We start from the raw sequence: 62,497 nt of genomic DNA on the forward strand, positions 1-62,497 counted from the left end.
GTCTTTCTGAACAGAAATACAGAGGCTACTACCCGCAGGCGCCTTTCTGAACAGAAATACAGAGGCTACTATCCGCAGGCGCCTTCGTGAATAGAAATACAGAGGCTACTATCCGCAGGCGCCTTTGTGAAAAGAAATACAGAGGCTACTATCCGCAGGCGCCTTCGTGAATAGAAATACAGAGGCTACTATCCGCAGGCGCCTTCGTGAATAGAAATACAGAGGCTACTATCCGCAGGCGCCTTCGTGAATAGAAATACAGAGGCTACTACCCGCAGGCGTCTTTCTGAACAGAAATACAGAGGCTACTATCCGCAGGCGCCTTCGTGAATAGAAATACAGAGGCTACTATCCGCAGGCACCTTTGTGAATAGAAATACAGAGGCTACTATCCGCAGGCGCCTTCGTGAATAGAAATACAGAGGCTACTACCCGCAGGCGTCTTTCTGAACAGAAATACAGAGGCTACTACCCGCAGGCGTCTTTCTGAACAGAAATACAGAGGCTACTATCCGCAGGCGCCTTCGTGAATAGAAATACAGAGGCTACTATCCGCAGGCACCTTTGTGAATAGAAATACAGAGGCTACTATCCGCAGACACCTTCGTGAATAGAAATACAGAGGCTACTACCCGCAGGCGCCTTCATGAGCAGAAATACAGAGGCTACTATCCACAGGCGCCTTCATGAGCAGAAATACAGAGGCTACTATCCACAGGCGCCTTCATGAGCAGAGGCTACACTGCGAGAAGCTTAGCCACAATAATGATTGGAAAAAGGTGTTATGGACAGACGAGAGCAAGATAAACCTGTATCAGAGTGACGGGAAGAGGAAAGTGGAGACAAAAAGGAACTGCTGAAGGGCCAAAGCATAGCAGCTTATCTGTTAAACATGGCGGCGCTATGGCCTGGGCATGTATGGCTGCCATAGATTCTGGCACACTTCTCTCCATGGATGATGGAACTGCGGATGGCACCTACACAAGGACCTCTGAGCTCCAGGGTTGGACTGGGCCTCTGGGACACCGGGAAAATACCCAGTAGGCCCCAGCGGCCCAGACCCGACCCTATTGCCACTTCCTCTGGCCTCCAATGTCCTCCCCTGACGCATTTTACATACGCACATTCAGGGGAGGACATCGGACAGGGGCCCCTGTGGGGGGGGGGGTTGGGATGCATGGCCAGAGGGGGCACCTTGGGGGTGCGGGGCCCCTGGGGTGGCAGCCCCGGTCCGACCCTGCTGAGCTTTACAATAACCGCCTATCCGCTCAAGTTCCATCAAATGTCTCCAAACTCATTGGTCGTCGCTTCGTCCTGCAACAATATAATTACCCCAAACGTACTGCTAAGGCAACGCGGGAGGTGCTCAAAGCAAAAAAATGGAAAATTCTGGATTTTATATCCAACTGAGCGTGCCTTCCATATGCTGAAGATGGATCTTGAAGGGACAAGCTGTAATATTCCTACCATTACTTTGTCCCAAACATTATGGTGCCCTGTACTCTGTATAAAAAAAGTGTTGTAATTTCAGTGGTTGGTATAGTAGGGGTTTCTGTGTTGTGTGGGGCTCTTTAAAGGAAAACTATACCCCCCAAACAATGTCGGTCTCTTTAAAAATATAGCATTGGGTAATCATAAATAGGAAACTGCCATTTTAAGAATTAAGGGCCGCCCCCGGGGATCATAGGAGTCACAGGGCACGCAAACAAGCCAAGGCACACATACATGCTAGGCCCCATCAGCCAATGAATGGGCAGAGTTCTGCCTTTTGCTCCCACACTACTTCCTGTTACAGTTAGAGCTGCATCACTTCCTGTCAGCTGATCTCTGAGGGAGCACACAGCCCATCACTAAATGGCGGCTCAAGGGAAAGGCTGTAAAAGGGCAAAAAGGACATAACATAATATAAACTCTGTCGGGCAAGTATTCATTCTGGGGGTGTTGTTTTCCTTGAACAGATTTTGGTTGGGAAGCCGAGTTCCCCTGTATTTTTGCGAAGGGATGTCCTTTGTTGTGTTGGAGGCTTTGTGTGACCTCCTAAATCAGGGGTGGGCAAACTTTTTGGCTCAGGGGCAACATTGACTTACAGACGGGCCAGGCCAGCGTTATGCTCAGGGCTACCATCAGAAATCACTGGGCCACTCAGCTCCCCCCACCCAGCATCCTCCAGCTCCCTCCCCTCAGCATCCTCCAGCTCTCCCCCTCAGCATCCTCCAGCTCCCCCCCTCAGCATCCTACAGCCCCCCCAGCATCCTCCCCAACATCCTCCAGCTCCCCCCCTCAGCATCCCACCCAGCATCCTGCAGCTCCCTTCAGCGTCCTTCCCAGCAACCCTCTCAACATCCTCTCACCAGCATCCTCACTCCAGCTCCCCCCCAGCATCCTCCAGCTCCACCCCCAGCGACCTACAGCTTCCTGTGGCTCCCCCCAGCATCATCCAGCTCCACCCCCAGCAACCTACAGCTTCCTGTGGCTCCCTCCAGCATCCTCCAGCTCCACCCCTAGCAACCTACAGCTTCCTGTGGCTCCCCCCAGCATCATCCAGCTCCACCCCCAGCAACCTACAGCTTCCTGTGGCTCCCTCCAGCTCCCCCCCAGCATCATCCAGCTCCACCCCCAGCAACCTACAGCTTCCTGTGGCTCCCTCCAGCTCCCCCCCAGCATCCTCCAGCTCCACCCCTAGCAACCTACAGCTTCCTGTGGCTCCCCCCAGCTCCCCCCCAGCATCCTCCAGCTCCACCCCTAGCGACCAACAGCTTCCTGTGGCTCCCCCCAGCATCCTCCAGCTCCACCCCTAGCGACCTACAGCTTCCGGTGGCTCCCCACAGCTCCCCCCCCAGCATCCTCCAGCTCCACCCCTAGCGACCTACAGCTTCCTGTGGCTCTCCCCAGCTCCATCCTCCAGCTCCACCCCCAGCGACCTACAGCTTCCTGTGGCTCTCCCCAGCTCCATCCTCCAGCTCCACCCCTAGCGACCTACAGCTTCCTGTGGCTCTCCCCAGCTCCATCCTCCAGCTCCACCCCCAGCGACCTACAGCTTCCTGTGGCTCTCCCCAGCTCCATCCTCCAGCTCCACCCCTAGCGACCTACAGCTTCCTGTGGCTCCCCCCAGCTCCATCCTCCAGCGACCTTCTGCTTTGGCCTGCTTCCTCTGTTACCCGGACCCGTAATCCTTTAAAGGGGGGCACGGAGTCGGTGGGCCGGATTAAAAAGGACAGCGGGCCGTAGTTTGCCCACCCCTGCCCTAAATGGTGCTTTTACTTCCCAGCTGCCCCTGCTTATACCCCACTGAGGTCTATGAGCACAAAAGAAAACACCAAAGTTTAAATAGCTGGGTGACTTTTATTGAGCGATGGTCATAAATACAGGATTCCAGCCAAGGCTATAGTTACATGTATATATATATATACGCCCAATATATCGTCTCAACCGGAAAACCAACCTATCATGGTAACAAGTATTCCATAGCAACAGGCAGCCTGCGGCCTCTACTCGTTCAAGTAAAGCGGAGTACCTACAATAAATAGGAGACGGGGGGGTTTGGAACTCCCCCTACAGGCTGCTTTTGCAACAACACAATAGCGAGGGGCAACACTGGTATCAATGGGGGAGTTAAACATAAAATAAATCACGTGAAGGTGCATTCAGTCTGATACAGAAACGAGAAACGGAAACAACAAATGGGCGGAGTTGCACAAGAACAGGCCCTATGATTGGACGATCGGAAATGTTTCTGAAAAGAACGAATGCGCCTTCACGATCCAGTAATAAAAGGGCGGGGCATCCATCAAGGTGACAAAACTCTATAAAATAATGTGACCAATGGGGAGAGAGAGGAACATTATCACCTGTGTTTCTCTTTAAATATATCTCTATATATCTCGTTTCCTAACTAATCACAATAAATTCATGCAGCATTTTGTTTTCCCAACAGTATTAAAATATTTCTTTCAGTTTTTTTTAAACTTAAACACAAAAAAATAGAACGCGGTATCGATAGCGGTCCTAGCTTGAAAACGGCGACTTTTTAATATTTTGCCTAAAAAATACACTTCTTCTTTCAAATGAATCCTTAAAGGTACAGTTTCTTTAGAGCGAGCCCCCTCACGGGGCAGAAGGTAATGTCAGGCGTCGGGGGGGGGGCAATTATCTGGTGTTTATGGGCAAATACATACAGTAATAACATACACAGATTAACTCTGGATACGATGGCCGACATAGGCCTTTCGGCTGAGGCAGGCAGTGTGGCAGCTCCCACCCATGTATATAAATACGATGCATGAAATAATCAATACCTTCCTACAGTACTGGCTCAGGGAAACTACTGACCAACTCCCACCCATCAATTCTAATACAAAGGACGCCATAGGCCTACAAAGGAATAAGCTCTGAGGACGCCATAGGCTGTACCTTCATGCCGTCAATAGAACATGGGTTCTATTTGGGTTCGCTCCTCTTTTGGGCCGGGATATCGGACCACAAGGCTCTACGGGTCACTAAAAACTTCCGACAACAGCAGAAGGATCGCCCTTTAGTAGAGCGATGGCCAACTGTAGCCATAGGGTGAGCCAATTATTCACTCAATTAAGGTCCCCATACATCTTAAGATCCGCTTGCTTGGTGATGTCGCCAAGTGTGCCCATACATGGCCCGATAAGCTGACGAATCAGTCCAAGGGACCCATATCAGCAGCTACTATCGGCCGGGGTATGGGGACCTTTACATGGCCCTGGCCAATTCTAATAACAGCAAAGTGCTCAACGGAGCGAAGGGCCTCGCTGTTCCACCATGGCAGTGGCCACCACCCTTTAATACAGTTCTTCATGTTGTGGTGACCCCCAACCATAGAGGAGCGGTGTCTCGGTTCCTAAGACCATTGGAAATATGTGTTTTCCGATGGTCTTGGGCAACCCCTGTGAAAGGGTCGTTCCTCCCCCACAGGTTGAGAACCGCTGCCCTACGGAGTGGAATTTCTTCCAAGTCCCATCTACAGAGATACTAATACTGTGTATGGAATCGCTTGGTCCCTCTGATCTGCCCACCAAGGCTCTTCCATCAGAATATGGAATCCTGGATTCCATTTTGACCACGTCTGAGCAATTGAAGGACTTGGCCATTCATTTCCCGACACATCCTTCTCTGATTTTGTATCTGCTACCAAAAGGAATATTCCTGGGATGGGTTAAGTGATTCCGTTTGCCCCCCAGCGTTACTCCATGGGCTTTTTCCATGTACCCAAACGTGTGTGTTGCTAAGGAAGGTTTTCTCACATGCATCGTTGCACATTTGCCCTTAGGAACAGAGAGGGAGGGAAGACACAGTCCTCTCTACCCTTTCATAGAAATGAAGAATGAGCCACCAGTGGCCATCCCCCTGAGCTTCAACTACAACTCCCAGCGCTGTAAGAAATGCTAAATATGAACAATCCATGTGAGTCCTAGTCCAGTGTGTGTGGCTCTCCCCATAACACTCCTCTTGTTCTATAATCCCATTGCAAGACATTGGCAAGGGAGGAGATATCTGCTGCTTGGAACCAAACATTTATGGTCTCCTACAGGTATATCTGCTTCAGGTTTCTCATTGCCCAGAGCAAGAGAAACCATGATACTATGCCAGCATAGCTACTAACCCTACTCTCTATGAGATGCAACAGGACAACAGTATGGTACAGGGGAGAAGATAATCCCTTATAAATAAGAATTTTGTAGCTACAACCCTTTCCTTTCGGATTACAGAACATTCCTTCTCACTTTAATTTTATTTACACATATAAGTCACAGCTTCCATATTTCCCTTAGACAGTATAAGGGTACGGCCTATACTGGGTGCCCAGAACATTCCTTCTCTGTATATTTGTATTTATACATATGGGTAGGAGGTGCCATAGTGTTTCCGTTAGACAGTACAGTATGGGGGTACAGCTTATTGTGTGCCCAGAACATTCCTTCTCTGTATATTTGTATTTATACATATGGGTAGGGGGTGCCATAGTGTTTCCCTTAGACAGTACAGTATGGGGGTACAGCTTATTGTGTGCCCAGAACATTCCTTCTCTGTATATTTGTATTTATACATATGGGTAGGGAGGTGCCAAAGTGTTTCCCTTAGACAGTACAGTATGGGGGTACAGCTTATTGTGTGCCCAGAACATTCCCTCTCTGTATATTTGTATTTATACATATGGGTAGGGGGTGCCATAGTGTTTCCCTTAGACAGTACAGTATGGGGGTACAGCTTATTGTGTGCCCAGAACATTCCTTCTCTATTTGTATTTATACATATGGGTAGGAGGTGCCATAGTGTTTCCCTTAGACAGTACAGTATGGGGGTACATCTTATTGTGTGCCCAGAACATTCCTTCTCTGTATATTTGTATTTATACATATGGGTAGGGGGTGCCATAGTGTTTCCCTTAGACAGTACAGTATGGGGGTACAGCTTATTGTGTGCCCAGAACATTCCTTCTCTGTATATTTGTATTTATACATATGGGTAGGGGGTGCCATAGTGTTTCCCTTAGACAGTACAGTATGGGGGTACAGCTTATTGTGTGCCCAGAACATTCCTTCTCTGTATATTTGTATTTATACATATGGGTAGGGGGTGCCATAGTGTTTCCCTTAGACAGTACAGTATGGGGGTACAGCTTATTGTGTGCCCAGAACATTCCTTCTCTGTATATTTGTATCTATACATATGGGTGGGAGCTGACATGGTGCTTGCCTCAGCTGAGACACAGAGAACCAAAGAATTATTTAGAAGGTGGAACCTAAGTTTAACATTATATTTAAAAAAAAAAAGTAAATAGGAGAAACACCAAAGTAGAAACATCCCCTTCACAAACCATCAGCCAATTTAGCCATTACTATATTACAGTTTATAGTGTTGATAAGGAAAACAATACCAGAATTCAAAATAAACACATTATCTCCTTCGAGTTGTGCAATCACTATATTATTACATGGCAGGACCCCCAGGAGCGACACATTTACACATTCATACCCCCCCCCATGCCTAAACCACACATCGTTACCATCTCACAACTCACCGTCACAGTATGAAATCACAATTCCCAAATTCAATAAACACACAAATGAAGAAAAAAACTAAAATAATCTGCTAATTTTACCTTGAAATTTCAGATTCTGAAGGGGGGGGGAAGGGCAATAAACAAGGGTTTATTGAATTTTTATCTTCTGAAATATAAGTTATTAGTGGGATTCATAGATGACATGACGTGTCTTAGCCTTTTGTAATTGGTGCTTTCACTGTACAGTCGCCCAATCACATGGTAGATACATCTTATGACCTTAAGGTGGCCATACACGTTGAGTTTTCTCTCCCTAATGACCAATTTCGGTGCAATCTGACAAATACGCCAAATTATCGTAAATTAGTGGGCACAGAACGATCACAGATCTAGGGATTTTTCATCCCTAGATCAAAATCAATCGGGCAGGTTTGAACATTTGCGTCATTAGCCCGTTGTCCAATGGTTTGGCACGACCAAGCAGGTAGTTTTCCAGCTTCAACTAGAACAGTGATCCCCAACCAGTGGCTCAGGGGCAACATGTTGCTCCCCAACCCCTTGGGTGTTGCTCTCAGTGCCCCCAAACCAGGGAGTTATTTCTGAATTCCTGACTTGGGGGCAAGTTTTGGTTGAATAAAAACAAGATTTCCTACCAAATAAAGCCCCCTGTAAGCTGATAGGGTGCATAGAGGCCCCTAATAGCCAATCACAGCCCTTATTTGGCTCCTCCATGAACTTTTATGGTGCTTGTGTTGCTCTCCAAGTCTTTTTACATTTGACTGTGGCTCCCGAGTAAGAAAGGTTGGGGATCCCTGAACTAGAAGATATCGTATGGAATGGTCGCTTTCGTTGATGGACAATAGATCGATTCAGGTCCTACGATGACGAATGGATCTTATAAAAATCTTAACGTGTATGGCCAGCTTTAGAGGCTATCATTAGAGGCTATCATTATCTTCTATATCCCACAGATTCTTGTGCAGTCATTAAAATTCTGGCCCAAATACAAAAACTGGACACAACAATGGGCACAACGTAGGCCGAAACTAACGGCCAAGAAAGCAAAACATTCGAACAGTTCTTTGAGCCAAACTTAATTAAGAGAAAGGGGATTTTATTAACTCAGCGCAGACAGGGAATCCGATTGAATCCGGTGCCACAAAGATGGGTCAGATCCGTATCAGAACCTGTGCTCCAAAAGTAAACACGGCAGCGCGTATCCATTTGAATTAAAAAAGGGGCAATTTGTCAGCTCTGCCTAAGGAAGGTCAACATCTACCACATCAATGAATGGTATTTAATGAAATGTCTATAAAGACGGAGCTTTCACCGCAATTTCATACACATTGGAGATCTGGTGGACATTACGTTCTACAACTAGATAAAATATATTGTTTTTAGATTTCAAGTCTCAAATAGTAATGATCAAGGCTGACAGACAGCAAACGATACAATGGGTTCAACGTGGCACCCACGGGAAGCACCCTAATCTTGCCTAGAGAATGCCGGAGATAATGGAAAGAACCAGGGAAAATATTGCACCTGACTGCCCTTATTGAGCAACAACATTGTTATGAATGGAGCCCATGTACGGAACCACGACAGACACTACCTCTATTGGCTAATCATTGGGGTACATTTGTTACAGACACACAAGGTGTTGAGATTGTCCTAACATGGTGCATCTCCTGCTACAGTTCAAGGGGTTCTTGGATCAGCCAAAGGTGACGTTCCGGTGGCCCAGCTGTGGGGATAGGAACATTTCACCGTTCCTGACAATGGGGTGGAGTTTAATTTGTAACCTTGCGCCTGTAAGAAAACCGGACCTTTAAGTGGACACTAAGGATAAAGATTCCTTCTGACTTTGTTCATAGGGCAGGTGTTCTTCATTTTCACAGAAAATTAGCTTGAAATCCCACGGAGAAAGGAGCCGTCTCTCTCTCCTCACAGGTTCTTCTCCGTAAAGTTCTCTGGGAAGACCCCTCGGTGCTGTTCAAATGGCTTATTCTGCAGCCAGTCCGTCTCTTTGATTCCCATGAGCCAGCCGTCATCCTGGGGAAGGGAACACACATATGAAATGGACTGGGTTTCCACCATTTTACCAATTCTTTCTTACAAAATAAATATAATATAAGGATATCAATGTAACGGTCATAGGGCAATTTTGCCGTCCTCCCAAAACAGAATATTCCAGACTTTTTTTCTGTAGGAAAGTACTATTTTGGAAGGGTAAATGAATGGCCTGTGTGCATTGGCCCCACTGGGGATCTTCCCTAGTTCTTTACCAAGAGCCTGACCATAGGTAAGGAAGCAGCTAGGCCGAGTTTTGGCATTGACCACTAAAGCCAACCATACATGGCCACATTGGGTAAGGTAGTTTAGTCTATTTTAGCCATATTGCTCAACCATCTAGTCATGTAAAATACCCTCCATGGGCAGGGGAGGCAGTGCCAGGTCTAAGCTTCAGCAAGGCAAGTGCCTGCCCCATCACGCCCCCCACTTGCCCATGGCTCGCACACCGGGACCTTAGATTCAGACAGGTCAAAACTAGGAGAAGGAAGGCAAAAGATGTCTTCTGCATACCCCTAGTTCCAGCCAAGATCCAAGAATCCTTTGGACCTGGGTTGAGGCTTATTGGATTCACTAGACCAGACAGTTTCCCAGTGGGAACAATGCAGACAGCCCAAGTTATCTTACCCTTTAAATAAAAAAAAAAAAGAGTAGTAGCAGGCAGGCACCATTTTGAGCAAGGTGACCCATTGGAAGCGCCCTGGAATTAATTCTTAACAAGGTTATAATGACAAACGTGTTTTGGTCTTGACAACGTCTGTGTAACCGGATGAGCTTAATAAAAAGGGAAAAACCAAATTGTAAAAGTTTTTGCCTCATATGTATGCATATAAGTCCAAAGGGATTCTGGGAAAAATCCCATTTCCATGGGTTTATCCTATAGGCTAAAGCTCACCCACTGGGGAATTAGTAGAAGCCGGGACAATAGCTGATCAGATTCCCAACTACAGAGCGGTTTCGCCCTTCTTGGGGCTCATCAGTGTAGTGTAGGGTTTCTGATCAGCTTAGGGAGAGCCAGGAGTGGGGATTCACGAACAATTCAAGATGAGATTTTTCTTAATTCTTAAGGAATTTGTTCCCAGAATCCCTTTTGGTCTATCTGCATACGTATGAGGCGGTCTGCTCAACCCTTTTGACTTGTTTGTGAATCCCCACTTCTGGCTCTCCCTAAGATGATCAGAAAACCCTGCATTACACTGATGAGCCCCAAGAAGGGCAAAACCGGTCTGTAGTTGGGAACCAGATCAGCCGTTATCCTGGCTTTTGCTTTAAAAACCCAGTGGGTGAGCTTTAGCCTATAGGATAAACCCAAGAAAATGGGATTTTTCTAAGAGCCTTAAGGAATTTGTTCCCAGAATCCCTTTTGACTTATTTGCATACGTAGGAGGCGGTCTCCCCAACCCTTTTGAGTTGTTTGTAAAAGTTTTTGCCGACTGCTCCCCATCTCAGGAATCATCACTACGGTATTTAGTATGGATCCCATAGCCAAAATTGCCCGTTATGACATCACCCCAACAATCGATCTCCCCAAATTATATCTACGGGCTGCTCGCTGTACGGCGCCACATCACGTGACTAAAGCTTACATTAGAGACAAACTCAACTTTGTTGGAAAACAGCAACTTTGTGTTAGGAGAGGAAGATGTTATAGAAAACTCAGGGGACACAGTTAAAGTCACAACGTTCGCAGACGTTATTAGTCGGGGCGGTTCATTTTAGAAAACGTATCATTTTCAGACACCGCGGATAAGTACGTTTTGTTTTCTCCTTTTTCATCTCAAGTCATTATTTCTGGTGTTGTGTTAGGAAAACGATACGTTTAGAACAGATGAACGACCCCTTTAGTGAAGAGGCCAGTACTGCAACTTGGATTGGCAGAAGTTCTGTTTATGAAAGAGAAGCCACAGACAGGTTGTCCCTCTGTCGGGTGATGCCTCGAGGCTCAGTCAGACTTAAGGTGCCCATACACGTGAAGATCTGCTTGCTTGGTGAGGTCGCCAAGCGGGCGGATCTTCTCCCGATATCGGGAGCATGTAGGGGAACATGTAGGCTAATTCGCTCAAATTCGATAGAATTATAATGGCGCAATGGGGCAGTCGGTTTGGGACCACATCAACGAACCGATGCGGCCCCCGATCCGACTAAATCTTTTAACCTGCCCGATCAATATCTGGCCAATTTCAGGCCAGATATCGGTCGGGCATGCCCCTTGTTCCTGCCCCTACACGGGCCAATAAGCTGCCGAATCGGCAGCTACAATCGGCCCGTGTATGGCCACCTTTACAGGCCTGTACTGACATTGAGCTCTAAGGGAAGGGGCATTTCAAGGTTTCTAACGGAACTTGGATCATTTTTCTTTTCTGGAATGGTCTTCTTACCTTAGAATAAAAGGTGTTTGGGCTTGGGTATAAAATTCAATTTGGAATTAAAAATGGAGTGAGGGCCCCTTAGTTCACAACAAGGTGTAAGAAATGCTTGAGTGATCGGAGCACTGAATATAAAATTTGGCTTTGAATTCGGCTGAAGGTTCGGATTTGTCCATGTCCTTATTGCTTGGCAAAACCAAATCCTCATGAATTCACATGACTTTAGAGCACAGGATAAAAAAAAGTCAAGAGTCAACCCTAAACCTGGTCTCTTCCAACCCATTCCCCGTCCAGGGAGCCATTGTTCTTTATATACTCAACCCAACCCCTCTCTACTATAACTAAAGTGGGAGGGGTGGCAGAAGAGGAATAAATGCACATTGACCTTGTGGTCTGGAAGGACCTTGAGCAAGTTTGGCCCATGACCTCCAAAAAAAAAAATGATTAGCCAATCCGAACCCTCCAGACCCGCTGGTTTTGGGTTGGTCTGTGCATCACCAGGCCTGGGTGATTGGCTCAATGTTGACAATTTGTTTCTGATGATGCAAGTCTGTTTGGATCTTTTGGAAGGATTCGTCTAAATCCAAATGCCTAGCCAAACCAAATCTGAACCCTGGACAACAGAAGTTGCCATATTTTTTTCATGATTTAGCTAATTTGCACCCCAGCCTCTGCCCCTTACACAGGGGCTACCAACACAGCCTGGAAGCAGTGCTTTAGATGTATGATTAGGAGCATACCATTCTACGAATACAGTCTACGAATGCCCAGAGAATCCACAGTGACAGATTAATAAGGTTGATGTCCTACTGGGCTTTTTTATAAATCTATTTCAGCCCAAATTTGCCCTTGGCACCTCCACCTTATGTAAATGGAAATGCCTGGTAAGCTGTCAAGTGAAGATGAGGTGGAACGGTTGGTTTCAGGGGCTTCTCCAGCAGCGGAAATGTGCTGCACAAGAGGACGCCCAGGAAGCCACGAAGCCTGAAGTTGCTGGATAACTACGTTCAACGATTATGGCAGTTGGGAAAATAGACAGACACCGTGTTATTAGGGATTTCACATGCCGAGACAATTTTACCTTCTTATTGCTAAAAACTCCTTCCAACTTTATATTCTAAAAAAATAAACATCATTCGTTAAGTACAACAAGCCCGAGGCAGATTTACACGCGCACCACCGCGAGATGGCTAACCGCTAACCTGGAATTACCCTAAAAACACAAGGGTGTTCCTATCTGCCATCATGAAGTGGCATAAATGTATCCACCAACATTAATAAAGGAGACAACGGTTATAACTGGGTGACGATGAAGAGACGGGTGAACAAACACTGTGATGGTTTAGTAGTGACGGAGCCCCAATGATGTTGCCTTTGTCATTCAACCATTACAAGTTCATGTGAAGAGAAATTTAGTTTCCCAACAAAGATGATCCTTTGGTTAAAAGGGATGAATAGATTAAGACTGACTTTCATGAAGACTAGACTGGTCGATATATGGATAGAATGATAGAGACAGATGGGTTAATGAGATATATATGTGGACCGACAGAAAGACAGATGAATGGTCAACATGGAGGTTATTGTCATCTCTGGAGAATCTAACAAGAAGCATAGTGACTACACAGTATGTATAGGTATATTGATGATTAGTTGCAGTACTGCTTCTCATCACTATTGGCCATTGGCCTGTGTCTCCATAGGGCTGCAACAAAGCCTTTTCTCCAGCGGCCCTTCCTTCTCTAGTGACCCCCTAAATAAAATAAAGAGAATAAAAACTGTCCTACATGTCCAAGGCAGGACAAAGAACTGAGGGAAGAAGGTGGAGCCGACCATTATATGCAGAGGGAGGGACCAAGAGTCAACTTTTTTGCCCTGCCTCCGGAGGTTTATGAAGACAAAACCCCTTACGTCTGCACTGACAGTTTGGCCCTACGAGAAAAGGAATTTTCGGTCAATCCAAAACCCCCTTGACTTGTTCCCAGCATTCAACACAAGCAAACGGCTCCCTTGGAATGCTGGGAGGTGCAATATACGTTTAGGAACCCTCGGAGACACAAGCTGAAGACCACACACCAAAAAGCTGAAGCCACATGGCCTCCACGATGCAGTTTAAAGATGAAGAGGAGACGCCGGACTCACCTGCTCATCTGGGTTTTCAAACTGAGTCACCAGAACCATGTCACCGGCTTTTAAGTTTAATTCGTCGCTGTCGGTGGAAGCGTAATCATGTTGGGCTCTGACCTGCCACAAACCAAACAGAAAGGTTTAGGAATGATACTTTGTAACCAAAAAAACCCCAAAACCCTAAGAGGGGGCGTCTATAGATCTTGAGGGACGTATACAGATGAAGCCCAGTAGAGCAGGCTCACAGTAGACTTGCCTAAATGGCTCCATTGCTGATGTATTGTGTATTCACATTGTGATTGGCTGCTTGAGAGCTCAATCACAAGCAAGGAAATCTCGTGCCCAACCTTGCAGAACCAGGGCCCTAGAATCTTGAGCTCAAATGAAACTAATACAAAGTTCTTTCCTATTCACTCATTAGTCTTCATTCATTCTCGAGATTAGCCACCCCCTTACTGGTGAAATTGACAGTACAGATAATTATCAGTTATATTTCAGTCTTACTCTTCTTACCTTATACAGGAAGCCAGGGGGCATCTCTGCTTTTGGGGGGCTGGACTCCACAGTTCCATTGACCGTAGCAGAAAAGGTTTCCACCACCACAGCAGGAAGGGAGCTCGGGGACTTCTGCGGGCAAAAATGATAAAAAAAGGCTTTATAAGGATAAGCTTTCAAGCACGCTGATGAAGTTGAAGTCACAACTCCGGTAGAAGGTCATGGTCTGGATACACCTGAATGTCCCATTATTTGGGGAAAACCACACGAGCGCCATATTCCCCCCACCAGTTTCACTTACATCAGGCACCTCTTCAGATGGAGGAGATTCAAGTTTTACTTCCGTTTCCTTCTTGGCCGGTTCGGTTACAGGCACCGGGGCTGGGGCCGGCTCCACTGGCTGCAATATAAAATATATGTTGGTTATTATTGGTTAAAAGTGAGGGGGAGGAGAGAGAGAGCCTCTCTGGCTACTAATAGCCACACACCACTACAGTACATCAGCTTTGGGAAATGCTCATTGTCACCCAAAAATTCCCTCCATACCCAAAAAATACACGGCATCGGCCACACAGTAATAACCAACTCATTCTTAATTAAGAACAAAAAACGAACAACGCCATGGAACATGAGAGCAACATAAAATAATATTCAATAAAAATAAACGTTGATAAATAAAAAGGGATGATTACTGGGTGCCCTGCACAGGGTATGGCCTGATAGAGTGGCAGCGCTAGCTTGGAAAAGTGGGGAATAACTCGTATAGAGATGGAGGCAAAAGGGCAAGATGGAGACAGTAGGGCAAGATGGAGGCAAAAGGGCAAGATGGAGGCAAAAGGGCAAGATGGAGGCAAAAGGGCAAGATGGAGACAGTAGGACAAGATGGAGGCAAAAGGGCAAGATGGAGGCAGAAGGGCAAGATGGAGGCAGAAGGGCAAGATGGAGGCAGAAGGGCAAGATGGAGGCAAAAGGGCAAGATGGAGGCAAAAGGGCAAGATGGAGGCAGTAGGGCAAGATGGAGGCAGTAGGGCAAGATGGAGGCAGTAGGGCAAGATGGAGGCAGTAGGGCAAGATGGAGGCAGTAGGGCAAGATGGAGGCAGTAGGGCAAGATGGAGGCAGTAGGGCAAGATGGAGGCAGAAGGGCAAGATGGAGGCAGAAGGGCAAGATGGAGGCAGAAGGGCAAGATGGAGACAGTAGGACAAGATGGAGGCAAAAGGGCAAGATGGAGGCAGCAATATACAGTGGAGGACAGTTGCGACAAAATGCAATTAGAACAGCAGGAAGACTAATGTGAGTTCTGAGCACCCACTCCAAATGGAAATATAAGTGAACCCTATTGGGCAGTTTCCACAGGAATCCAGGATCCACTTACTTGGGCAGAGACATCCTCGCCTGGCTGGCAGGACCAGTCAACAACAAAAGAACTATCACTAGGGTTTCCTCCTTGAGACTGGTCCGCATTGCCCGACGAGCTCTTTTCAGCCAAAGGGTGAGCGTGAAAGAGAGACGGAAGGGATCAGAGACAGAGAATTGATAAAGACAAGAAACCTTGGAGAAGGTAGCCGACCACATAGGAGACAGCCGAACTGAGAGAAGGCAAAGTTTCAAGGTGAGAAAACCAGAGACGGTTGGCGTTATGTTAATGTTGGGCAAGAAGAGATCAGCTAAGAAGTCCTTTCGCCCAGCTATGTGTTTGGGGTAACGTTGGGGAGAAACAAACATATATACAGGTATAGGACCCATTATCCAGAATACTCAGGACCAAGGTTATTCCGGATAAGGGGTCTTTCTGTAATTTGGATCTTCATACCTTAAGTCTACTAAAAAAAAATCAATAAAACATCAATTAAACCCAATAGGGCTGTTCTGCCCCCAATAAGGGGTAATTATATCTTAGTTGGGATCAAGTACAGGTACTGTTTTATTATTACAGAGAAAAGGGAATCATTTAACCATGAAATAAACCCAATAGGGCTGTTCTGCCCCAATAAGGGGTAATTATATCTTAGTTGGGATCAAGTACAGGTACTGTTTTATTATTACAGAGAAAAGGGAATCATTTAACCATTAAATAAACCCAATAGGGCTGTTCTGCCCCAATAAGGGGTAATTATATCTTAGTTGGGATCAAGTACAGGTACTGTTTTATTATTACAGAGAAAAGGGAATCATTTAACCATTAAATAAACCCAATAGGGCTGTTCTGCCCCAATAAGGGGTAATTATATCTTAGTTGGGATCAAGTACAGGTACCGTTTTATTATTACAGAGAAAAGGGAAATCAGTTTTAAAATTATATATTATTTGATTAAAATGGAGTCTATGGGAGACTCTGAAATTCAGAGCTTTCTGGATAATGGGTTTCCGGATAAGGGATCCCATACCTGTAATACATATTCTGCATAGTGGGGTACTCGTCTGTGAAACCAGCCTATTGCCCTTGTGTTGGTGGATCCCAGTGACGAGACACAAAGTATCACCCCATGAAAGTGTTGGACCCATCCATTGGTTCTCCGATTTCTGCCCGGCATTTATTCTCTGGGTTCGGCGGAAAGATAATTAAGCCGGGCGTGCCCACTATTCGAGGGGAAACTATCTTCCCAATCCTTATGTGATTAATATATAACTGGGGTCATCCTGCTGCCCCCCAAAAACAGTAGAACCCTTTCCATTTACACCAGGGGTAAATAACCCGCTACAGAGAGAATCCAGACATAAAGGCAAACTTATTTCCAAATGAACGGGAGCAGGTTTCTTACCTCCCACAAATCCCACGGCAGCGACTAATCAGGTGAAAACGCAGCGGTAACAAAAAAAGAGCAAGTTTAGAACGTGAACATTGTACTGACCGGAGCAAACACTCTAATAGGAAAGCTGGAGATAGTACAGTCATTTTATCCACTAGATGCCCCATTAATCTCCTCTCCTACCAGCAATTTCAGCAAAATCTAGTGTAGAACAAGTTCAAAAATAAAAGCAAAGCTCTTATTGGTTGCTAGGGTAACTGCATAGCTCCCATGTTTGTAAACTAGCCAATATTTCCCTCTTGCTGTTCTTGATTCTCAACACTTGCTGTTAGCCTATAAGAATTATTATCGGCCATGATACTGATGCATTTTCTAAGGCTATTCTGCTCTGTTCCATCACTCCTGTCTTAACGAGCAACAGAATGGAGCAGATAAACGTCAGAAGACACTTCCTGCATCAGTCACTTAGCATTCTGGTAGCCGTCTGGAGAGAACAGCAGGGGGCACTGTCGTTTCAAAATCATAATATTAGGAATGATATCTATTCACAGGAAGGACAGAAGACGACATTAATGTAAAGGTAGCCATACATGGGCCGATATTGGTCCCTTAGACCGATTCGGCAGCTTATCGGCCTGTGTAGGGGCAGCAATGACGGGCCTGCCCGACCAACATCTGGCCTGAAATCGAGCAAATATCGATCAGGCAGGTTAAACCATTTAGTTGGATTGAGGACCGCATCAACTGACTGCGGCCCCAGGGCCAAATGACTTAATTAGCCTAAATTCCCCCAATATTGCCCACCCATAGGTAGGGATATCGGGAGAAGATCCGCTCGCTTCGCGACCTCCCCAAGCAAGCAGATCAACCAGTGACCAAAGTTAATCCCCGCTTTCTTACTAAAAGATTCAATAGTTGCCAGCTATTCCACAGAAGATGAAGTCTGGTAGTGATCGAGGGGCTGCTATGGACTGCAGAAACCCTTACCCTCGGCCATGTAAAGAGTTAATAGACCACAAACCTGGGCACCCGCTGAAGCCCCCGTACTGGAATCAGGCTTAAGGGGGTCAAAATCCAGATCCAGCAAGCTGGGCTCCTCTGTTTGAGGCCAGGTAACCTCAAACTTGGCAGCAGAAGCAAACAAGAAAAACAAGAGTTGGGTGGAAAGATCAGATGCAATGGAAATAATAAAGATTGATGGTCTCCGGTCATATGGAAAGAGGGTTGGACATTGTCTGACTGCTGTACAGCATGAAGCAAACCATTGATACTTCCATCTGTATAAGCACTAGGAGCAAAGGTCTAATGTGACCTCCAATCTCTGGTCCACCATCATCTCAACCTTCTGGAGAACATTGAGCAGACCCTTAGGCACATACAGAAGGTTTTTCCTTCACAACAGAGACACCGGTCCTTCACACAAGTCAAGAAGTTCATGCAATTTTCATGTTTGTCCAATCTCAGACAAGTCTAAAGACGGTCATACACGGACCAACCCAGTAGGATATCCAACTGATATGGAGATGGTTGACAGTATGGTAAGGAATTCTTTAAATATACCAACTTTTCCGAAATTATTTGACCGTCACAAAACAAGTGGGGCGTGCAGGGTAGGAGATGTGCTGTGGGTGGGGTTTATCCATAATTGGGGAGTGGCCAGACCAGATTAGGGGTGTGGCTGTGCATGCATAGGTTTTCTCTTTTCTATTGGAGTCCCCGTTTGACTTGTTGGTAGGGCCCCCAACCTAAGGGGCAGGGGCGTTTCAGCCCCTCTCTGCACTAGAAGAACCATAATTTCAGCTTTTTCAAGGGCACTGCTGTTTCTCAACTCTCCTCATAGCAACAGCGCCCCTTCTAGAGGGTTTAGGTGACTAGTGGGACCTTTGCTAGGTTAGTAGTACAGGGCGTCATGATTTCTGATGGCGGCTCCGCCAATGAGGTCAACTGACTTGACTCTTAATAAGAATAGTAGCTCCTCTTCTTCCCAGAATCCCTCCCTAATCCCCTGGACTGTTTTATGTGCCTATTTCCAACACAAGCGCCACCTAGTGGCAGAACACAGACACCACCCATGAATATTGTCATACGTTATAGGATATAAATGAATACAAGTATCTATATAGGGTGGAAAGATCTGGAAAAGACCATAAATCAGAAAAGCCACTGAAGGAGATACACAGAGGGGTAAAAAGTAGGAATATCCCACCGGGGTGTCACTTTCCAGAGCCAATAGCATCAAGTTGTGTTGGATTTGAATTCGGAAGTAACTACATTAACATTCTGCCCCCTCAGCCATTTAGTTAATGAATATTTATGCATTGCCTGTGAGTAACGAGGATCAATAGCAATCACGTGAGGGAGAAAATCAATGTTGGGTCTCTCCAGTCCCCATAATAATGGCCCCATTCATCAGGGAACGTCAATGGATTTCTGGATCGGTGGCACATTTGGCCACGGTGCCGGGGCTGCTGGGAGATTCAGCTCCTTTCTCTGAGTGACACCCCCTGGGGGCTCATTTCATGCAAGGGTTAGTGAGTTGAAGGCCACTTGGGAAGAGTAGGCGGAGCTAACCTGTGAAGGCGTGGTCACACTTATCTCTGGCACAAAACTGTCATCAAACAGACTGAGTATATTCTCTTGCTTGAAGTCCTTGGACGGCGTGACTTTTGGCGGAGGCGGAACCGGGGGGCCTCTCCTCAGCTACATGCAAGCAAGTTAGCAGCACAGACAAATCCACACGAAGCCCCCGCCCAAAAACAAAAACATATACAGAAACAGGTTAGCAGAGCACAGACATGGGTTACAGGTCAGTTACACAAACAAGGCATCGTAGGGCGGGCAGCATTGGGGCACAGGGGCGGCATTGGGGCACAGGGGCAACATATCCAGGTTAAAAGCAGCAAATTATTAGTCGGTCAGACACTAGTGCACAAGGCTGGCAGCAATCTAATACAGTTCATATACAGGTATGGGATCCCTTATCCGGAATCCCGTTATCCAGAAAGTTCCGACTTACAGAAAGGCCATCTCCCATAGACTCCATTATAAGCAAATAATTCTAATTTAAAAAATGATTCCCTTTTCTCTGTAATAATAAAACAGTACCTGTACTTGATCCCAACTAAGATATAATTACCCCTTATTGGGGGTAGAACAGCCCTATTGGGTTTATTTAATGGTTAAATGATTCCCTTTTCTCTGTAATAATAAAACAGTACCTGTACTTGATCCCAACTAAGATATAATTACCCCTTATTGGGGGCAGAACAGCCCTATTGGGTTTATTTAATGGTTAAATGATTCCCTTTTCTCTGTAATAATAAAACAGTACCTGTACTTGATCCCAACTAAGATATAATTACCCCTTATTGGGGGCAGAACAGCCCTATTGGGTTTATTTAATGGTTAAATGATTCCCTTTTCTCTGTAATAATAAAACAGTACCTGTACTTGATCCCAACTAAGATATAATTACCCCTTATTGGGGCAGAACAGCCCTATTGGGTTTATTTAATGGTTAAATGATTCCCTTTTCTCTGTAATAATAAAACAGTACCTGTACTTGATCCCAACTAAGATATAATTACCCCTTATTGGGGGCAGAACAGCCCTATTGGGTTTATTCAATAGTTAATTGAATTTTAGCAGACTTAAGAAATTACAGAAAGATCCCTTATCCGGAAAACCCCAGGTCCCTGAGCATTCTGGATAACAAATCCCATACCTGTACTAGAAATATACAGCAGCTTTAATTTATATTGTGTCCGGCCCATTCTTTTCATTAAAAAAAAATCCATAGCATTGATTACTTACAGTAATTAAACATATGAACGACCCCTCCCTCATTGTGCAATTAGCAGAGTACATTAAATGACAGATAATCAACCCCCTTCCCGAGTACATACTGTCTCTTTAGTTAATTCTAGAACTATCTAGAACAGCCACAGCTTTTTGTCTGACCTTATGGGTAAACACAAAGGATACTGGGAGTCGTAGTCCTAAAAATTCATGCTCTAAGCCATATTGTATAACTTTATTCCCATAAAGGCCGACTGACTTGCAATACCATGGTAAATTCAGCAGGTGTCGCCATTGAGCTTCCACCCTCTTTTGCCTCTTGAGATCTTTCTTGTTTATCTCAGGGACAGAGCGCTGACCCAGCACTCCCAACAATGGAGATTGGGGGGGGGGGGGGGGGGTCACTGCCTTCATGCCAACTGCATCTGAATCCAAATGCCACCGTTGCAAAGGGCACATCTCCATCATGATGCACTCTACTGCATTAGCCCCCAGTGTGTTATTGCCTAGCAACCAGCTTTATGATAAATAACCCCCTATTCCCCTATCACTTGCACAGATCCCGCTCCGACAAATGATTTTCCATAAATCCACAGAACATAGAGGCTGACACGCAGTTGTATTCTGGGAGCTATGAAATACCCAGGCGGAGCTGCCCCGTAGATTCCCTTGGGCTGGGACGTGACTCAGCACGTTGGGTTCTTGTTCCATTACAGCAGAGCACAAGGCGGATTTCATGAGTCGCTTAAATGGCAGAAAGTCAGCAGAGCAGAGAAAGTGCCTGATAATTTCAACAGAACTTTCCAGGAGATCCGCTGCAAGGAAAGCTCCCTTGTAGGCACTTTGCAAGAAAATCACGACCTCCAAGATAATGAAAGGGTTAACAGAAGCCCTTAGCCCGCATGTTTCCGAGATCTTACAAGATCCCAGGGGGCTGCCGGGGATCACCAATGGCATCTTTCTCCTTGGTCCACTAGTCCCTCAATTACACAAGTCATTCTAGGTGCATCGTTGGCCAAAGAGACGCGTGAGGAGCTCATCTCCACCAACAGAGAGTCCTTCACTTCTTTTTTTGTTCTGGGTCCATTTTCAAGTTATTTGGATCAAGCAACTCAAATGAAACCAGAGGGAACTTTAGCTTGGGTTATGCTTTTGGGGTAACTTGGGCTACAACTTTTTTACCCAACACTGGCATGAAAAAAGTTCCTTGGGGCACCCAATAAGGTGCATAGTTGGCCAAAGAGACGCGTGAGGAGCAATTTGCTCATCTCCACCAACGGTTCCTCAAGCGAGAGTCCTTCACTTCTTTTTTTGTTCTGGGTCCATTTTCAAGTTATTTGGATCAAGCAACTCAAATGAAACCAGAGGGAACTTTAGCTTGGGTTATGCTTTTGGGGTAACTAGGGCTACAACTTTTCTAACCCAACACTGGCATGAAAAAAGTTCCTTGGGGTGTCCAATAAGGTGCATAGTTGGCCAAAGAGACGCGTGAGGAGCAATTTGCTCATCTCCATCAACGGTTCCTCAAGCAAGAGTCCTTCACTTCTTGTTTCTGGGTCCATTTTCAAGTTATTTGGGTCAAGCAACTCAAATGACACCAGAGGGAACTTTAGCTTGGGTTATGCTTTTGGGGTAACTAGGGCTACAACTTTTTTACCCAACACTGGCATGAAAAAAGTTCCTTGGGGTGCCCAATAAGCACTGTTTGGTAGTTCTTATGTTGACTGGCAGCCTATAGGAGGCTGTAATTGGCAGTACCCATGGTTTTTATCCAACCAAAACTTGCCTCCAAGCCAGGAATTCAAAAATAAGCAGCTGCTTTTGAGGAGCAACATCCAAGGGGTTGGTGGGCAACATGTAGCCTCCAAGCCATCAGTTAGGGAACATTGCCATAAGAAAATCAAGATATTGAGCCCTCTTGCTACTTTCTGCTCTTGATCATGTCAAGAACCTTTGAAAGAATCTATAAATGATGTGCATTAGTCATCGTGTACAAATGGAGGTCCTACCAACATGGGTTGATAGGACCTTCAGGGTTGGTAGGACCTCCATTTGTACAAGATGACTAATGCACATCATTGATAGATTCTTTCAAAGGTTCTTGACATGATCAAGAGTAGAAAGTAGTGGGCAAGTGGACAGGTCTGGCTGCTGGCCCTACAGGACCAACTGGAGTTATACCTGTGATGGTGACTTGGATATGACCACAGATGGCGTCTCCTCGGCAGGGGCAGAGCGCTCTTCGAAGTCATGGTTGACAGCCTTCGTTTCAGACACGGCCGGTGGCCCGTCTGTGGCAGGTGGGGACGGGCTCTTGTTCATCTTCGTGGGGGTCGTTTCACTGTAAATACAAGAACTTGTAGTCTTAAAAGATCCTTTATATCATTACTGACCCCCAACTGGTCCTTACTACCATTTCTTGGCTCCAGTCAGATAGGGGATAGGGTCCAAACACACTGCAACCAATCATCTCAGTCAACCGACCCACCCCTGTCCCACCAATACCAGTTAAGATGAAACGAAGACAAACATAGCAATTAGTCCCTCCCCCGAGGATCTCACGGTGTAAGTTCTAAGAACTAATTGTAGCTACAGCTGGGAGGCCTCGGGTTCTACTAGGAACATCTCATACTGCTCTATACTGGCCTGTAAATAGGACTTTGAGATGCTGAGCTAATCTATACAGGCTCTCTTTGTTCATTGGTTACATTCCGTATGGCCTCTTATTGGCCGACTTCTCCCAATAAGCCAATCGTAATCCTCGAGGAATGTGACCAGCGAGTCCCCAACAGAAAGGGAGCCTGAACAACTTTGTGGATAGACTTTACAGCACTAAAATACTTGGGGGGACACTTGGGGGGAACTGTAGGAAGGTAACAATACCCCTTTAATCTTTATAGTCAACAAACATGGCTGCCAGGGGGAACAAGCGTGTCAATAATAAAACGACAGTTAGTGGCTGTTAGTGTTCAACATGGGGCAATAAAGGGTTATTAATTAGAAAGATTGATTCGTTCAATTAGGAACTAATGGTCCAGTACAAGACAAAAGGCCCAAACACGTTCCTGGCACAAACCAAAAGGCCAACACACGGGGGGGGGGGAGTTGCACCCCCAGTTAATAATACACGATGCAGCCTGCGTCACTACCTGCCCTTCTTTATCCTCAGGCGGGAGAACAAGTTCATTTTCTTTCTGTTGGAGTTGGCAGGGGGCAAACGATGGTCACCGACAGCGGAACAGAGACATTGGCGGAATGTAATAAGCGCCCCCCCCGTAATAGCAAAGCCTCCCCCCTAATCTGTGCCAATGTCTGCCCTTCTATTGGCTGGAAAAGTTACAAATTAGGTGCATTTTCTTGATACAATTCTTTTAGTTTTAGGGGCTCAGAACAAAAATGTATTGGGGTAAATCTACCACTCTGATGGGGAGGGGCAGGGAGGCTGTGACTCAGGGGGTGGGACTAGAACTCTCTGATGGAAGTTACAGGGGGAGGGGCAGGGAGTCTGTGACTCAGTGGGTGGGACTAGAACTCTCTGATGGAAGCTTACAGGGGGAGGGGCAGGGAGTCTGTGACTCAGTGGGAGGGACTAGAACTCTCTGATGGAAGCTTACAGGGGAGGGGCAGGGAGTCTGTGACTCAAGCAGTGGGAGGGACTAGAACTCACTGATGGAAGCTTACAGGGGAGGGGCAGGGAGTCTGTGACTCAGGGGGTGGGACTAGAACTCTCTGATGGAAGTTACAGGGGGAGGGGCAGAGAGTCTGTGACTCAGTGGGTGGGACTAGAACTCTCTGATGGAAGCTTACAGGGAGGGGCAGGGAGTCTGTGACTCAGGGGGTGGGACTAGAACTCTCTGATGGAAGTTACAGGGGGAGGGGCAGGGAGGCTGTGACTCAGGGGGTGGGACTAGAACTCTCTGATGGAAGTTACAGGGGGAGGGGCAGGGAGTCTGTGACTCAGTGGGTGGGACTAGAACTCTCTGATGGAAGCTTACAGGGGGAGGGGCAGGGAGTCTGTGACTCAGTGGGAGGACTAGAACTCTCTGATGGAAGCTTACAGGGGGAGGGGCAGGGAGTCTGTGACTCAGTGGGTGGGACTAGAACTCTCTGATGGAAGCTTACAGGGGAGGGGCAGGGAGTCTGTGACTCAGGGGGTGGGACTAGAACTCTCTGATGGAAGTTACAGGGGGAGGGGCAGAGAGTCTGTGACTCAGTGGGTGGGACTAGAACTCACTGATGGAAGCTTACAGGGGGAGGGGCAGGGAGGCCGTGACTCAGTGGGTGGGACTAGAACTCTGATGGAAGTTACAGGGGGAGGGGCAGGGAGTCTGTGACTCAGGGGGTGGGACTAGAACTCTCTGATGGAAGTTACAGGGGGAGGGGCAGAGAGTCTGTGACTCAGTGGGTGGGACTAGAACTCACTGATGGAAGCTTACAGGGGAGGCAGTCTGTGACTCAAGCAGTGGGTGGGACTAGAACTCTCTGATAGAAGCTTACAGGGGGAGGGGCAGGGAATGCGTGACTCAGTGGGTGGGACTAGAACATTGATGGCAGCTTACAGGGGAGGGGCAGGGAGTCTGTGACTCAAGCAGTGGGTGGGACTAGAACACTGATGGAAGCTTACAGGGGAGGGGCAGGGAGCGTGTGACTAGTATTTAGATCATTTCAGACCAATGGCGACACCCGGGGTAAGAGGAGAGCTCTGCTTTCCTGCCCCACTTCCACTTGGCACCACCCACCTTGGCTGAACTTTAACACTGGAGGAGTTCGTCGAGAGGTTTCCCTGCTCCGATTCCAAAGTCACCATCACGTCATTGAGGCCCTGGTGCAGCTGTAAGAACAGTCCAAGTCTTATACCCGCAGGCATGTACAATTATTGTTCTAACTACAAAAATAATCTATGTTATGCAGGGTGCAATGGGGATCTGGTTATCCGTAAGCAAATCAGTTACAATGAAGTGTAAAGGGAGGGGTTTGTTTATAAAGGGGTCAGTCCCTCCCAGATGATTACAGGGAATGTAGCAATACTTTGTTACTGCAAGACAATATTAACCCCCCCAATGACCACATTAGCCAATAATTGGACTAGCCCACAAGAAATAGCAGTGGGGGTGGGAATGAACGTAAAGCCTATTCTCCGGCCCTTACCTTGCCCATCTCCTTATGGAAATTCTCCTCCAGCCCAGCGATACTCTGGAATGTGTTGACATAGAAACCAACACGGCTGTAAAATAAGAAAAATGTCTTTAGTGGTTTCCAGACCCTGCGAATCTTCAACTGAGATTTGTTTATTTATCCCACTGACCTCCTGCTTTCCATCAACTCCTGCTCACCTACCCCCCAGCTGTAACTAGAATCAATATGGCACCCCCTACCCATATGTATAAATACAAATATACAGAGAGGGAATGTTCTGGGCACACAATAAGCTGTACCCCCATACTGTACTGTCTAAGGGAAACACTATGGCACCCCCTACCCATATGTATAAATACAAATATACAGAGAAGGAATGTTCTGGGCACACAATAAGCTGAACCCCCATACTGTACTGTCTAAGGGAAACACTATGGCACCTCCTACCCATATGTATAAATACAAATATACAGAGAAGGAAATGTTCTGGGCACACAATAAGCTGTACCCCCCATACTGTACTGTCTAAGGGAAACACTATGGCACCCCCTACCCATATGTATAAATACAAATATACAGAGAAGGAATGTTCTGGGCACACAATAAGCTGTACCCCCATACTGTACTGTCTAAGGGAAACACTATGGCACCCCCTACCCATATGTATAAATACAAATATACAGAGAAGGAATGTTCTGGGCACACAATAAGCTGTACCCCCATACTGTACTGTCTAAGGGAAACACTATGGCACCCCCTACCCATATGTATAAATACAAATATACAGAGAAGGAATGTTCTGGGCACACAATAAGCTGTACCCCCATACTGTACTGTCTAAGGGAAACACTATGGCACCCCCTACCCATATGTATAAATACAAATATACAGAGAAGGAATGTTCTGGGCACACAATAAGCTGTACCCCCATACTGTACTGTCTAAGGGAAACACTATGGCACCCCCTACCCATATGTATAAATACAAATATACAGAGAGGGAATGTTCTGGGCACACAATAAGCTGTACCCCCATACTGTACTGTCTAAGGGAAACACTATGGCACCCCCTACCCATATGTATAAATACAAATATACAGAGAGGGAATGTTCTGGGCACACAATAAGCTGTACCCCCATCCTGTACTGTCTAAGGGAAACTCTATGGCACCCCCTACCCATATGTATAAATACAAATATACAGAGAAGGAATGTTCTGGGCACACAATAAGCTGTACCCCCATACTGTACTGTCTAAGGGAAACGCTATGGCACCTCCTACCCATATGTATAAATACAAATATACAGAGAAGGAATGTTCTGGGCACACAATAAGCTGTACCCCCATACTGTACTGTCTAAGGGAACACTATGGCACCTCCTACCCATATGTATAAATGGAGGAGAAGCCGTACCTATTCCACAGAGAAGGCAGCTCCTCCTGTAAATCAGCGTTCATCTCTTCAAACACTTTCTGGGTTTTTAGCAGCTCCTCCTCGGCCTGCACAGTGCAAGGGTGAATGGGAAAAACATTAGAACCAGAGGCAGCGGTAATGGGCCAGGGGGTCGGCGCACAGGAATGTCTTGGTACTGAAGTCACTCACTGGGCATTTTGTAGCCCTGTTACATGGGCCTAAGTGGGAGGAACTCACTATAATGTGGGTGGGCTTTGGATCTAATTATGGTCTAATTATGATTGAAGATAATTGGCTGGATGAGGGGTTGTACTATAAGAAGGAGCCAGCGCTACACATTAGAACTGCTTTCAGCTAACCTATTGTTTCTCCTACTCCCATGTAACTGGAGGAGTCCCAAGCCGGACTTGGATTTCTTACTATTGAGTGCTATTCTGATACCTACTGGGAGCTGCTATCTTGCCCCCTTCCCATTGTTCTGCTGATCGGCTGCTGGGGGTGAGGGGGGGGATATCACTCCAACTTGCAGCGCAGCAGTAAAGTGTGAGTGAAGTTTATCAGAGCACAGGTCACATGGCTGTGGACGCAGAGAGAAGAGCAGACATTTCTATACTAAAGGCACCGAGCAGGATTTCCATGCACCAACGCACAAGGCTCCAGTCACGGCCGAGGGGGAATAAATATTTGGTTTGAGGGGTGACTGCCCCAGGAGAAAGCTATTGCCCCAGGAGAAATGACTTCCCCGTCAGGAGAATCCTGTTATTCTATAAAACACGGGCAACATCCTTGTCACGGGGCAGCCACATTGTATCAGGAAGGTCCGGTTTCACGTCAGGGTTTATTTGGTAACTGGGTCTCATGGAACAAAATGACGGGAATGGAGTCTCCGTCCATCATTCCGGGAGTCGGAACCCGCAGTGACGACAAGAGCAAAGGAACATGTTTGGGCCCTTTGTGTGACCCACAGATACAGACATTCCCAAGGCAGCGGCCATTTACAGGAGCGCAGTGCTCAGTCGAGCAATTGCAGCAACTCGTCTCACCAATAGGGGGCGCGTTTATAAAGGGAAAGCGCTCTTCAGATTTATCCCACCCACGTCTATGCCTGGGGGGCCATTATTTATTATCTATCCTGCATAGGTGGGAGCTGCCCCCTAAAGCCCTCCGCTGGTAACTTAACTGCCCCCAGGCTTCAGTAACTTGCCCATAAATGACTCTGCACCCCGGCGCTCCCCTCAATAAATGCCCCCCCTTGGCCTGTAAGAAGCTGAAATTGTATCAGTTCTGGGCTCGGCGGTTTCGCTCGGGACTGAGATAAAGTAAAAACTTGTTTTCCCTTGAACTTGGAAACAAATGGGGGGAGAGGGGAAATATAGAAGGGGGGAGAAGAGGGAGGATGGGGGGGAGTAAGGCCAAACAGTTGGGGGGGGGAATAGAAAAGGAAAGGAGAGGGGATGAGAGACAGAAGGAGAGAGGGGAAGGGAAAGGGGGTTCGGGGAGTAGAAGACAAATGGGGGGAGAGGGGAAATATAGAAGGGGGGAGAAGAGGGAGGATGGGGGGGAGTAAGGCCAAACAGTTGGGGGGGGGGAATAGAAAAGGAAAGGAGAGGGGATGAGAGACAGAAGGAGAGAGGGGAAGGGAAAGGGGGTTCGGGGAGTAGAAAGACAAATGGGGGGAGAGGGGAAATATAGAAGGGGGGAGAAGAGGGAGGATGGGGGGGAGTAAGGCCAAACAGTTGGGGGGGGGAATAGAAAAGGAAAGGAGAGGGGATGAGAGACAGAAGGAGAGAGGGGAAGGGAAAGGGGTTCGGGGAGTAGAAGACAAATGGGGGGAGAGGGGAAATATAGAAGGGGGAGAAGAGGGAGGATGGGGGGGAGTAAGGCCAAACAGTTGGGGGGGGGGGATAGAAAAGGAAAGGAGAGGGGATGAGAGACAGAAGGAGAGAGGGGAAGGGAAAGGGGGTTCGGGGAGTAGAAAGACAAATGGGGGGAGAGGGGAAATATAGAAGGGGGAGAAGAGGGAGGATGGGGGGGAGTAAGGCCAAACAGTTGGGGGGGGGGGAATAGAAAAGGAAAGGAGAGGGGATGAGAGACAGAAGGAGAGAGGGGAAGGGAAAGGGGGTTCGGGGAGTAGAGAGACAAATGGGGGGAGAGGGGAAATATAGAAGGGGAGAGAAGAGGGAGGATGGGGGGGAGTAAGGTCAAACAGTTGGGGGGGGGAATAGAAAAGGAATGAAAGGAGAATTATAAGGAGCAGAAGGATAAATCTATAACAGAAGAGAGGGGGGGGGGGATCTGATATAAAGTCAGTGTGAGATGCAATAAAATATCAGTTCCCTATAAATGATTTATTGGGTTCCCTCATCCCCTGAGCCCAGAACCTTCCTGCGACTGAGAGCTGCGGCCGAAACAAAAAACACAGACACTGGCACAAGGCACGAACACTAACACACGGTATACGGGCTCTAACACACGGTATACGGGCTCTAACACACGGTATACGGGCTCTAACACACGGTATACGGGGCTCTAACACACGGTATACGGGCTCTAACACACGGTATACGGGCTTCTAAACACACGTATAAACGGGCTCTAACACACGGTTATACGGGCTCTAACACACGGTATACGGGCTCTAACACACGGTATACGGGCTCTAACACACGTATACGGGCTCTAACCACACGGTATACGGGCTCTAACACACGGGGTATACGGGCCTCTAAACACCACGGGTATGGGCTCTAACGACACCGGTATGGGCTCTAACAACACGGTATGGGCTCTAACACACGGGTATGGGCTCTAACCACACGGTATGGGGCTTCTAAACACAACCGGTATTGGGCTCTAACACACAGTATGGGCTCTAACACACAGTATGGGCTCTAACACACGGTACAGGGGCTCTAACATATGGTATGGGCACTAACACACAGTATGGGCACTAACACACAGTATGGGCACTAACACACAGTATGGGCACTAACACACAGTATGGGCTCTAACACACAGTATGGGCTCTAACACACGGTACAGGCTCTAACATATGGTATGGGCACTAACACACAGTATGGGCACTAACACACAGTATGGGCACTAACACACAGTATGGGCACTAACACACAACACGGGCACTAACACAAGGCACAGGCACATGCAGGGTTAGGGCTGAGCCAGGAAGTCACCTGGTTCCGCAGCAGATTAGTTTGCGCTACAAGATGGGCCTGGATTTTTCCCTGGCACCACTGGGGGGCAGCCTTCTCAAGCAACGACACCGGCTGCGACCGCACACACGGAGCCAGCGAGACAGCAAGGAAAGAGGAAAGAGAGAGACATTTATATAGAGAGACAAGCTGGGAGACACCACCAGGCAGTGTGAGGGGGGGGTCAGAATTATGCCATCCCCAGACGCATGCTGCTAATTGGCTCCACACAGAATGAACCATTGGCGAAATCATAACCACCAATCAACTGCAGGGAAAGAAGAACAGTTAGTAGCAGGAAGTCAGGGCACCGTCCAATCAGATGTTAATTTCCAAAAGACTCTGCATGCTCAATTACAGGTTTATATTTGTGTTTATCCCCCTGTATAGGGCTATATGGTGCATACACGGGAATTATATGGTTAAAATGAACTCTTTATATTATAAAGACTCGCATTCTGCCCATTGGCCACCGGGGGCACTCATGATTTCTTGTTGTTTTTATCCTGGCAGAGGCAGCAGTATGGCAGCTCCTGGGCACAGGGAGTTCCTCACCTTGGCGATTTTAGTTTCGTCCTTCTTTTTCGCATTCTGTAGGGACTCGAAGTGATGGCGGGCGCTGTCGTAATCCACCAGTTTCCTCCCACGCTTAGCGATGCGCGACTGTAAGGCGTAGGGGGAGGAGTCAGATCCCAGACACAATATATTATATATATATATATATATATATATATATAGACCAACAAAATGGAGGATCTATAACTGTGGACCTACCTTGATATCAGGGAACTGGCCGAGGTAGGTGTCCATGGTGAGCAGGGCCTGATCCACCAGCTTCTCATGATAGTCGGTCCAGAGAAGGTCATTGTTCTGTATTAGGGAATACAATTGGCCCACTTTATTCACACAACCAAGAAGCAGGGCTATGATTGGTCGGATTGTACAAATAGCGCAGCCTGAATGGAATAAGCTTTCCCATGATGCTACTGGGGGCATCTACCTGCCTGTCCTCCAGCAGCTGAGGGAGAGGAAGGGTTAACATATCTGTCCTAGCCCAATTAGATACAAACTAGCCACAGGGGCCCAGAGTGCAGGTTTGGGGGGCACTAAATATCTGTTACTGTGACCCCAATAACTGCCAGTAAGGCCACCAAGTCCGGCCTAATAATATACTGTTGGAGTGAATTGGGGACATGCTAGGCTTCTAGAGGATTCTGGGAGTTGTAGGCAAGGAATAAAGGAAGCCACAGGGATAACGAGGGAGAACTCCCCGCGCAGCTAATGAATAATTCACCGCTGTTTCCCAGGGAGCCGGATACTGTTACCCCCTCACTGCTACTACTCAGGGTATTTATAACCCAACCTGCAGCTGAACTATAACCCTCTGCATTCCGCTACAGCAGCTACAGCTAGAATGGAACAGCTTGGCCATCTTGTCTTACTATGCACACTACCCCCAGTTCCCAGCCTTACTATGCACCCTACCCCCAGTTCCCAGCCTTACTATGCACCCTACCCCCAGTTCCCTGCCTTACTATGCACCCTACCCCCAGTTCCCTGCCTTACTATGCACACTACCCCCAGTTCCCAGCCTTACTATGCACACTACCCCCAGTTCCCAGCCTTACTATGCACCCTACCCCCAGTTCCCTGCCTTACTATGCACACTACCCCCAGTTCCCTGCCTTACTATGCACCCTACCCCCAGTTCCCTGCCTTACTATGCACACTACCCCCAGTTCCCAGCCTTACTATGCACCCTACCCCCAGTTCCCAGCCTTACTATGCACCCTACCCCCAGTTCCCAGCCTTACTATGCACACTACCCCCAGTTCCCAGCCTTACTATGCACCCTACCCCCAGTTCCCTGCCTTACTATGCACCCTACCCCAGTTTCCCAGCCTTACTATGGCACACTACCCCCAGTTCCCAGCCTTACTATGCACCCTACCCCCAGTTCCCTGCCTTACTATGCACACTACCCCCAGTTCCCTGCCTTACTATGCACCCTACCCCCAGTTCCCTGCCTTACTATGCACACTACCCCCAGTTCCCAGCCTTACTATGCACACTACCCCCAGTTCCCTGCCTTACTATGCACACTACCCCCAGTTCCCAGCCTTACTATGCACCCTACCCCAGTTCCCTGCCTTACTATGCACACTACCCCCAGTTCCCAGCCTTACTATGCACCCTACCCCCAGTTCCCAGCCTTACTATGCACCCTACCCCCAGTTCCCAGCCTTACTATGCCACCCTACCCCCAGTTCCCTGCCTTACTATGCACACTACCCCCAGTTCCCAGCCTTACTATGCACACTACCCCCAGTTCCCAGCCTTACTATGCACACTACCCCCAGTTCCCAGCCTACTATGCCACACTACCCCCAGTTCCCTGCCTTACTATGCACACTACCCCCAGTTCCCTGCCTTACTATGCACCCTACCCCCAGTTCCCTGCCTTACTATGCACACTACCCCCAGTTCCCTGCCTTACTATGCACACTACCCCCAGTTCCCTGCCTTACTATGCACACTACCCCCAGTTCCCTGCCTTACTATGCACACTACCCCCAGTTCCCAGCCTTACTATGCACACTACCCCCAGTTCCCTGCCTTACTATGCACTATTGCACAACTGCAACTCCCACTCACCTCGGCGATCTTGTTGGTCTCCTCCCTCCCTGGCCAGTCCGGCTCATACACATCCAGCAAACATTCCGTCAGCTTCTTGGAGGCCTCGTGCATCGCTGGGGAGGGAAGCCGAGAGGATTTGATATCAAACACAGCGGGATTATGGGTGGCGTAAAGTTGGGAGAGAGACCAACTGCAGGGCTGCTATTTGTCTCTCAACCTGCCCCACTGATACCTGGCCTGTGTATGGGGCCCATCTTCCCCACTGTATCTGGCCTGTGTATGGGGCCCACCTTCCCCACTGTATCTGGCCTGTGTATGGGGCCCCCCTGTCCCACTGTATCTGGCCTGTGTATGGGGCCCACCTGCCCCACTGATACCTGGCCTGTGTATGGGGCCCACCTTCCCCACTGATACCCTGTGTATGGGGCCCACCTTCCCCACTGATACCTGGCCTGTGTATGGGGCCCACCTTCCCCACTATATCTGGCCTGTGTATGGGGCCCACCTTCCCCACCGATACCTGGCCTGTGTATGGGGCCCACCTTCCCCACTGTATCTGGCCTGTGTATGGGGCCCATCTTCCCCACTGTATCTGGCCTGTGTATGGGGCCCACCTTCCCCACTGTATCTGGCCTGTGTATGGGGCCCCCCTGTCCCCACTGTATCTGGCCTGTGTATGGGGCCCATCTTCCCCACTGTATCTGGCTGTGTATGGGCCCCCCTGTCCCACTGTATCTGGCCTGTGTATGGGGCCCCCCTGTCCCACTGTATCTGGCCTGTGTATGGGGCCCACCTTCCCCACTGATACCTGGCCTGTGTATGGGCCCCACCTTCCCCACTGTATCTGGCCTGTGTATGGGGCCCACCTTCCCACTGATACCTGGCCTGTGTATGGGGCCCACCTTCCCACTGTATCTGGCCCGTGTATGGGGCCCCCTGTCCCACTGTATCTGGCCTGTGTATGGGGCCCATCTTCCCCACTGTATCTGGCCTGTGTATGGGCCCCCCTGTCCCACTGTATCTGGCCTGTGATATGGGGCCCCACCTTCCCCACTGTATCTGGCCTGTGTATGGGGCCCCTGTCCCACTGTATCTGGCCCTGTGTATGGGGCCCACCTTCCCCACTGTATCTGGCCTGTGTATGGGGCCCCCCTGTCCCACTGTATCTGGCCTGTGTATGGGGCCCACCTTCCCCACTGTATCTGGCCTGTGTATGGGGCCCCCCTGTCCCACTGTATCTGGCCTGTGTATGGGGCCCCCCTGCCCCACTGTATCTGGCCTGTGTATGGGGCCCACCTTCCCCACTGTATCTGGCCTGTGTATGGGGCCCCCCTGCCCCTGGCCTGTGTATGGGGCCCACCTTCCCCACTGTATCTGGCCTGTGTATGGGGCCCACCTTCCCCACTGTATCTGGCCTGTGTATGGGGCCCACCTTCCCCACTGTATCTGGCCTGTGTATGGGGCCCACCTTCCCCACTGTATCTGGCCTGTGTATGGGGCCCACCTTCCCCACTGTATCTGGCCTGTGTATGGGGCCCACCTTCCCCACTGTATCTGGCCTGTGTATGGGGCCCACCTTCCCCACTGTATCTGGCACAGCACTTACCTTTTACCGACGCCAAATAGGCTCTGAGATCCTTCTGGAGTTTGGATCCTTCTGTCTGCAATAAATAATATAAAGTGTTAGCTCTTGGGCCGAGGCAGCAAGAAAAACAAGAGCACCTACTGTGTTTATGACTTTTATTATTTGCAACACACATATAAATCATATACATTGCAGCGCAGACGTCAGTGCCAGATGCATCACATGAGGCTCAGTAACAGCAAACACATGGCGGCCATTCTGTGATTCAGCCCTCGCCCCCCGTGCGCCTAATTACATGTCCCCACAGAGTCACGAGATTCTGTTCAGCATCTTCAAACAGCGCCGGTTCCCCATACGGACACAGCAAAGGGTGAGGGCGGAGCCTATAATAGGAGTCTCTTCAGCATATTGGCCTTTATACATGGGATGTACCATATGGATTATCTGGGGAGGGGTATTCAGTGATAAGCACAAGCCAAACTATTCCTCAATCTTATCCAATGGGACGGTGTTTTGGGAATAGAAAGTGATAAATATGTCTTTTACATGGGAAGGGGGTTGGGTTAGTTCCCCTTGAAGCAGTGAGTACATATGGACAGTGTAATTGGCCAGTGAAACAACACTGTTTGGCCATATATATATATATTTGGGGTATATTTTGCCTTTAAACAGTTACAGTATAATACATCCCTCTCTGCACTGAACCCGCTGCCAGACATTTCTGCATTTGTTGAATATCCTCGACTTTATCCCAGTGGGAGCTGGAGCTTTCCAGATGGTGTCCTTACATTCTCCCACAACTGCCTTTTATACCAATCAGATTCCGTATTCCAGCGAACGCTCAGCTCGAGCCTTCTGATTGGCCGCTGGAATCCTGAGAGAATCTGCTGATAAAACCACGGCAACAAAATACAGATACCGTCTGCCCCCCCGTGTCCTGTACTGACCCCTCCGTGTCCTGTACTGACCCCCCCACGTCCTGTACTGATCCCCCCCGTGTCCTGTACTGCCCCCCCCATGGCCTGTACTGCCCCCCCCGTGTCTTGTACTGACCCCCCCCGTGTCCTGTACTGCCCCGTACTGACCCCCCGTGTCCTGTACTGCCATGTCCCGTACTGCCCCCTCCATGTCCCGTACTGCCCCCTCATGTCCTGTACTGCCCCCCATGGTCCTGTTCTGCCCCTGTACTGCCCCTGTACTGCCCTCTCCATGTCCTGTACTGCCCCTGTACTGCCCCCTCCATGTCCTGTACTGCCCTCTCCATGTCCTGTACTGCCCCTGTACTGCCCCCTCCATGTCCTGTACTGCCCCCTCCATGTCCTGTACTGCCCCTGTACTGCCCCCTCCATGTCCTGTACTGCCCGCCTCCATGTCCCTGTACTGCCCCTCCATGTCCTGTACTGCCCCCCCCATGTCCTGTACTGCCCGCCTCCATGTCCTGTTTCTGCCCCTGTACTGCCCCCTCCATGTCCTGTACTGCCCCCTCCATGTCCTGTACTGCCCTGTACTGCCCCTCATGTCCTGTACTGCCCCTGACTCCCCCTCCATGTCTGTTCTGCCCCCTCCATGTCCTGTACTGCCCCCTCTCATGTCCTGTTCTGCCCCTGTTACTGCCCCCTCCATGTCTTGTACTGCCCCTGTACTGCCCCTCCATGTCCTGTACTGCCCCTGTACTGCCCCCTCCATGTCTTGTACTGCCCCTGTACTGCCCCCTCCATGTCCTGTACTGCCCCTGTACTGCCCCCTCCATGTCTTGTACTGCCCCTGTACTGCCCCCTCCATGTCCTGTACTGCCCCTTCCATGTCCTGTACTGCCCCCCCCCATGTCTTTGTACTGCCCCCTCCATGTCCTGTACTGCCCCTGTACTGCCCCCTCCATGTCCTGTACTGCCCCCTCCATGTCTTGTACTGCCCCCTCCATGTCTTGTACTGCCCCCTCCATGTCTTGTACTGCCCCTCCATGTCCTGTACTGCCCCCCCCCATGTCTTGTACTGCCCCCTCCATGTCTTGTACTGCCCCCTCCATGTCCTGTACTGCCCCCCCCCATGTCCTGTACTGCCCCCTCCCATGTCTTGTACTGCCCCCCCCCCCCCCCATGTCCTGTACTGCCCCCAGAAAACATACAGTGAAGCTTTGTGCAAGACTGAAGCTGTGAGGGGCCATAAGGGACATATATATGGGATATAAAGGGGCCGGAGTCTTACCAGCTGCTTGTTGAAGTTCTGCACACACTGCTCGAACTGCTCATCTTTTGTTTCATCGGCTTTTCCCAGTTTCTGAAGGACCTAAACAAGTAAAATAAATATTATTATTCACCATTCATAAAATAACAGCTCCGCGACCGTCTGTCTGTACTTAGGTGCTGCCACACTGGCGTCCAACTAGCCATGAATGCTAGAATACTACTATATGAGTGAGTATAAATATATGGAATCCCTGCCATAAAGCAAGGCACAACTGCCATTAAAAAATAATATACTCAATTTCCAGTGCCTTTTTTCAACTATTTGAGGATCCCATCTCACCTACTGGCACCTCAACAATAACCCCAATGGGTAAAATACAAACATTAAAAGGAGTGCAATTGGATAAGAAGCCAAATATCTTTTGAGTTAAACATTTTTAACCTTTTGCATGATTTGGCTTCTTATTATATTTAATTGTGATATACTGTATGCGCTAGACCGGCCGGCCGGCCATCTTTATTATGTGTTTATTTCAATGAAACCTGTTTTTTTATAAATAGGATCCGATTACGCACTTTTTATTCACAACTGCCAGAAAGAGAGGAGAGAGAGTCACATAAATAGCAAATATTCTCCCCCCCCCCCCCCGTGCTAGCACAAACAAGTTTAAAGGGAAACTATACCCTTCTCTTTTCTATTATACTGATGGATTTCCCATAAATGCTGTTTTATTTTACATTATCCTTTAGCAACAAATCCCAACTCCCCCCCCGGCCAATCACAATCACTTACACATACCGACAGAGTAACAAGTGGCCCCTTCCAGCCACTTGTCCGTTATCAGCTCGGCACTCAGCACTCTCTCCCCCCAGCCCTGCGCTGTGTCATGGAACTGCTAAATGCGACTTCTGAATTGTCCCAAAACCCACTTGTAATTAGCAAACTAAGAGCAGCTACTTGGGGGCTCCTTCGCCTGTTCTTAAGCCCCCCATCTCGGCAGTGGCAGTGAGACGCCCATAGACTCACCCATATCTGCTCTGCTATATACACATTAACTGCCCTTTAACATAGAGTTGGCCTACTGAGTACAGGAATCATATACGTAACGCAACACCACCTGCTGGTTGAAAGTGGTATAGATGGATGCCCCCAATAAGGAGTAATTATATCTTAGTTGGAATCAAGTACAGGTACTGTTTTATTATTACAGAGAAAAGGGAATCATTTAACCATGAAATAAACCCAATAGGGCTGTTCTGCCCCAATAAGGGGTAATTATATCTTAGTTGGGATCAAGTACAGGTACTGTTTTATTATTACAGAGAAAAGGGAATCATTTAACCATGAAATAAACCCAATAGGGCTGTTCTGCCCCAATAAGGGGTAATTATATCTTAGTTGGGATCAAGTACAGGTACTGTTTTATTATTACAGAGAAAAGGGAATCATTTAACCATTAAATAAACCCAATAGGGCTGTTCTGCCCCAATAAGGGGTAATTATATCTTAGTTGGGATCAAGTACAGGTACTGTTTTATTATTACAGAGAAAAGGGAATCATTTAACCATGAAATAAACCCAATAGGGCTGTTCTGCCCCAATAAGGGGTAATTATATCTTAGTTGGGATCAAGTACAGGTACTGTTTTATTATTACAGAGAAAAGGGAATCATTTAACCATGAAATAAACCCAATAGGGCTGTTCTGCCCCAATAAGGGGTAATTATATCTTAGTTGGGATCAAGTACAGGTACTGTTTTATTATTACAGAGAAAAAGAAAATCAGTTTAAAAAATCTATATTATTATATTATATTCTATATATATTCCAGATTATTTAATTAAAATGGAGTCTATGGGAGACAGGCTTTCCGTAATTCAGAGCTTTCTGGATGATGGGTTTCCGGATAAGGGATCCTTTACCTGTACCTCGTCTATTCACCATAAACCCTGTCTATTTCTAATCAGGCCCTACCCTCTTATAACAGTCCATGACCCTTACAGGACTCCCATTTGCCCCACCAGTATGGCTGCCCTGCCAGTGACACATCCCAGTGGGTTGCCGTGGAGCAAAACCCATAAGAACCAAGTTATGTGTAAACGTAATGCCTGGCTGTTTCCCTGCACTGCTGGTCTGACTCCTGAAACAATGTAGCAAGCCAGCTGGTTGGGACCTGACCTGCTTTATTTAGTTTATTGGGACGTTATTAAGAATTAGCAAATAATTGGGGTGACTTTCCCTTTAATATGATCTTCTCAGACTTTTTCCTACTTATCTTTAGTCTTTTGGTCCTTTGCTGACTCAGGCACGCAGACAGACAGTCAGACACAGTCAGACAGACAGACAGACATAGACACAGACAGACATATAAGTGCTAGACTGAAGAATACTTCTTAAGAACTGACTGGAAATTGGTCGGAAACGTCACGGTTTCTCTAAATAAAAATAATGATTTTTAGTTGAGCTTTCCCTTTGAGGCAGAAACTGCTGACACAGCAGAAGAGCCGGGGGCCATTGAGCAATTCCGGGGGTTGTTTCTATTCTGCTCCCTGGGTCCCCTGATCCTTCCCAGGGTGCACTGGGCCTACTCACTGATACCATCTCCAGGTTCTGACTCCCAGACCCAATACGACCCCCCCCCATAGCGCCAGAGCCCGGCTGCGTTATCCTGCAGCTCAGCGGAATTTTTACTGGTACCAATGAATAATTTAGGATATCGTGCAGGCGCCGAGCTTGGCTCCGTTTCATGAGTCGGGACTGCGCAAAACCTTAATTGGCATTTTTGGAAGAGTGAAAAAGCAATAAAAAAAAAACCCTGGAACATGGATATTGTAACTGAAACGGCATCTCTGTTCCACTGGTTTCCTAACCGTGTAGACTGAGCCCCCATAAGAGATAACCAGACCCCGCTTGATTAGTGTGGCCCTTTGCCATAGGGGGCCCAGCTTATTGCCTTGGGCTATGGGTCCTACCATACAAGTAAAATGGCCCCCTAACCCTGTCAGTTGCCCGTTTCTGCCTGTCATTTGCCCTTTTCTGACAAAATTCCCACCCCTTCTTCAGTCCTAAAAGCATCGATTTGGGCCCCTACAGCCACAGGACCCCTGACACGACTCCTACTTGCCCCCCCCCCCCCCCCATGAATAATAGCCCTGGCCCCATATATCAGGGTGAAAAAGGGGCAAAATGAAAGTTGTATATATACAGACCTATACTAACTGCCAACTCACATATTGCTGATAAAGTTGGCATCTTTTGGACCCATGTATTGGGCAAAACCACAGCCTCCCCAGCCAAAATCTGATTTTTATACTGGGCAAGGGCTGGGCCAGGGCATGGCTGGGGGGGTAACTGGGCATAATCAGTGCAAAACTGCCTACAGTGGGGGATTTCAATTGGGCACCATCAGCCCAAGGATACAGCCCTCTGCCAGTCATGTCACACACTCACCCCCATCACTGGGGTGTTACCTGGTAACACGCCCATAGCAACAGCAATCAGATGCTGGTCACAGAAAGGCAACTGTTCATTGGTTGCTATGGGTTACAAGATCCTACAGTGGAAGCGCTAATTAGGGAGAGCCCCTCCTTCCTGTGACACAGCAGGGCTCATTTTTCAACACTGGGCAAATTTGCCCGTGGGCAGTAACCCATAGCAACCAATCAGCGATTGGATTTTTTTTCAGCCCGCTGCAGGTAGAACAATGAAAGCAACAATTTGATTGGTTGCCATGGGTTACTGGCAATGGGCAAATTTGCCCAGTGTTGGTAAATGCCCCCAGTGTCTCTAGGGAGGGACCCGCCCCCGCCCACAGGTGAGTCTGATACCCATCAGGGGCAACTCTCCCCAGTAGCTCCTCCCAGGGACAGGAATATCCTGCTGATATCTGGGCCGTTGAATCACTGCCAGAAAGATCATTAAAATGACGTTACTATGAGTAATTATTCAGCAGTCGCAATCGGCATTAAGCAGTGACACATACGGGCGAAGGTGACCTGAATGTTTCACTTTGGGGTGATGCAACATGTGCCTGTACCTCCCCAAGCCTTGGCACACATGGGGTTAATGACCAACCCTAGCAACAGCTGCCGCCGGGATCAGGAGAGAAAATGCCCCAGTGGGTAACAGGCGGGGGGGGGGGGCTGCCAAGGCCTCGTATCTGAAACCGTCTCTGGGATCCTGAACCCCTAAATCACACAATAGGGGGGATTGTACATTATAGTCCTGGCTGCGGTTTTGGGGCTCAGCGTTGTGCAGGGAGTTGGGCTGCGCTGGGAGTTACATGAAAGCCCCAAGGACGTGCCCCCCTGGCGCTGTGAGAAATCGGATCCCCCCCGTCCCGGAATATCACTTGCAGGGGAGAAGTTTGGCAAAGGGAAAGTGCAGCACATTATCCATATCCAGTACTGCCAACCAACCGGGGGTTATTTTATCTTTCTAGTTCTGTAGAGCGACGCCATTCTATTATTTCAGCTGCTGCGCTTAATATAGAGGCAACGTGTCCCAGAATATCCGCCATTATGTTACAGAACCGAGCCGGGCTGCTTTTGGGTTTCTGGGCTATCAAATGTGCATTTAATATAACAATTAGTGATATTAACCCCTTAATATAGAGGCAACGTGTCCCAGAATATCCGCCATTATGTTACAGAACCGAGCCGGGCTGCTTTTGGGTTTCTGGGCTATCAAATGTGCATTTAATATAACAATTAGTGATATTAACCCCTTAATATAGAGGCAACGTGTCCCAGAATATCCGCCATTATGTTACAGAACCGGGCCGGGCTGCTTTTGGGTTTCTGGGCTATCAAATGTGCATTTAATATAACAATTAGTGATATTAACCCCTTAATATAGAGGCAACGTGTCCCAGAATATCCGCCATTATGTTACAGAACCGGGCCGGGCTGCTTTTGGGTTTCTGGGCTATCAAATGTGTATTTAATATAACAATTAGTGATATTAACCCCTTAATATAGAGGCAGCGCACCCATCCCTATCCCAGAATATCCGCCATTATGTTACAGAACCGAGCCGGGCTGCTTTTGGGTTTCTGGGCTATCAAATGTGTATTTAATATAACAATTAGTGATATTAACCCCTTAATATAGAGGCAACGCGTCCCAGAATATCCGCCATTATGTTACAGAACTGGGCCGGGTGCTTTTGGGTTTCTGGGCTATCAAATGTGTATTTAATATAAAAATGTGTGATATTAACCCCTTCCTTTCAATAAGAATGGCCACAATATCATATGAAATGTATAATTGCCCCCCTGGTACTTATGGAGCCCCCTTTGAATGTGGCAGTGACCAATAATGGGGTGCCGAAGTATCAGCACCCAAGGGTGCCAGAGGCAGGGCCGCGGGTGCTTAGCACCCATCTTTGTTGCCGGCCCCAATAGCTGAGACCACAGAGGGGAATTAGTAGCCCCCACTGGGGAAGGGACCGGGGGTCTGTCCTTCTGTGTCTGTCACCAGAACCAACAAAATATCCAAATGTGTCGCCTGTTTCTGTGACGCCACCCCGCGGGTATTTTGGGTCACAAGTGATGTAATTAAGGTGACGACTTTGGCCAAATGTGACCCCTTGGGATCCCCCCCCCCATGGAACAGCTGCTCCTGGGACATAATGATCACGTTTCCAATGGAACCAGCTGTTTCTTTTACCTTTTGCACCAAATTTTTGCCATAAAAAGACCCTCTCGATCAGGGTATCACATGGCACGTTGCCCAGGCCCAATCTAACCCCCGGCTGGCTAGCAGGCCCTACTAATGGCTAACAGCAGCAATGCCAGCGTGCCAGCTGGTCTATATTTAACAGCCGACCCCACTGCATATATATGACTGTGTAAGTGTTCATAGGTCAGTCTATTCCTGCGCCGCACTGACTCCCTGCGCCCCAATGAGCCATGAAGTCCCCAAGCGATAATCACAAAGGGAAATACAAGGAGTAGTCTGTTTATTAATCTATTCATTCTATGCACCACAGCCTTAGGCTGCACTTAACAAGGGACAGAAAAAAAACTATACAGATAGCTAGAATCTCAGCCATAAAGCAGGGCAGGACTGCTGCTTACAATGGGGGGATCAGATAGGATCTGTGCCACTGTGACAGAATGCTCTGTTATACAGATAGCTAGAATCTCAGCCATAAAGCAGGGCAGGACTGCTGCTTACAATGGGGGGATCAGATAGGATCTGTGCCACTGTGACAGAATGCTCTGTTATACAGATAGCTAGAATCTCAGCCATAAAGCAGGCAGGACTGCTGCTTACAATGGGGGGGATCAGATAGGATCTGTGCCACTGTGACAGAATGCTCTGTTATACAGATAGCTAGAATCTCAGCCATAAAGCAGGGCAGGACTGCTGCTTACAATGGGGGGGGGATCAGATAGGATCTGTGCCACTGTGACAGAATGCTCTGTTATACAGATAGCTAGAATCTCAGCCATAAAGCAGGGCAGGACTGCTGCTTACAATGGGGGGGATCAGATAGGATCTGTGCCACTGTGACAGAATGCTCTGTTATACCGATAGCTAGAATCTCAGCCATAAAGCAGGGCAGGACTGCTGCTTACAATGGGGGGATCAGATAGGATCTGTGCCACTGTGACAGAATGCTCTGTTATACAGATAGCTAGAATCTCAGCCATAAAGCAGGGCAGGACTGCTGCTTACAATGGGGGGATCAGATAGGATCTGTGCCACTGTGACAGAATGCTCTGTTATACAGATAGCTAGAATCTCAGCCATAAAGCAGGGCAGGACTGCTGCTTACAATGGGGGGATCAGATAGGATCTGTGCCACTGTGACAGAATGCTCTGTTATACAGATAGCTAGAATCTCAGCCATAAAGCAGGGCAGGACTGCTGCTTACAATGGGGGGGGGATCAGATAGGATCTGTGCCACTGTGACAGAATGCTCTGTTATACAGATAGCTAGAATCTCAGCCATAAAGCAGGGCAGGACTGCTGCTTACAATGGGGATCAGATAGGATCTGTGCCACTGTGACAGAATGCTCTGTTATACAGATAGCTAGAATCTCAGCCATAAAGCAGGGCAGGATTGCTGCTTACAGAGGGTATTTAATGCCAAAAGCCCAAATGTAACCATGTAGGATTGTGCTTTGCTGTTTGTACTGATTATAAAGCTGCAATGTCCCTTGAAAACCTCCTGAGTCACGTTATAAAAAGCAAAAGTGCAAATTGGAGCACAAACCCGACTCCCCTGAGGGATAAATGAGGGTTTTTCATTGAGGAAACAGAATATAAACACATTTTGGTCCCGTCAGTTCTGCTGATTGTGCAGAAATCCTTCCCCTGATTGCACCGCGGGTGGGTTTACTTCCCCTTGAAACCACAGCAGAACTTCTCCTGAACCAGTCACATTTATAAACTGGAGAATCACTTTAGAGTTCTGGGTAGAGACTTGGGCTCATTTATCCACATGGGGCAAATTTGCCCCTGGGCAGTAACCCATAGCAACCAATCGGTGATTAGCTATTAGGGATTACTATGATTTCTTGGCCAGTGAACTCATTACATAGGAACGCCGATAGCTACAGGATAGATTCCGGCTTCTCCCCCTCAGACCCACCCTGCCCTTTGTATTCTCAGTCTCAGCACTTAACCATCCCATAGCAACTGCATAGCAACGCAATAACATCCCATTTCCCATTGGGTCCCTACAACCACACTTTATGGCCGCCCTCCTACTTCCAAAAATGTTGCACATTTCAAACAGCGACAGAACATTCTGCTATAATGACAGTTAGAATCTCAGTCATGAAGGCTTTACTTCCCCTTTAAAGCATTTACGAATGTGACGGAAAGCGCCGACAGTTGTGGGTCAAACGCTTCTGCTTATTTATTTATTGCATTTGGAAATATTATACAGTTGAAGGGAGGAGCAGCCATCGGGCGCGTTACGGGGAGGGAAATAATCTACAGGTTTTACTGAAAGTGAATAAAATAAATAAAAAAAAACCCAGTCCATTGGCTATAAATAGTCGGTTTCCATGGAGAATGGGCACAAGGAGGGAAATCGTTTTCTATCTTCTGGGTGAATCCGTAATCCCAACTGAGTCACAGGAAATAAATAATGTGCTATAATAATAATTTTATAATAATTTGTTATACAGAAGGTGTTAATAGACCTAAAGGGCAAGCGTGCCCATTATTAATGTTTATCATTTATTAGTATTTATACCCAGAGCAGAAGAGAACCTACAGCCATTAAGTATCCCATGATCCCACCCCATTCCATTCCCAGTAATATATAGTGAATAATGTTCCCCCCTATTGTAAAATATAAGGATAAGTCACATGACCATGCTTTGGAACTCCTCTGTGACTTATAATATCCCTATATGTTACAATAGGGGGTACTTTATTCACTATATATTATAAGGAACTCCTCGGGGGCTTATAATATCCCTATATGTTACAATAGGGGGTACTTTATTCACTATATATTATAAGGAACTCCTCTGTGACTTATAATATCCCTATAAGTTACAATAGGGGGTACTTTATTCACTATATATTATAAGGAACTCCTCGGGGGCTTATAATATCCCTATATGTTACAATAGGGGGCACTTTATTCACTATATATTATAAGGAACTCCTCGGGGGCTTATAATATCCCTATATGTTACAATAGGGGGTACTTTATTCACTATATATTATAAGGAACTCCTCGGGGGCTTATAATATCCCTATATGTTACAATAGGGGGCACTTTATTCACTATATATTATAAGGAACTCCTCAGGGACTTATAATATCCTTATATTTTACAACAGGGGGTACTTTAATTATTATAATATACAAGTTTCAGTGAGTCATGTGACAGAAATTACATCACTAAGCTCCAATTATAACTGATGACATCACTAATGGGCCGGCTAGGGGCTGGGGGCAAGCAGATGCCAGTGTTGGTGAGAACAGATGTCTATGAACCCCCCAAAAATAGCTTTAATTCAAGGGAAACTTTTTCTATTTGGGAGGAATGTAATAATGTGGGAGGGATCCTTATAAACCCCCAGTTGTGACATCAGAAGGTGATAGTTATAAACAAAAGAGTTCAATGTTTCCACGTCCTGGCTTAATGCCACCGGGCAGGCAATAAGTACAGGGCTCCGTTGCTCCCAATAAGGGAGGGGCCACACCTAAATGCCCCCCCCCCATGTACCATTTGGCAAAATCATGGCCGACTGCACCCATTATTTGCACTTTTGCACCCTCTCCTGTTCTAAATACCCCCACCAGTCTCTGCAGCCGGAGCTGCCATGTTGCTTGGCACCGCTGAAACATTCTCCATAGACCACAACAGTGCAGCAAAGCGAGTGGGCGCAGAGCACAAACAGAGCGCAGATGGTTTGGAATGGGGGGCGGGGGGAACACAAAATATCAACAGTTTGGGAGTTCAGAGGGTCGGGAGCTAAAAATACAGCGAGTTGGCAAATAGAAGCGCAAGCTCCGCTGCTTTGATTGGAACAGATGATCTGGGGGGGGGGTTTGCTTAAATACAAGAAACAAAATCATTAAAGTCCTTAAAGTGACAGGGGGACGAGCAGGAAAATCTGCGGAATTCCTCTGCCCCCGCTTGTCTGTCAGCTCTGCGGCCCCTCTCGGCCCCTATAGAATTCCGCGGCTCACATGGCGCATCGGGTTCGGCCTCAGCAGTTTTATTTATAACATCTGCCTCCGGTTACACGATCTGGGCTCTCGCTGCCCTTTGCCAAGTACGAGGCTCCGAAGCGACAAAATGAGGGCGAAACAGACGCCAAAGTCACGGCGCAGTCTCTCACGGGAAGGGATCGGCTGCTTGTGATTGGCCGACTCTCGGGCTCCGGCCGGCGCTAAGGGCTCCGGCACAAATGATCTGCTCTCCCGCAGCCAACGGTTCTACTGAAAATGGTTTCCCACCGTCAATAATATCAATTACCCTGGAGCCACCTGTGCCAGCACCCTAACATGTAGTGAGGCCCAGCTGTAGTAATAGGCAGGGGTAGTAGGTACAGAATGGAGAGATGGAGTCGGTAGAGTTAGATTGAGAGACTGGAGCAAGATGGAGATGGTGGGGCAAGATGGGGACGGTAAGAGAAGAAAGCACAGTGAAATGGAAACAGTAGGCTCAGGTGGAGACCATTGGCCAAGGCAAAAACCAAAGGCAAAGACAGTAGGTCAAGATGGTGATATCAGGCCCAGTTGGAGACCGTAGACCCAGGTAAAGACAGTAAGAGAAAGGAGAAGAGTCAAATGTAGACAGTAGCCCCAGGTAAAGACTGCAGGCCCAGATGTCTATACACTAAGACAAAAGTCGGAGACAGTAGGACAAGATGGAGACATTAGGGCAAGATGGAGACAGTAGGGCAAGATGGAGACAGTAGGGCAAGATGGAGACAGTAGGGCAAGATGGAGACAGTAAGACAAGATGGAGACATTAGGGCAAGTAACCAGCTATTTATGAGGATTAGTAAATGTTTAGGCTTCAGCTGGTGCACAACTAAGATGTAGTTACACTGAGAGACAGTAGGGTAAGATGGAGACAGCAGGGCAAGACGGAGACGGCAGGGCAAGACGGAGACGGCAGGGCAAGACGGAGACGGCAGGGCAAGACGGAGACGGCAGGGCAAGACGGAGACGGCAGGGCAAGACGGAGACAGTAGGACAAGATGGAGACAGTAGGGCAAGACGGAGACGGTAGGGCAAGACGGAGACGGTAGGGCAAGATGGAGACAGTAAGACAAGATGGAGACATTATGGCAAGATGGAGACAGTAGGGCAAGATGGAGACGGTAGGGCAAGATGGAGACAGTAGGACAAGATGGAGACATTATGGCAAGATGGAGACATTATGGCAAGATGGAGACAGTAGGGCAAGATGGAGAATTATGGCAAGATGGAGCAGTAGGGCAGATGGAGAGGTAGGGCAAGATGGAGACAGTAGGACAAGATGGAGACATTATGCAAGATGGAGACAGTAGGGCAAGATGGAGACAGTAAGACAAGATGGAGACAGTAGGGCAAGATGCAGACAGTAGGGCAAGATGCAGACAGTAGGGCAAGATGCAGACAGTAGGGCAAGATGGAGACATTAGGGCAAGTAACCAGCTATTTATGAGGATTAGTAAATGTTTAGGCTTCAGCTGGTGCACAACTAAGATGTAGTTACACTGAGAGACAGTAGGGTAAGATGGAGACAGCAGGACAAGACGGAGACAGCAGGGCAAGACGGAGACGGCAGGGCAAGATGGAGACGGCAGGGCAAGATGGAGACAGTAGGGCAAGATGGAGACAGTAGGGCAAGATGGAGACAGTAGGGCAAGATGGAGACAGTAGGGCAAGATGGAGACATGATGGAGACTCTAGTACCTGAGTTTAAATTGTAAAGTCTGTGACACTGAAAGAGTTAATGGAATGGAATCCCAAAAAAATCTGTGTCTACCTGACCAGGTAAAACCCCAGCAGGAATGTGACAAAACGGAATTCCTCGCCGTCAAATTCATTAAATGTGTGAAGGCCGACGGGGGGACGACAGGAGCAGCACTGGGGGGGGGGGGGGGGCAGAACAATCCAGGGAAATGTATTTATTTCTGGGCCAATGAGAGGCTGCAGTGAGAGGCGATGAGATCAGAGCCTATAAAACAGGAGAATCTCCTACGTGGGTTCTGCAGAGTCATAACTGCCCGGGGGGGGGGGGGGGTTACTAATGGGAAACGGCCGGGGGCTGAGGATACAACTCATTCCCTTACTGCACCGCAAGGTCATTATTCTGCCCAGTCACGACTCCCGCTATTGGCTGAACACTCAGCCTGACACGCCCCATTTATCAACCTCACCGATATCCCCATTGTGACAAGGACAGATGATAGATACATAGATAGATGATAGATACATAGATCGATGATAGATAGATAGATAGACATAGATATAGATAGATATGAAGACAGAGATAGATAGATATATAGATATACATAGATAGATGATAGATAGACAGACATAGATAGATATACAGAGACAGACACAGATCAATAGACGCTAATAGATAAACAGATGCAGACACACATATGGCCATTGCAGGAATCTCCTGATTTCAATAAATCCCAGACACTATGGGGCAGATTTATCAAAATGTGCATTTAGCGCTTAATACATAAAACTCCCCCACGTTCTATTCATTCCTGTGGGATTTTGGCGAGTTCTAACTTTCCCCCAATTGATAATGAATATGAACGCGGGTGAGTTTTTATGTATTAAACTCTCTGCCCCATAATGTACAAGTACCATAGTTACTAAGGCAGCACGGTGGGTAACATTACTGCCCCAGGTTCAAATCCGGCCGGGGCACATCTTGCAGGGAGTCGGTGTGCTCCCCCCTTTCCTCTGGTTTCCTCCCACTCTCATAAAACCCGCAGCAACGCCGAGACTGCAGAATGTCTGACATGTTCATTGGATGGTTAACTTGCCCTTTAATCTCCCACTGTACATTCAGGCAGCAGCAGAGCGCAATAGGGGCCGCAGCTTCTGCTTCCTGTATTGGCCGCAATTATCCAGCTAATTAGCCAATGGGAGCTGCCATGTTGCATCTTGTACCGAAGGTAAAACAACACATGTAATGCTATGTAAGGGCCACACCTGCCCAGTGCGCTGCCCCTTTAAATCCCCCCCCCTCCCCGGTGCTCTCACAGGCCGCCCATATCCCATTGAGAAGTCTCTATAATTAGGCACCGGGGCAAAACCATTCTCAAAATGTCACCAAGTCCCCAAATTGGAGGCGGGTGGCCCTGCCAATCAAATGGTGCATTGTGGGATTGCTTCACATTTCCAGCTGTCTCTCCCCTACCAAATGTGCAGTCTATTCTGAGAGTCATCAAATCCCACTGTGATGTCCCCCCTCCCCCCTGGCCAATCGACTGCAGGAATGTGCATCAGTAACGTATATATATGTATTTATATGGCAGCTCATTTATGTCATAGTCAGGGGAAAGTCTTTTGCGCCGCACCGCTCACGTCCTACTGGGGGGGAATCAGAAAGGGAGGCACCAACAGACCCAGCTGGGGCAGAACATAAGGAAATACATGTACAGTGAAGCTCTAACATTGGCACATACAGGTCCTAATACTGACCCATACATTTATTAAAGGGGCAGTACACCTTTAAATTACAGATGTATTATGTCATAGCAATTTTTCAATTGGTCTTTATTATTCATTCTGTATAGTTTTTGAATTATTTGCCTTTTTCTTTGCAGCTTTCAAATGGGGGTCACTGACCCCGGCAACCAAACCCTATTGCTCTGTGAGGCTCCAGTTTTATGGTTATTGTTACTTTTTATTCCTTATCTTTCTATTCAGCCCCTCCCCTATTCATATTCCCGTGTCTCTTTCAATCCACTGCCTGGTTGCTAGGTTAAATTGGACGCTAGCAACCAGAAAATTCCAAACTGGAGAGCTGCTGAACAAAGCTTAAGAATTCAAAAACCGCAAATAAAAAAATGAAGACCAATTGCAGATTGTCTCAGAATATTACTCTTTACAGCATACTAACAGTTAATACCCCCATACTTAAACGCAGTTTTATTTTCATGACTTTATAAACTAAACCCTAGGGTTTCGCAGCATAATTAATCATTTTATTACTCTTTATGGGAGATCACAGAATTAAAGGGGAAGTTGACCTTGCAGATGGAAGTGATCCAACCAACCAAGTGAATTCATCCAAAAACAAAATGAAATGAAACCATCTGACAGTGTTACGGCCTGAGTCATCCCACTGTAAGGCAAACAGCCCTGTGTGTGGCCCTAGGGCCCCCCATTGCCTAATGGGGGGGCAGGAGATATTAGGAAGCAGGATGTTGGTTTGTGTAGTTGTGCGGATAGTAAGGAGAGCTGTAAATGACCGACAAGTGGTAGGAAAAGCTGAAACTGCTGTTTTGTACTACAGAGACCCCCCCCCCCCCGTTGGGTATTAGAGAAAGCACCGAGATGGACTTGGCCGGACACCAATAAAAATGACTCAGAAAACCCAATATAAGTTCCAGCCGCTACATTCCAAATACAGGAGGGAGCGCCGGATCCGGCTCGCTGCCCCACAAACAAATGGCTTACAGGAATATGTCCTTATTCTATGGGCTGCGACAGCTGAACTGGGGGGTAAAACAGACACTGGGGGGGGGGGGGGTATTAACAGCAGCTGTCACTCTTGTGACACAATAGCTCAATCCTCAAGGGATGCACCAAAACAGCAATGTGTCCAAGGACAGGGGCTCGGGGATCATGGTGCCCCATACTGGGCCGTTCCGCCAGGCAGGGGTACCCCGGTACTGGCACGCTGCCCACGTCTTGACTAACCGGAGCACCCCAATTCAGAGACAATACAGGGGGTACCCCGGTATGGGCACGCTGCCCACATCTTTACTAACCAGAGCACCCCAAATCAGAGACAATACAGGGGGTACCCCGGTATTGGCACGCTGCCCACGTCTTGCCTAGCCGGAGCACCCCAATTCAGAGACAATAAGGGGGTACCCCGGTATGGGCACGCTGCCCACGTCTTTCCTAACCAGAGCACCCCAAATCAGAGACAATACAGGGGGTACCCCGGTATTGGCACACTGCCCACATCTTGCCTAAACGGAGCACCCCAATTCAGAGACAATACAGGGGGTACCCCGGTATGGGCACGCTGCCCACATCTTTACTAACCAGAGCACCCCAAATCAGAGACAATACAGGGGGTACCCCGGTATTGGCACACTGCCCACATCTTGCCTAAACGGAGCACCCCAATTCAGAGACAATACAGGGGGTACCCCGGTATGGGCACGCTGCCCACATCTTTACTAACCAGAGCACCCCAAATCAGAGACAATACAGGGGGTACCCCGGTATTGGCACGCTGCTCACGTCTTTACTAACCAGAGCACCCCAAATCAGAGACAATACAGGAGGTACCCCGCTATTGGCACGCTGCTCACGTCTTTACTAACCGGAGCACCCCAAATCAGAGACAATACAGGGGGTACCCCGCTATTGGCACGCTGCCCACATCTTTTCTAACCGGAGAACCCCAAATCAGAGACAATACAGGGGGTACCCCGCTATTGGCACGCTGCCCACATCTTTTCTAACCGGAGAACCCCAAATCAGAGACAATACAGGGGGTACAGAGACAATACAGAGACAATACAGGGGGGTGCAGAGACAAGGTGGCTGCCCCGGTGAGACACGTGCAGTTGCCATTGGTTACAGTAGGATGGAGCGTAGCACTGGGGTGATACAATGGGGCTGCTCCATCAGAACAAGGAGGAGGAGCCTCCGACCCGGGCCCCAGTGATACAGTTCTGTGCCTTCAGCCAAGCTCCGAGCCCATTTATGGAATCAGCACCTTAAAATAAACCTGCAGCGGAGCCAAATCCCAGTTTGCTGAATGATATCCCTCCGCCACTCCCTGCACCCCTGTCCTGCACCCTCCCCGCCACTCATGGGATTCCTGCCAACCTGCTAATGGAACACGCGGGCACTGGCACGCCAATGCCACCGAATAGCAATAAGTACAGCATGGAGCCAATGGCCACAAGGTGAACTGGTAGATAGGGGTGAGGTGCCCCCCCCCTAGCAGCATGGGGGCCCCCCCAAGGAAAAGGCGGTTCAAGACCATTTTCCATATATATCTAAACTCATAACGCTCAGAAATGACGGAATAACGCTAAATATTACATTGTTATGAGAGATAAGCTTCTTGCAGCTCACTCCCCAGCAGCCAATAGAAATCAGGGGGAGGGGAAACATGGTTTCAGTGGTACAGGTAGTCATAACCAGCAGTGCAGAGTACAGCAAAAGGACAGACAGATGGCAAATTAACAATGACTTGATATGTTCATCAGTGATGCCCAATCTGTGGCCCCCAGCTACTACTGTTATTACTCCTATTCATCCTTTATTCTTATTTACACCTGGTTGCTAGGTTTGCAGGCCATAGAGACAATGTAGAATAAATAGTAAACGGTAAATCAATCATACAGACAAATTTCAGATTGCCTTGGGATGTCATTGGTTAAATTTCTTTTAATTGCAAGGTGCACTTCCCCTTTAATATAACAACCCCAGAGAGCAACGCCCTTTACTCATCCTCGTTCTTATCCAATACTCAGATTCTGAAAACCTTCCCTTGGGTTATTGTTCCCTTGAGCTCTGAGGGCCCAGAAAGCTGATGTTACACAGTGCCAACACGGCTAATGAGCGCCACTGGCACCCTAGGCATTCTATAGAGCGACACTGGCACCCTAGGCATTCTATAGAGCGACACTGGCACCCTAGGCATTCTATAGAGCGACACTGGCACCCTAGGCATTCTATAGAGCGACACTGGCACCCTAGGCATTCTATAGAGCGACACTGGCACCCTAGGCATTCTATAGAGCGACACTGGCACCCTAGGCATTCTATAGAGCGACACTGGCACCCTAGGCATTCTATAGAGAGACAAGGGCCCCCTAGGCATTCTATAGAGCGCCACTGGCACCCTAGGCATTCTATAGAGCGACACTGGCACCCTAGGCATTCTATACACTGGCACACTGGGCACTCTAGTTTCTAGCCTTGGCCAGTCCTATTCAAGCTTCTCCTTCATCCCCAGAGCCCACTCATGCCCCCCTGCCCTGGCAGCGCCAAGCCTCCCCGGCTAAGAACGTCCCTGTCACTTGGAGAATCAGAAGTCATTAGATCAGCGGAGACCAAATCAGCCTTGTCACTGCCTCCGGAATAATCTTCCCACAGGGACAGAGCCGTGATTGGTCAGTAGAAGCCCTATCTAGAAAGGATTAAACGATCAGATCTTGGAGCAGGGGGAGGTGGGAGTCGCAGTTCAGCGCTGAGGTGAAAATGAACATTTTAATTATAATTCCTTCCAAAATATCCGGTATATATGTGCAGTTATACAGCTTTAGGAATCTGCAGGGAAGCATCATTCATCTACATTTACACACTGTACCTTCACCCGCCCCAGGTTGCCCGAGGCCACTAAGGAAGATGACGCATCACCCCATTTGCCCCTCCCTTCCAGCCCTGCGTAAGGCACACGTGTGGGAAAGGGGGCAGATGTGTCTTGTGAGCCACAAATAAGCCCCAGGCCTTGTGTTTGCTGAGCCATAAGTGATTTCTGACTGCGCCGCAGCTTGACTACAACTCCCAGCATCCTCTGCCAGCAGAATCTATATATCGCTGACCTACAAATCCCACTGTGCTTGGCTCCCATGTCACATGATATAACGACAGTCTTTGCTGTTCTGATGCCCCCGCTCCAGAAAAGGGAAAAATGGGCCTTTATTTACCTTTAAGTTAACCGTTAGTATATTACAGAATGCCCTATTCCTAGCAACTTTGCAATTGGTCTTCATTATTTATTTTTTTATAGTTTTCTTTAATCATTTGCCTTTCTCTTCTGCCTCTTTGCAGCTTTCAAATGGGGGTCACTGACCCCGGCAGCCAAACCCTATTGCTCTGTGAGGCTCCAGTTTTATTGTGAGGCTCCTACTATTCATACTGCCATCCCTCGTTTACACCACTGCCTGGTTGCTAGGGTAAATAAGACCCCAGCAACCAGATATCAGCCAAAATTCCAAATGGAGAGCTGCTGAACAAAAAGCTAAATAACTGAAAAACCATAAAAAATGAAGACCAATTGCAAATTGTCTCAGAATATCAATGCCTGCATCATATTAAATACTCTTTATTACTCCTTTAAAGGCAGATAGGGGTTATAACTGGGTAGGCCTGGGTGTGACTGGGGTAATAGGGGGCAGAACAAGGGGCTTATTGCAGGTAAGTAATACCAACTTTACTTTTGTTTCACCATCCAGGCGGGGCGATAACCCACCAAGTGCCGCTCCCCACCCCACTAACTATTCTTCCCTCCCTTATTTGAGGGATTTGATTGGATGGGATAGTCTGCCGGTGCTTCCAATAGGAATAGGAAAGAACATCAGCTGACCCAGAACTTACAGTGGTACTTCTAGTGGTGTCTAGGGGGGCCTAAGCCCTTGGGGAGGAGCAAAGATAAAAGTGCAAAGGACAAATAATCCCTATTTTTGGATGATTTGGGGTTTTAAATGGAAAAATAAAATCTAATAAAAGATGTTAATTTGACTTTTACTTTCCCAGCCTCGTTCCCCGAGGAGCAGATAATACAACAGATAACCCACGTGGAGACGTGAATCTTTCCACTGAGTATCTATAATTAACTGCGCGGCACTTTCTCCTCCGGTTTCGATTCATTGCGAGCCGCTTCTGTTTTATCTTCATTATTGGGGTTATTCTAGGGTTTCCCCCCCATTAAGCCCCATCAAATTAGGGACAGAGAGGACCCAGTGGGTGGGACACATCAGGGTGATCCTGAGACAATAATCAGATCCCATGGGGGCCCCAGGTCAAATCTGCTCCTCACCCAATGGGACTTTTTAGCTACCCAGCAGATACCTTGGCGAGCCTGCCATTGGTCGCTTGCACCAAACATGGGCCAATAAGCTGCCGGCTAAGTGAGGACCTTTGCAGACCCAAGTGGAAATGATGTTGGGCCAATGGAAATCCTCCAAGTCCACAAGGGCTTTCTTCCCCCCTAGGAGACCTTCTGGTAGTACAGTCCATTCGGCAGATTGGCGGCAGATCACCCCCCCCCCATTGAAATACAACATTCCGGGAAGGTTACCGTTCATCAAGTTTAGGGAATGTGCCAAAAAGTAGCAAAAAGTACCCCAAAATGTGACCCAATGAAAATGTCATCCCAAGCAATGTTTCAATCAACGTCCATTTTGGAAATGTAATTAAATGCCGTTCTGTGCACTGCTGGTCCTCACTACTGTCACGCACGGCTGACACAATGCAACAATAATTATACAAAGGAGGAGTTTTTGGAAGAGGAATTTGCTCCGAGACCCCAACTGACCCCGAGGAAATCGGCACAAACACAACAAGTCATCCCTGAAACAGTCTCATTCCACTCAATGTCCAAAAATTTCTGTTTTTTCCCCTAATGAAAACACCCCCCTCCCTCTCAGGCCGTCCCCTCCCTCCCTATAACATTGCGCTACTGGCCAACAATTGCATCACTTGCCTGGGCCAATGTAGAACTCTCACCCCCAGTCGGGCCAACGTACAACTCTCACCCCCAGTCGGGCCAACGTACAACTCTCACCCCCAGTCGGGCCAATGCAGAACTCTCACCCCCAGTCGGGCCAATGTAGGACTCTCGCCCCCAGTCGGGCCAACGTACAACTCTCGCTCCCAGTCGGGCCAATGTAGGACTCTCGCCCCCAGTCGGGCCAACGTACAACTCTCACCCCCAGTCGGGCCAACGTACAACTCTCACCCCCAGTCGGGCCAATGTAGAACTCTCACCCCCAGTTGGGCCAACGTACAACTCTCACCCCCAGTTGGGCCAACGTACAACTCTCGCCCCCAGTCGGGCCAACGTACAACTCTCACCCCCAGTCGGGCCAATGTAGAACTCTCACCCCCAGTTGGGCCAACGTACAACTCTCGCCCCCAGTTGGGCCAACGTACAACTCTCGCCCCCAGTCGGGCCAACGTACAACTCTCACCCCCAGTTGGGGCAACTCGGCTAAGAAACTGTCTGTTGGAAGAAGAACCCCCAAATAAACCTTGGGGGGGGGCCTTCAGTCTCGGGATACAGGTCCTTGTATATCTGTGTATCAGGGCTGAGCATCTTCAATTTCAAAATGATTCCCCCAAATGTTTCTTTAATATTCTAGTGATTCTGTATTGACTTTATGGTTGAGCTCCGTTATATCTATAATACTGTACAGTGATGGAAGCCGAGGGCCAGCACGGTCATGTGACAACGAGAGTCCATTTTGGCCAGTTGGTGCTTCCAAAGGCCTTTTGGCAGCCTGACCCCCATCTCCCTTCCCTACATGCAATCAATGGAACCCCCTAATCCCGCAGGCAATTATGAATATAATATATACGTTATTGGGGCTCCCTATAGATCCTCTCAGGTCCCTGTCTGGGTTTCAAATGAGGGGTGGGCGTGTCCCAACGGTCCCTGCCAGAAGCACAGTTGGAGGGGGGAGAGCCAATCACAGCCCTACAGTCACACAAGCACAGACAGGCTTCAGTTCCCTATCAGGTCAGCCTAGCTGCTGATTGGTTCCTATCCTACAGTGCCGCCTGGGAAAGGAGGCAGCAGGAAGTGGGACAGAGGGGCGGGGCTAGTGGGGTTTCTGCAGAAATTTGCAATAAATCAGCTGGAAACACTACTTTTTAAAGCCCATTCCTTCTGTATTTGGATGAGTCCAATTCATTGGCACAATATTGTTTCTCACACAATACGTCCCCTTTAACACTGGGGGCCCTGGAATCAATTCCAGTATCTGAAATCAAGGCCTCGAGCAGCTCAGAGTTTATAAATAGGACGACCCCTCTCAGATACTCGCAGCCCCCGCAATGATCCACCCAAACACCATCTGTGAGCCCCCCAGCCCAGCGCCCCTCTCCCCACTGAGTAATCACTGCAACAGACTGTTCCTGCTGAACTGCACCCTCTCATACATGGGAGAGACAGCTGGGAAAGGTATCAAGTGAGAGACAGCAGGGGAGAAACACACAGACACAGGGATAGACGTAAAGGAGAGACATTTAGAGAGTGAGGGGAGGAAATGAGACCTCAGAGAGAGAGATGGAGAACTGAAAGACAGTGAAAGCTCATAAGGAAAGAGAGAGAGGCAGTGAGAGCTGAGAGACTCAGAAAGAGACAGGGGGAGCGAGAGAGAGAGGGGATATTTCCAGCTCCTGGTTACTGTGTTACAATGTATCCAATATCAGCAGAGCCTGTTACATTGCTCAACCCTCAGATTATTCCTTCTGTTTATAGCCAAACACATGGTCAGAATCATTATCAGCGCTCTAATGGGCACAGAGAGACTGAGCCTGTGAGTGTGAGACTGCAATGGGCACAGAGAGACAGAGCCTGTGAGTGTGAGACTGCAATGGGCACAGAGAGACAGAGCCTGTGAGTGTGAGACTGCAATGGGCACAGAGAGACAGCGCCTGTGAGTGTGAGACTGCAATGGGCAGTGCAAGGGCATCTCTGGCTCAGGCAGTGGATAGGGGGGCACTGTGCCATGGGGTACGGCCCTGAGTGCCCACGTCTGCGTGTTTACACGTGTGTTCATGCTAGTGATTGCGTGTACATGTAAATCAGAGTGTGTGCAGACATGAGAGGTGAGTGTGAGAGGTGAGTGTGAGTGTGAGTGAGCGCTTACACCTACTGATCCCTCAGTGCAAGGGCAGCCTGGGCTCCCCACTCCCAGTTACACCCAGTGCCTATGGATGGGGGTGCAGTTGACTCCCCTGTGCTAGAGGGGGGCTCTGTTATAGGCTCCTCCCAGTAATGGCCAGCTGCACCTCCTACTCTGCAACTCCAATGTACATGTCAGTTACCTGGGAAAAGGCACTCACACCCCCCAGGGATACAGGGGCCCCTCTGATATAGGGAATGGCCTGAGCTTTAACTCCTCCACAAACCCAACCAGCATTCCAGCAGATCCGTCACCAACACCCCCGCACCTCTGTCTGACCCCCTGTGAGACCCCCCTGTATCCCAGCAATCAGAGCCTGACACCCCCTGTATCCCAGCACATCAGAGCCTGACACCCCCCTGTATCCCAGCACATCAGAGCCTGACACCCCCCTGTATCCCAGCACATCAGAGCCTGACACCCCCCTGTATCCCAGCACATCAGAGCCGGACACCCCCTTGTATCCCAGCACATCAGAGCCTGACACCCCCTGTATCCCAGCACATCAGAGCCTGACACCCCCTGTATCCCAGCACATCAGAGCCTGACACCCCCTGTATCCCAGCACATCAGAGCCTGACACCCCCCTGTATCCCAGCACATCAGAGCCTGACACCCCCTGTATCCCAGCACATCAGAGCCCGACCCCCCCTGTATCCCAGCACATCAGAGCCCGACCCCCCCTGTATCCCAGCACATCAGAGCCTGACACCCACCCCCCCTACAAGATCAGAGCCCGACACCCTCTTGCTTTTCCCAGCAGATCAGACTGACACCCCCTGTGAGACCTCCAGAGGATCACTGCTTGACACCCCCTGTATCACATCAGATGTTCAACCCCCCAGCCCCCCAGATCAGTGGTACCCCCATAACCATTTGAACCCCCTCTATCGCAACATAGTACAGTCCGACACCCCAGAACATTACAGCCTGACACCCCAATACCCCGGCACACTACAGCCCGACACCCCAATACCCCGGCACATTACAGCCCGACACCCCAGTACCCCGGCACATTACAGCCTGACACCCCAATACCCCGGCACATTACAGCCTGACACCCCAATACCCCGGCACATTACAGCCTGACACCCCAATACCCCGGCACATTACAGCCCGACACCCCAATACCCCGGCACATTACAGCCCGACACCCCAATACCCCGGCACATTACAGCCTGACACTCCAATACCCCGGCACATTACAGCCCGACACCCCAATACCCCGGCACATTACAGCCTGACACCCCAATACCCCGGCACATTACAGCCTGACACCCCAATACCCCGGCCACATTACAGCCTGACACCCCAATACCCCGGCACATTACAGCCTGACACCCCAATACCCCGGCACATTACAGCCTGACACCCCAATACCCCCGGCACATTACAGCCCGACACCCCAATACCCCGGCACATTACAGCCCGACACCCCAATACCCCGGCACATTACAGCCTGACACCCCAATACCCCGGCACATTACAGCCTGACACCCCAATACCCCGGCACATTACAGCCTGACACCCCAATACCCCGGCACATTACAGCCCGACACCCCAATACCCCGGCACATTACAGCCCGACACCCCAATACCCCGGCACATTACAGCCTGACACCCCAATACCCCGGCACATTACAGCCTGACACCCCAATACCCCGGCACATTACAGCCTGACACCCCAATACCCCGGCACATTACAGGGGCCCCCCAGCCTTACCTTCTCCTGGGCCCGGGTCAGCTTCTTCTGCACATTGCTGGCTATTTTGCCCGCAGAGACTCCCTTGCCGAGCTCAGCCATCTTGCCTTCCCTGTAGCCGGAGCTGCCCGTACAATAATCAGATCAGAGAGAGAGGAAAAAGCCCTTGGTAGAAACAATGGATATACCCCCTCCTGACAGGCTGCCTCCGCAGGCCCCGCCTTTTAAAGAGACATTACGTGCAGAGCGGAGAGGAAATTCCTTAAAGAGACAGTGACACATCCCAGCCACCTGCTTGGGGATTAGACAGGCTCATCTGGCACCGGGAGGGGCTGTATCTGCCCCTGCTATTAACCCATTCCTGGCTGCCTCTCTGTGAGTGTAAATTCCAGGTTGTAAAATCATAAGCTTTGATTGGCTGTGTGATAGCACCTTTAACCCTGAGTGGGGGGGGGGGGGGGGCATATCTGCAGCAGGACTGTCCATCCAAGGTGGGTGGGGGAGACTGGAATGTGCCATTACCTACGGGAACAGAGTAACAGAATTCCCATCAAATCAAAGGCAAGGGGGGTCTGAGAGTTGTAGTCCAACAACAGCAGAAGAATCTCTTTAATTAAGCTTTAAGAGCTTGCAATCTAGTCCAATCCAAAGCCTCTTGGATGGCAATGGAAATGGTCACAAAGTTGCCATAGTAACAGTTTTGCCCCTATGCCCGGTGCCCTGGCTGCACTGTTGCCTCGCAGTGCCAAGGTCCTGGGTTGGCAGAGAGTGATGAGTAACCTCTGTACAGCGCTATGGAATATGTTGGCGCTTTATAAATAGAGGATAATAAAGGGAAAGTGCACTGTGATTTGCACTTACAACATGTGCCCATAACCGGTACCAGTGTTAGTGCCCCTGGCAGTGCCAAGCTGCATTCTTAAAGGGCCAGCAGCATCTTGTTTGCCAGTGAGAGGTCCCTGGCACCGTCTGACTGCGTCTCTGGGGTGTGGGGGAGGGGGGAGAAATTGTGGAAGTCGCGGGCAGAATAGAAACCCCGGGGTTATACTGACTTGGAAAAAAGAACTTTACAGCTCCAACTGCAACGTTTTCTTTTCTACAGTTCCCCAGCCTTATTACCCACCATGGGGGCAACTGGTCCCAGGGGCAAAGAGAGACCCCACAGCTACTGCCCCCGGCTTCTTGTACAGAGATACCATAAAACTATGGCACATAGGGATTCCCCTGTACTAAGCACAATTCAGCAGGAACAGCCCCCTAAGTTTGCCCATAGCCTGTACAGAGAGATACCATAAAACTATGGCACATAGGGATTCCCCTGTACTAAGCACAATTCAGCAGGAACAGCCCCCTAAGTTTGCTCATAGCCTGTACAGAGAGATACCATAAAACTATGGCACATAGGGATTCCCCTGTACTAAGCACAATTCAGCAGGAACAGCCCCTAAGTTTGCCCATAGCCTGTACAGAGAGATGCCATAAAACTATGCACATAGGGATTCCCCTGTACTAAGCACAATTCAGCAGGAACAGCCCCCTAAGTTTGCTCATAGCCTGTACAGAGAGATACCATAAAACTATGGCACATAGGGATTCCCCTGTACTAAGCACAATTCAGCAGGAACAGCCCCCTAAGTTTGCCCATAGCCTGTACAGAGAGATACCATAAAACTATGGCACATAGGGATTCCCCTGTACTAAGCACAATTCAGCAGGAACAGCCCCCTAAGTTTGCTCATAGCCTGTACAGAGAGATACCATAAAACTATGGCACATAGGGATTCCCCTGTACTAAGCACAATTCAGCAGGAACAGCCCCTAAGTTTGCCCATAGCCTGTACAGAGAGATACCATAAAACTATGGCACATAGGGATTCCCCTGTACTAAGCACAATTCAGCAGGAACAGCCCCCTAAGTTTGCTCATAGCCTGTACAGAGAGATACCATAAAACTATGGCACATAGGGATTCCCCTGTACTAAGCACAATTCAGCAGGAACAGCCCCCTAAGTTTGCTCATAGCCTGTACAGAGAGATACCATAAAACTATGGCACATAGGGATTCCCCTGTACTAAGCACAATTCAGCAGGAACAGCCCCCTAAGTTTGCTCATAGCCTGTACAGAGAGATACCATAAAACTATGGGCACATAGGGATTCCCCTGTACTAAGCACAATTCAGCAGGAACAGCCCCCTAAGTTTGCTCATAGCCTGTACAGAGAGATACCATAAAACTATGGCACATAGGGATTCCCCTGCACTAAGCACAATTCAGCAGGAACAGCCCCCTAAGTTTGCTCATAGCCTGTACAGAGAGATACCATAAAACTATGGCACATAGGGATTCCCCTGTACTAAGCACAATTCAGCAGGAACAGCCCCCTAAGTTTGCTCATAGCCTGTACAGAGAGATACCATAAACTATGGCACATAGGGATTCCCCTGCACTAAGCACAATTCAGCAGGAACAGCCCCCTAAGTTTGCCCATAGCCTGTACAGAGAGATACCATAAAACTATGGCACATAGGGATTCCCCTGTACTAAGCACAATTCAGCAGGAACAGCCCCCTAAGTTTGCTCATAGCCTGTACAGAGAGATACCATAAAACTATGGCACATAGGGATTCCCCTGTACTAAGCACAATTCAGCAGGAACA

The 62,497-nt window shown here is 48.4% G+C and overlaps 1 protein-coding gene across 1 annotated transcript; it reads right to left on the reverse strand.

Annotated features, from left to right (window-relative positions):
- Positions 1-3,322: 3,322 nt before the first annotated feature.
- bin1 (bridging integrator 1) lies at positions 3,323-59,980 on the reverse strand (the record flags this gene model as incomplete). The annotated part of the gene is given in 17 exon segments (NM_203900.1): positions 3,323-6,083; positions 6,084-9,082; positions 13,609-13,710; positions 14,107-14,220; positions 14,390-14,488; positions 19,409-19,537; positions 22,817-22,976; positions 23,785-23,829; positions 25,375-25,466; positions 25,784-25,859; positions 27,186-27,271; positions 30,950-31,057; positions 31,169-31,264; positions 33,050-33,144; positions 34,638-34,692; positions 36,822-36,902; positions 59,860-59,980. Coding segments are annotated over 16 exon segments (1,527 nt in total).
- Positions 59,981-62,497: the final 2,517 nt, after the last annotated feature.

Source organism: Xenopus tropicalis, chromosome 9 (genome assembly GCF_000004195.4).
Source record: "Xenopus tropicalis strain Nigerian chromosome 9, UCB_Xtro_10.0, whole genome shotgun sequence".
NCBI classification, from domain to species: Eukaryota; Metazoa; Chordata; class Amphibia; order Anura; family Pipidae; genus Xenopus; species Xenopus tropicalis.